Source organism: Rattus norvegicus, chromosome 13, assembly GCF_021556685.1.
Source record: "Rattus norvegicus strain SHRSP/BbbUtx chromosome 13, alternate assembly SHRSP_T2T, whole genome shotgun sequence".
Lineage (NCBI taxonomy): Eukaryota > Metazoa > Chordata > Mammalia > Rodentia > Muridae > Rattus > Rattus norvegicus.
Genome location: NC_141546.1, coordinates 28,798,542 through 28,870,630, shown reverse-complemented (window position 1 = coordinate 28,870,630; position 72,089 = coordinate 28,798,542).

Here is a 72,089-nt window from a genome sequence, read left to right as displayed (position 1 = left end):
CAGAGGACCAGAAATTAAGGCTTTTCTTCAAAGAAAACAAAAACTATAGAAAGCCCACATACTCATGGGAACTGAACAACTCTCCACTCAATGACAACTTAGTCAGGGAAGAAAGCAATAAAAAAATAATTACTTTCAAAAATTTAATAAAAATCAGGCACAGTGTACCCAAACTTAAGGGTGACAATGAAACCAATGGTAAGAGGAAAGTACAGCACTAAGTGCCTTCATAAACAAAATGGACTACACTAGTAAATTAACAGCACACCTGAAAGCCCTAGAACAAAAAGAACAAATCCAAACAAACAAATCCAAGTAGAATAGAAGGCAGGAAATAATCAAACTCAGCAATGAAATCAACCAATTGAAAACAAAGAGAACAATCAACAAAACCAGGAGCAGGTTCTTTTAAAAAACAATATGTAAACCCTTAGCCAAACTAAGTAAAGGGCACAAAGACAGTATCCAATTTACCAAAATGATTTTACATGATAACTCAGACCCCAAAGGATACACATGGTATGTATTCAGTGATAGAAGGATATTATCCAAAAAGTTCACAGACATTTTTAAAAGATAGAACATCTGTAGAATTTCAACTTAAGGTACACTTTCTTTTTAGTTTGATTTATACTGTATTAACTGGCCTGAAAATAAATGCATGGAACAATTGTGGATATTTTGCACATTTGAATAAATTAGAACACTTTGCCTTTACAAGTTTGAAATGGGAGATGTACTGTGTGTTATTTCTTTGTGTTACTAGAGAGCTTAGTTTCCATAGTATTTCACTCTGAAGATGTTTTATGAACAATACGTTTAATGGCTGAGAACACATTGTATGGAAGTTTGAGGATACAAAAATGTATGTACATTAAAACCACTCAAAATATTTTATCTATTGCAGGGATGGACATGGCCAAATTGTGATAAGAAAGTAAGTAAGAGTACCTTATAATTTACTTAAGCACTACTTACTCTAGCTTGTTTTTAATGAGTTTAAAGAAAGTAGAATGAAACAAGTTACCTACATAATCTTGGGTGAGATAGTATTTCATTAAAAAATATTAAGATAGCTATGACATTTTTCAAATTCAACTTTCATATTTATATTTTATATTTTATTTTTTACACTTCATATTTTATTCCCATACCTCCTCCCCAACTCCTGTGTCTCCACAAGGATTTCCCCACCCCATCGGACCTCTTATCTTCCTTGGACATCCAGTTTCTTGAGGGTTGGCTGCATCTTCTCTGACTGAACCCAGACCTAGTAGTCCTCTGCTGTATATGTGTTGGAGGCCTAGTCTTTTTTTTTTAATTTTTTTTATTAACTTGAGTATTTCTTATATACATTTCAAGTGTTATTACCTTTCCCGGTTTCCAGGCAAACATCCCCCTCACCCCTCCCCTTCCTTATGGGTGTACCCCTCCCAACCCTCCCCCCATTGCCGCCCTCCCCCCATAGTCTAGTTCACTGGGGGTTCAGTCTTAGCAGGACCCAGGGCTTCCCCTTCCACTGGTGCTCTTACTAGGATATTCATTGCTACCTATGGGGTCAGAGTCCAGGGTCAGTCCATGTATAGTATTTAGTAGTGGCTTAGTCCCTGGAAGCTCTGGTTGCTTGATATTGTTGTACTTTTGGGGTCTCGAGCCCCTTCAAGCTCTTCCAGTTCTTTCTCTGATTCCTTCAACGGGGGACCTATTCTCAGTTCAGTGGTTTGCTGCTGGCATTCGCCTCTGTATTTGCTGTATTCTGGCTGTGTCTCTCAGGAGCGATCTACATCCGGCTCCTGTTGGTCTGCACTTCTTTGCTTCATCCATCTTGTCCAATTGGGTGGCTGTATATGTATGGGCCACCTGTGGGGCAGGCTCTGAATGGGTGTTCCTTCAGTCTCTGTTTTAATCTTTGCCTCTCCCTTCCCAGCCAAGGGTATTCTTTTTCCTCATTTAAAGAAGGAGTGAAGCATTCACATTTTGATCATCCGTCTTGAGTTTCGTTTGTTCTAGGGATCTAAGGTAATTCAAGCATTTGGGCTAATAGCCACTTATCAATGAGTGCATACCATGTATGTCATTCTGTGATTGGGTTAGCTCACTCAGGATGATATTTTCCAGTTCCAACCATTTGCCTACGAATTTCATAAACTCGTTGTTTTTGATAGCTGAGTAATATTCCATTGTGTAGATGTACCACGTTTTCTGTATCCATTCCTCTGTTGAAGGGCATCTGGGTTCTTTCCATTTTCTGGCTATTATAAATAAGGCTGCGATGAACATAGTGGAGCACGTGTCTCTTTTATATGTTGAGGCATCTTTTGGGTATATGCCCAAGAGAGGTATAGCTGGATCCTCAGGCAGTTCAATGTCCAATTTTCTGAGGAACCTCCAGACTGATTTCCAGAATGGTTTACCAGTCTGCAATCCCACCAACAATGGAGGAGTGTTCCTCTTTCTCCACATCCTCGCTAGTCTTAGTTGGTATATGCTGCCTGGTTGGTAGTGCAGTGTCTGAGATATCTCGGGGATCCAGGTTAATTGAGACTGCTGTTCTTCCTAATGGGCAACTCTCTTCCTCAGCTTCCTCAAGCCTTTCACTAGTTCATCCACAGGGGTCAGCAGCTTCTGTTCATTGGTTGAGTGCACATATATACATCTGACTCCTATTACATAAAAATGAATACAGAAAATGTGATTCATTTATACAATGGAATAATACTCAGCTACTAAGAACTAGGACACCAAGTAAATGACACCAGGCAAGTAAATGGAACTAGAAAATATCATCCTGAGTGAGGTAACTCAGACTCAAAGAGACATGCATGGTGTGTTCTCACTAATAAGTGGATATTAGTAAAAAATTTGTACAGAATACCCGAAATACAGTCCACAGAACTCATAAAGTTTAACAAGCTGATGGGCCCAAGTGAAGACTCCTCACCTCAGTCCCAAATGGGAGGGAGAAGAAAGCAAACACAATGGGGAAAGGAGGGAGGAACAGGGGAGCGAAAGTGTATGGGAGTTGGGGGAGAGGAGAATATGATCTAATATTGGGAGGGGGAGGGGCAACTGAAGCCTTGAGGACCAACAAAGAATGGAAACAGGCAACCTTGGGAGGAAGGAGGTTGGGAAGACACTTTAGAATATACCAGAGACCTGGGAAGTAAAAAACCCTTAGGACTCAAGGGGGATGATCCTAGATGAAATGTCCTCCAGTGGGGAGAGGGATCTTATTGAACTTACCTTCAGCAGAAAGACAGGACAGCAAGTGAGGGAAGGGTGGCTATCTCACAGTCTCTGTCCCATAATTCTTGTCTAAAAGAAATGCAAGAATGGAAATGGAGGAGAGGCTGAGGAAAAGAAGGTAGAGTGTCAGGCTCAAAGTGGGATCCAGCTCAAGGGGAAGCACTGAGATGACACCATTGCTAAGGCTATGGGGCATTCACAAAAAGGGACCTCTCATGATTGCCATCCAAAAGTCTCAACTTTTATTTTTTGACATAAAAAAGTGCTCTACAATTTTAATAAAATAATATGCCTTGAAATTTTGTTTTTCATTTTTATAGATATTTTAATTTACATTACAAATGTTATCTCCTTTCAAGTATTCCCATCCATAAACCCACTATCAAATCCTCCATTCTTTTTAGAGGATGTTACCCCACTCAGCAACCCACCTCTTCTACCTCCAAGCTTTGATAGTCCCTTATGTTGAGGGAGTCCAGCCTTGACAGGAGCACAGGCTTCTTATTCCATTAGTGCCCAACAAATCCATCGTCTTTTACATATGCAGCTGGATCCATAGGTCTTTTCATGTGTCCTCGTTGGATGGTGGTTCAGTACCTGGGAGCTCAGGTTGGTTGATATTGTTGTTCTTATGGGGTTACAAACTCTTCCATCTCCATCAATCCTTTCTCTAACTCCTATAATGGTGACTCCAATCTGAGTTCAATTGTATGCTGCAAACATTGACCTCTGTATTTGTCATGTTCTGTTCAGGAAATTGTTCCTAGTGCTCATGTGTTCAAGGTTCTTCCCTACTTTATCTTCTATTACTTTGGGTGTATCTGGTTTTCTCTGGAGGTGCTTTTTCCACTTAGACTTAAAGTTTTACAAGGCAATGAGAATGGACAGATTTGAATCCTTCCAGATGCTGATGAACAAATGAACCAACACCATTTGATAAAAAATCCTATCTTTTCTCCATTGGATTATTTTAACACTTTTGTCAAAAATCAAGTGACCATATGCCTACAGGTTCATTTCTGAGATTTCAGTTCTATTCCATTGATCTGGCTGTCTGCCTCTGTACTAATATGATACAATATTTATCACTATTGATCTTGTAATACAGCTAGAGGTCAGGGATGGTGGTTCCCCCAGAAGTTCTTTGATTGTTGTGGATAGTTTTTGCTATCCTGGTTCTTGTTATTCCAAATGAATTTGAAATTGCTCTTTCTAATTCTATGAAGAATTGAGTTGGAATTTTGATGGGGTTGCATTTCATCTGTAGATTGCTTTTGGTAAGATGGCCATTTTTACAATATTATTCCGGCCAATCCATGAGCATGGGAGATCTTTCCACTTTCTGAGGTCTTCTCAATTTCTCTCTTCAGAGAATTGAAGTTCTTATCAGACAGATTTTTCACTTGCATAGTTAGAATCACACCAAGGAATTTTAAATTATTTGTGACTATTATGAAAGGTGTCATTTCCCTAATTTCTTTCTCAGTCTATCTATCTTTTGAGTATAGGAAGGCTCCCAATTACTTTGAGCTAATTTTATATGTAGCCACTTTGCTGAAGTTGTTCATCTGGCTTAGGAGTTCACTGACGGAATTCTTGAAGTCTCTTAAGTATACTATCATGTCAACTGAAATTAGTGTTATTTTTACTTCTTCCTTTGAAATTTCAATCCCTTTGATCTCCTTTTGTTGTCTTATTGCTCTGAATAGTACTTTAAGAACTATATTGAATTGGTAGGGAGAGAATGGGCAGCTTTGTCTAGTCACAGATTTTAGTGGTATTGCTTCAAGTTCCTCCCCATTTATTTTGATGATAGCTACTAGCTTGCTGTGTTTCACTTTTACTATGTTTAGGTATGGGCTTTGAATTCCTGATCTTTGCAAGACTTTAATCATGAAGGGGTGCTGAAATTTGTCTAATGCTTTCTCAGCATCTAATGAAATGATCATGTGGATTTTTTCTGTGAATTTGTTTATGTAGTGAATTACATTAATGGATTTCCATATACTGTACCATCCCTGAATCCCTGGGAGGGATTCTACTTGATCATGATATATAATCATTTGATTTTCTTAATTTGGATATTCTGTTTATGTCCTCTAGTTCGATAGGCTAAGGGTTTATTTATCTTCTTGACTTTTTCAAAGAATCAGTTCCTGGTTTTGTTGGTTTTTGTATAGATCTTTTTGTTTCTACTCTGTTGATTTCAGCCCTAAGTTTGATAATTTCCTACAGTCTACTTCTCTTGTTTATATTTACTTCTTTTTATTGTAGAGCTTTTAAGTGTGCTGTCAAGCTGCTAGTGTGTACTCTCTCCAGTTTCATTTTGGAAATTATCAGAGATATGAATTTTCCTCTTAGCACTGATTTCATTGTGTTCCATAAGTTTGGATATGCTGTGACTTAATTTTCCTTAAATTCTCAAAAGGCTTTAATTTCTTTCTCTTTCTTTCTTTCTTTCTTTCTTTCTTTCTTTCTTTCCTCCTTCCTTCCTTCCTTCTTTCCTTCCTTCTTTCCTTCTTTCCTTCCTTCTTTCCTTCCTTACTTCCTTCCCTCCCTCCCTCCCTCCTTTCTTTCTATCTATCTTTCTTTCTTTCTTTCTTTCTTTCTTTCTTTCTTTCTTTCTTTCTTTCTTTCTTTCTTCTTTACCAATTTGTCATTGAGTACAGCACTGTTGATATTCCGTATGTATCTGGTCTTGCTGTCGTTTTTGTTGTTGTTGAAAACCAGCCTTAGTCCCTCATGATCTGATAGGATGCAGGGGATCTTTTCAGTCATCTTGTATCTGTTGAGGCCAATTTTATGACAGTTTATACAGTCAATTTTGGAGAAGGTAACATGAGGTGCTGAGAAGGTATATTCTTTTGTTTTAGGATGAAATGTTCTTGAAATACTTGTTAAATCCATTTTGTTCATAATTTCTCTTTGTTTCTCTGTGTCTCTGTTTATTTTCTGTTTCTGTGATCTGTCCACTATTAGTATGAGGTACAATGTTTGCTTTGTGCTTTTGTAAGGTTACTTTTATGATACAGATGTTCTTGCATTTGAAGCATAAATATTCAGGATATAGAGTTCAACTTGGTGGATTTTTCCTTTGATCAATATGCAGTGTCCTTTCTTAACTTTTTTTGAAATCTTTTGGCCAAAAGTCAATTTTATTGGATGTTAGAGTCCACTCCAGCTTGTTTCTTGGGCCCATTTGTTTGTAAAATTGTTTGCCACCCTTTTACCCTCAGTGTCTCTCTTTTTCACTGTGTGTTTCATGTACGCAGCAAAATGTTGGATCCCTGTTAAGTGTCCAGTCTGTTAGTCTTTTTTATTTTGTTTTGAGAATTGAGTCCATTAATGTTAAGAGGTATAAAGGAGTAGTGATTGTTGTTTCCTGTTATTTTTGTTGATAGAGTTGGAATTATGGTTTTTTGTCACTCTTCTTTTAGGTTTCTTGCAAAAAGAGATTACTTTCTTGTTTTATCTAGCGTGTAGTTTTCCTCCTTCTCTTGTGGTTTTCCATCTATTATCATTTGTAGGGCTGGATTTTTGGAAAAACATTGTGTGAATTTGGTTTTGTCATAGAGCATCTTGGTTTTTCCATCTATGTTCATTGAGAGTTTTTCTGGATATAGTAATCTCTGCAGGCGTTTGTTTTCTCTTAGGGATGGTATGACATCTCCCCAGGATCGTCTGGCTGAGAAGTATAATGTAATTCTGATATGTCTGCCTTTATATGTTACTTTACCCTTTTCCCTTACTGCTTTTAATATTCTTTGTTTGTTTTGTGCTTTTGGTGTCTTGACTAATATGTGATGGGAGAAATTTCTTTTCTGGTCCAATTTGGAGTTCTGTAGGCTTCTTTTATGTTAATGGACATCTCTTTCTTTATTTGGAAATCTTTAGTGTCTTCTATATCTATTATCCTTAGGTTTGAACTTCTCATTGTGTCCTGGATTTCCCTGATATATTGGGTTTGCAGCATTTTGCATTTTGCATTTTCTTGAATGGTTGTTTCAATGTTGTCTATGGTATCTTCTGCCCCTGAGATTCTTCTTTTATGTCTTGCATTCTGTTGGTGGTGCTTGAGTCTATGATTCTTGATCTCTTGCCTAGGTTTTCTATCTCCAGGGTTGTGTCCCTTTTGGATTTCCTTACTATTTCTATTTTTAGATCCTGGATGGTTGGTTTCAATTTCATTACCTGTTTGACTTTGTTCTCTTGTAATTACTTAATGGATTTTTGTGTTTTCTCTTTGAGGGCATGTACTTGTTTACTTCTGTTGTCCTGAGTTTCTTTAAAGAGTTATTTATTTCCTTATTAAAGTTCCCTATCATCATCATGAGATGTGATATTTAAACCCAAAACTTGCTTTGCAGGAGTATTTGGATATCTAGTACTTGCTTTTTTTTGGAGAACTAGACTCTGATGATTCCATGTATTCTTAGTTTCTGTTGCTTAGGTTCCTGCACTTGTGTCTCGCCATCTGATTGTCTTTGGTGTAGCCTGGCCTTGCTTTCTCTGACAGTGACTTGACCCTATTGTAAGCCTTTGTGTCATCTGGAGATTCACTTTCTCCCAGTCTGATCTGGGTAGAGAGAGCTTTGTCACAGGTTCAGATATGGACAAAGGCAGAAATTGGAAGGATCCTGTCCCAGACTGCTCCTCAGTTCCTGAGATCAGAGGACTTCTGTTAGGTTTCTCCCAGACCAGGAATGTGAGCAAAAGTGGTTGTCTCCCCTGTGCTCCATGGATTGCAAACACTTCTGAGAGTCCCAATCTTTTCCCAGGGGACCTGGTTACACTGAACTGTCAGACTGGGTCAGCTGCAGGCACAAGAGGATACTGGAATGATCCTGTCCCACACTGCTCCTAGGTAACGGTGTCCTGAGGGCCTAGGCAAGTCTTTTGAAGCAGATATGGTAGTCTAACATCTACTCTAAGGTGTTTCAGTTTTGCAGACTGGATTTCCACTCCTGGCACAGGCAGGGACCAAAAGAATCCTGTCCTTGACTGTTTCTAGGTTTCTGTGTCCAGAGTCCACCTCTCTCCTGCACAGGATGTGGGTACAGAGAGCTCCAGGTGGAAACCTACAAATATCATTTTCAACAGAAAGAAAATAACTCTGGCTCCCCAAAACTAATATTGAATGATTTTTTACGAATTATTTTCCCTAAGATTCTCACTTTTAATCAATTCTTTGATACTTGCTATCTTTTTTCTGCTTTGTCCTTTTTAGCAAAATTTCAGTATACATTTCAATATGCAAATACACGTTTACTTGTTTCTAAGATGATTCCTATTACTTAATTAAAATTTTACATTACAAGATTGATAGTCTTTGTGGTCTATGAAAATGCTTATAGAACTTGCTTTGTTTTAGAAAACACTATGATCTTTTCATTTTATATTAGTAAATTCAGTTTTTCATGACAGAGTTTCTGTAAATATATTAGCATTTATAGTTATTTATAACTTTTGGGTGAAAATTAAAAAAAAATTCAGGAATAATTATACAATATAGAGGACCAGTATTTTTTTTCTTTATTAACTTGAGTAATTCTTATTTACATTTTGATTGTTATTCCCTTTCCCAGTTTCTGGGCCAACTTCCCCCTAAACCTTCCCCCTCCCCTTCTGTATAGGTGTTCCCCTCCCCATCCTTCCCCCATTACTGCCCTTCCCCCAAAAAACACATACACTGGGGGTTAAATCTTGTCAAGACCAAGGGCTTCTTCTTCCACTGGTGCTCTTACTAGGCTATTCATTGCTACCTATGAGGTTGGAGCTCAGGGTCAGTCCATATAGTCTTTGGGTAGTGGCTTAGTCCCTGGAAGCACTGGTTGGTTGGCATTGTTGTTCATATGGGTTCTCGAGCCCCTTCAAGCTCTTCCAGTCCTTTCTCTGATGAGGACCAGTATTTTTAAACTTTATGTATGTATGCATGTATGTATGTATGTATGTATGTATGTATGTATGTATGTATTTGTTTATTTTGCTTTTCACACTCTAGGGGAAGTTATTTGTACAACCTTGTTTATTTAGTGTGCTTTGAATCAGTCTCAATGCTTTGGTTTTCCTTCTTTTTGAGCTTCATGTGGTTTGTGAATTGTAACTTGGGTTTTCTGACCTTTTGGGCCAATATTCACTTATCAGTGAGTGTATCCCACGTGTGTTCTTTGTTACCTCTTTCAGGATATTTTCTAGTTCCAACCATTTGCCTAAGAACTTCATGAAATAATTGATTTTAATAACTGAGTAATACACCATTGTGGAAATGTACCATATTTTTGTATCCATTCCTCTATTGAAGGAAGTGTTGGTTCATTTTCATTAAAGTTGTAGATTATCTGTGGTAATCAGTTTTATTATGTTAATTCTACTGATTTATGGCCATGGTAAATTGTTCCATCTTCTGATATGTTGTTCAATTTTTTTTATCAGAAATTGAATTTTTTTCATAGCTTTCAATAGCTTGGTTAGAGTTACACCAAGATATTCTGTATTATTTATGGCTATTGTAAAGGGTACTGTTTCCCTAATTTGTTTCTCAGCCCATTTATCTTTGGTATCACAGAGCACTACTCATTATTTTAGTTGATTTTGTGTTTAGCCATTTTATCATATCAGTTGTATATGTTCTCTGGTAGAATTTTGGGGATCACTTATGTAGAAATATTTATCAATAAATCCCAATGGTGGGTTTGCTATTTGCCTCAGTAGTTAACTTTCCCAAGTTACACCCATAGTCTTTACATTTTTTCCTCCATCTTTATTAAATTGGATATTTCTTATTTACATTTCAATTGCTATTCCTTTCCCGGCTTCCAGGTCAACATCCCCCCTAGCCCCTCCCCCTTCCCTTATACATGGGTGTTCCCCTCCCCATCCACCCCCCATTTAGCCTTTACATTTTAATATGCCTTAAGGCATATGTACAATTTCTTGGCTACTGGTGCCTGTCCTCCATGCCATTAACCTCTACTTCCCACCAATAATCCCAAGCTATTACTTATTATTCTATGTTCTATCTTGGCTATCTTAGACACAAATGAGCAGGCTTCTGGTCCATGCTCTTCTGGCTCCTTCACAAGATGGCTCTGCCTCTCTGTCCTACACTATTTTCAGGCACAATGTCTCTCTTCTCCCCTACACTCTCCCAGCATGGCAGAACCTCTCCTTCCTCTTCTTTTCCCTTTTCCAAGACAGGGAATTCTAAAGGCTTGCATCTGAACCCCCCCCCACACAAGGTATTAGCTGTTGTCATCTTTATTTACCAATTAGAACCAACTGGGATCAGGTTCCCATAATCTATGTGCCAGCACTCTTGGGCAAACAGTGTTTTGGAGAACATAATCAGCATTCATAATACAAGCAACAGCACACTTATTTATACTATTATCTGTGAATATTGACACTGTGACGTTGTTTTTCTAATTTGAATGTTTTTTAGCTCTTTAGTTGTGTTATTGTTCTAGCTAAAGTTTAAGTGATATATTGAACAAATATTAAGAAAATGGGCATAATTTTCTTATCACAGATTTTACTGGAGTGAAGTTTCTCTCCACGTAATGTGATGTCTATCAGATTATTATATAGTACTTTTATTGTGTTTAAGTCTGGTACTTGTATCCCAGATCACTCCAAGATTTCTGCCATGAAAAATAAAAGCATTTTCAGCATTAATGGGAAGTCCATGTGGATTTTATTTTTCTTTCTGTTTGTTGTAATATGGTGAATTATATTGATGGATTTCTGTTTGTTGACCTATTCCTCCATTTATGATATGAAACCTACATGATCATGGTGGATAATATCTTTGTTGTGCTCTTGGATTCAGTTTATCAGTATTTAATTAAGTCAATGTTCATAAGGGAAATTAGTCTGAAATTTCCTTTCTTTGTTGAGTCTTTGCATGGTGTAGGTATCAGGGTGACTTTGTAATCATAGAATGAGTTTCCCTGTATTTACTCTGTTTTTCTTTTGTGGAAGAGTTTAAAGACTATTGTTATTCATTCTTTTTTGAAAATCTGTAAGAATTCTGCACTAAAACCATTATCCTTTGAATCCCTCCTGTCCCCGTACTGGAATACTTTTCATGTTTGATTTTATTTACTTATGGGTTATAGAAATATTTTCATTAAACATTGGATCTTGATTTAACTTTTATAAGTGGAATCTATCAAGAAAACCATCTACTTTTTTTCTACTTTTTTCCTTTCTTTCTTCCTTTCTTTCCCCCCTTCCTTCCTTCCTTCCTTCCTTCCTTCCTTCCTTCCTTCCTTCCTTCCTTCCTCCCTTTCTTTCTTTTAAACTTCAGATTTTATTCCCAGCCAGGTCGGTCCTCAAACTGACAACACCCACATTCCATACTGCCTTCCTGTCACTCCACACTCACTACTCTACAAGGATGTCCCCATCCAACCAACCCCACTAGACCTCTAAACTTCCGCGGACCTCCAGTGTCTTGAGGGTTAGGCGCATCTTCTCTGACTTCACCCAGACCCAGGGGTCCTCTGCTGTATATCAGCATCTCAGCTGGTGTATAATGCCTGGTTGTTGATCCATTGTCTGAGAGATGTCATGGTTCCAGGTTAATTGACATTTTTGCTCCTTCTATATGGTGGCCCTCTTTCTCAGCTTCCTCCAGCCTTGCCCTAATTCAACCAGAGGCATGAACAGCTTCATTTCATCAGTTGTATGTGCATTTCTTCATCTGACTCTTCCAACTACTTGTTGGGTCTTTTGAAGGGCAGTCATGTTAGATCCCTTTTTGTGAATGCCCCATTATCTCAGTAATGGTGATAGGTCTTAGAGTCTTCTCTTGAACTGGATCTCACTTTGGGCATGTCACTGGACCTTCTTTTCCTCAGGTTCTTCTCCATTTCCATCCCTGCATTTCATTAAGACAGAAGAATCATGTGTCAGAGCTTTGATTATGTGATAGTAACCTCATATCTCCCTTCATGCCCTGTCTTTCTCCTGGAGGTGGGTTTATTAAGTTCGCGCTCACCACTTTAGGCCATTTCATCAAGGGTTCTGCCCTTTGAGTCTTGAGAGTTCCACACCTCCCAGGTCTATGGTACATTCTCGAGGTCCTCCCAACCTCATTTCTCCTTAGGTTGCCGGTTTACATTCTTTTTGCTGGGCCTCAGGCTTTCAGTCCTTTCCCCCACCTAATACCAGATCATGCTTCCCTATACCCCACCCTATCTCCATCCATTACTTTTAAATTTTCCCGCTTTGTGAAATAGAGCCATTTGAGGTGAGTCCCAGTAATTCCTTTGAATTGCAATAGAATCTGTTTCTGTTTTTGTTTTTTTCCTGTTGCTGTTATTGTTGTTGTTGTTGTTTTCTGGTTTTTATTGGTCCTGTTCTAATTTCTTATTTTGTTAATTTGGGTACTGTCTTTGCCTTTAAGTTTGTTTGCTTAAGGGAATGGAAAACTTATTGGTTTTCTTTAAGAACCAGCTCTTGGTTTCAATGACTCCTTGTATTGTTCTCTTTGTTGCTCATTTACTAATTTAGCCCTGAGTATGAGTATTTCCTGCAATTCTGTTCTCTCGTGTTTGCTTCATTTTTTTTCCAGAAATTTCATGTATGTCTTAAAATTGCTAGTATGAGATCTTTCTTCATAAAGGCGCTTAGTGCTGTGGACATTCCACTTAGCATTATTCCATTGTTTCCCATAAGTTTTGGTATGTTGTAATTTATTTTCATTTCTAGAAAAGCTTAATATCTTGATTTTATCTCTTTTGCAGTAGTCATTTGGTAGTGTTTCCAGGAGTTTGCAGGGTTTGTATAGTTTACATGAGTGTGTATGCTTTCAGTTGTTTCTGTTATTGTTGAAGAATAGCGTTATTCCATGCTAGCATTAAAAAAGACAAGGGGTTATTTATATTTTTTTTCATCTTCTGAAGCTTGCTTTGCGATGGAGTATAAGACAATTTTGCAGAATGTTCTGTGAGATGCTGACAACAAGATATAATCTTTAGTGTTTGGGTATAATGTTCAGTCTATTTGATTCATAACATTTGTTAGCTTCATTATTTATCTGTTTAGTGTCAGTCTGGATAATCTTTCTCTTGGTGAGAGTGTGATATTGATGCCACCCAGTATTAATGTATGTGATTTTATGTGTGATTTAAGCTTTAGTAATACTTCTTTTGTGAATGTGGGAGCCCTTACATTTGAGGACAAAATGTTCAGAACTGAAGTGTCATCATGGTGGATTTATCCTTTGATGGGTATAAAGTGTCCTTCTACATTTCCTGTGGTTAATTTTGTTTAAAAGACTATTTTATTAGATATTAACAACTTTGGTTGTAACATCCATTTGCTTGCTTTGGTGTCGACTGTATGCTCCTGAGTGTGAAAGTACTTCTGTGGGTGGCCAGCAGATCTAAGTGAATAGTATGTTGCTTACCTCTGCTGCCTATGCTCCGGGTGGAACTGAATGCTGCCAGGGTGCCAAGGCCTCCTTGGAACAGAGTCAGAATTAGGAACTCACAATTGGGGAAGGGGACAGAGAGGAGCTAATCTCTGCTACTGTGTTCCAGGTGGACGTGGCAAGTAAAGAAATGGTGGAAAGACATCTAATTTGGATGTTCCTGGGAACTGGCTGTGCTCCTCAGGAGGGAGAATGGAAGGTGATAGAGCTCAAAGAAGTAGATGTACACTACACAGCTCACCCGTGGTTGCTAAGAATTCCTTTGTGCTTTACCAGATATATATGGCATTATTGTTCCTTCCTGTCATTTTCTATTGACCCCTTATCCCCTGTTATTTGAGAAGTGCCTAATCATTTTTCTGTTGCCTTTTTCATATTATTTATGTTTTGCCATTCTTATCCTCTCCCATACAGCCAAAGTCTGTGAATTTTTTCCTGATCTCTGTGTTCCCTACACTTGAAGATTTTGAACCAAGAATCACAGATAAGACAGAATATGTGGCATTTGTGTTTGTAACCCTGGGTTTCATTTCTCAATGATCTCTTTTATTTCCATTTGCCTGCAAATTTCATGACTTCATTTAATTTTTCCTTACATATGAGTGGTATCATATTGTGTATGTGTATTGTGTTTTCATTATTCATCTGTTGAAGGACATTAAGGTTGTTTTTATTTCCTAGCATTTATTTAAAAAGAAAAAAAGGATGGCAATCATCACTGGTGAGCAAATACTGAAAAAATAGTGTGATGGTTTGCATATGCTTGGCCCAGTGAGTGGTATTATTGGAAGGTGTGGCCTTGTTGGGGGAAGTATATCACAATGGGGATGGGCTTGGAGACCCTCCTCCTACCTGCCTGAGGGTGCTCAGTCTGTTCCTGGCTTCCATCATATGAAGATGTAGAACTCTCAGCTCCTCCTGTAACATGCCTGCCTGGATGCTACCATGCTCCTGCATTGATGAAGCTATAAGCTAGCCCCAATTAAATGTTGTCATTTATAAAACTTACATTGGTCATGGTGTCTTCTCACAGCGATAAGACCCTAACTAAGACAGAAGTTGTTACCAGGAGTGGGGTTTCTGTGGGTTTGTCTTTACACATTAAGACTAGCTCCAGGTCCATATTATCTTTAATCAGCAAGCCTTTTGCAACCAAGCCAATCCTCATTATACCACACAATGTTCTACCACCTTGATCCTTGGAATAGTTTCCACAGCTTCATCTTTCTTTACTTTTGTCTTCCCCTCAGGTTTTGTGCCATTGTTTAGTCCATCTAATCTGAGACATTTTTTATAAAATTCATGTACATGAATGTGGCATTATGGAAAAAGCAAGTTTCCTTCTGCTAGTGTATCTTCTCTAATAGTATTGGAAGTCTTTGGCACAAAAGAAATAACTAAACCTCAGGCCAGAACTGCCCTTGTGCCAGATTCCCAAGAGTGGTTTTCATATCGGTTGGCTGCATTGGAATGGATATTAAGATTATCTTGTTCTAGAATATCCCCAGGCACAGAAGAACAGTTCTGAGTGTGTATCTAAAACAGGAAGATACATTCGGCATTGCAGATAAAGCAGGTAGTAACTAAGATAGCTATATACAGCAATTTGAAGTAGCATACATGTAAACTTATTCATAGTCTCATTTTTATTTTAAACTATTTAGATCAAATTATTTGAAACTTCTGTAGTATTTGCCCTCATTCTGCCCCACTGCTGGGGTATGTGATACGTCACTAGGACAGGTGAACACAGAGAAGCTGGACTGTTTCCCTTTGGGCTGCTTTCTGGTGCTTAGGGAACGTTCCAAGACACTGCTCAGGGGGGTAGAAAAAGGCAGTATGAGATGTAGCAGGACAAAGCTTTGTTTCCTTGGCTCCTGGGTCTCCAGTTTCCACTGGAGATCTGCAGAGAGAAGTTGGGAATAAAATGTCAGGGGTCCACGGCCCCATGACAAGGCCACGGTGATTGGAACCCTGCGGGCTGAGGACAATGATGATCCTGGGGCTAGAGAAATGGGGAACAGAAGCTAAGCTCATTGGATAAAATAGCTTCTGTGGCAGGAAGCACAGAGAGGCCTTCTATCTGAAATTTAGGTTGTGGCTTTTAAGCGAAGGCCTTCTCCATGCCTTGGTTCCAGACTATATTGGTTGTTCATCGTGGAAAATAGATGCATATCACCCTTCTCAGGGAAGAACACAGATTAAATACCTGTCGCATGTAGGGATATTCAGGAGGCGAATCTTATTGACTAAACTCTCAGGACCTCTACATATCTTATATAGAATGGAGAACTCTATTTTCGGGGGAGTGTGGATAGATGTTCCAGGCCAGGAATCTGGCAGGGATAAGGGAGAAACCTATCATCTCAGATGGATGTCCAGGTTCTGGAGACTCAGACCCACTGTACCTTATTGTCCCACAGTGTACTTTGATATTTTGCTTCTATAAATTATAGGTTTTGTTAAATTCATTTATTGAACTACCATAGTTTCTCTTACATAGTTCTCCTTCAGGAAAAAAAACTTATTTTGCAAAGTAGCAGAAAGGAGTATATTGAGATTTTCATTTGTAATATACAATACAAGGCAATCGACTATTAGCTAAGTTATTTGAAAGCTACATGATTTAAGGTAGTATTTCCCCTCCTCCACCTCTTTCTCTCTGGTGAGTATGTTAAATAGAACTAGATAAACTCAGGTGATTCAAGTACATGAAAAAAGTTGAAATTTTTTTTTGTACTTAAACTCCAACTTCTGTCGAATAATTCTAGGAAAAAGTAACTTGTGATGTCAGGCATATATGACTTTAAAATGTACATAGGTCAAAACTAAATTAACAAAATGTGTTGTATATGTTAGTATCACATAACTAACTTAAACCCTCATGGATACTGCTTTCTCCTCACAAATTTGAAAACAAATACAACTTAATATCATTGTTGTCTTTTAACTTCTTTGAGTTTCATCCTTAGTAATTAACAAACACTTACATTTTTGAACATAATAGATCACACACAAATTATACTTCACAAATATAATAACTTTTCAGAAGACAGGAGAGCCCACATAAACATTCCTCATAGTTTTAGAGAAATTTTAAATAAAATGCATAGTTAAATATTTTATATTTGCTACAGTGCTCTTCCCCTTGCTATTATATTGAGGTGCTAAATATAGTAAAAAATCAGGGCACCTTTCCTTCTAGAGAAGCTCTCTGATACTGAATCACACACTCTGCACAGTAGCATATCTATATCTATGTCTATATCTATGTATCTATGTATCTATGTATCTATGTATCTATGTATCAATGTATCAATGTATCAATGTATCAATGTATCTATCTATCTATCTATCTATCTATCTATCATCTATCTATCTATCTATCTAAAACTTGTCATTTTGAGTTTAGTTAATGTGAACTGTAGTTATAAACTTCTAAACAAAAATGCATCCTAGAAAAACATGTTGAATAGTCATTATTTTGTAATAGAATACTTCAGGCAAAAACATAATAAAATAAAACAACCTCTCAAAATAATTTGAAGGCAATATCCTAATGATACACAAAATTAATATCAACTGGTTCAAATTTCCTCATAAAGAAACACAATTGTAAAAGAAAATAGAGCACTTAGATCCATAGAGTCCAGAAGTCCTTTTCTATGGTGAATTTCAGGTCATTTTATCATTTAATATACTTTTATTTATGTTCCAAATTTCGCAGGCTACAAGATTGAGACTACTCATTACATGTTTGTCTGTGTCATCAAAATTACAAATGTCAAATTGGCCCCATATTTTCTTTTCTTTTTTTTAGTGGATATTTTATACATTTACATTTCAAATGTTATCCCCTTCTCTAATTTCCCCTCTAGAAAAACCATATCCCATGACCTCTCCCCTTGCCTCTATAAGGGTGCTCCCTCACCTACTCAACCAATAACTGATTCCCTCCCTCATCCCAGCCCTGCCATTACCCTACACTGGGGTATCAAGTCTTAACAAGACCCAGGGCTTCTCCTCCAACTGATGCCTAACAAGGACATCTTCTGCTATGTAAGTGGCTGGAAACATCAGCTGCTCCACATGTTCTTAGTTCCTGGGAGCTGTTGTTGGTCTGGTTGATTGATATTATAGTTCTTCTTATGGGGTTGCAAACACCTTCATCTCCTTGAGTCCTTTATCTTACTCCTGTATTCAGCATCCCATTCTCAGTCCAATGGTTGTCTGTATTTCTCAGGCTCTTGCAGAGCCTCTCAGATGACAGCTATATCAGGCTTCTGTCAACATGCACTTCTTGCCATCAGCAATATTGTTCTGATTTGGTAGCTATATGTATATGGGCTGGATCCTCAGGTGGTACAGTCAGTAGATGGCCTTCCCTTCAGTCTCTCCTCCCAAATTTGTCTCTGTATTTCCTCCTTTGAATATTTTGTCCCCCTTATAAGCAGGGCTGAAGGATCTACATTTTGGTTTTCCTTCTCTTTAGCGTCATATGGTCTGTGAGTTGTAACTTGGATATTCTGAGCTGTTTGGCTAATATCCACTTATCAGTGAGTGCATACCAAGAGTGTTCTTTTGTGGCTGAAATATCTCAGGAAGGATGATATTTCCTACTTACATTTATTTGCCTATGAATTTCATGGAGTCATTCTTTTTAATAGTTGAGTATTAGTCCATTGTGTGAATATAATATATTTTTTGGATTCATTCCTCTGTTGAAGGACATCTGTTTTGTTTCTTTTTGTTGTTGTTGTTTTTGTTGTTGTTGTCGTTGTTGTTTTGTTGGTTTTTTTTTGTTTGTTTTTTACAGCTTCTTCTGGCTATTATGAATAAGGTTGCTATGAGCTTAGTGGACCATGTGTCCTTGTTATATGTTAGAGCATCTTTTGTATGTATGACCAGGAGTGGTATAGCTGGGTCCTCAGGTAGTACAATGTCCAATTTTCTGAGCAACAGCCACATTAATTTCCAGAGGGGTTGTATCAGCTTTGTACTCCCACCAACAATGGAGAAGTGTAACTCTTTCTCTACATCCTTGCCAGCATCTGGTGTCACCTCAGGTTATCTTAGTCATTTTGATTTGTGTGAGGTGGAATCTCAATGTCATTGTGATTTGCATTTCCTAGATGAATTAAGGATGTTGACCTTTTTTTAGGTGCATCATGGCCATTCAATATTTTTCTGCTGACAATTCTTTGTTTATCTCTGCACGCCATTTTTTTCCATCTTTATTAACTTGGGTATTTCTTATTTACATTTCTATTGTTATTCCCTTTCCCGGTTTCCCAGCCAACATCCCCCTAGCCCCTATCCCTCCCCTTCTATAGGGGTGTTCCCTCCCCATCCTCCTCCAATTACTTCCCTCCCCCCCAACAATCACGTTCACTGGGGGTACAGTCTTGGCAGGACCAAGGGCTTCCCCTTCTACAGGTGCTCTTACTAGGCTATTCAGTGCTGCTGAGGTTGGAGCCCAAGGTCAGTCCATGTATAGACTTTGGGTAGTGGCTTAGTCCCTGGAAGCTCTAGTTGCTTGGCATTGTTGTTCATATGGGGTCTCAAGCCCCTTCACGATCTTTTAGTCCTTTCTAAGATTCCTTCAATGGGGATCCTTTTCTCAGTTCAGTGGTTTGCTGCTGGCATTCACCTATGTATTTGCCATATTCTGGGTATGTGTCTCAAGAGAGATCTACATGTGGTTCTGTTCAGCCTGCACTACTTTGCTTCATCCATCTTATCTAGTTTGGTGGCTGTATATGTATGGACCACATGTGGGGCAGGCTCTGGATGGGTGTTCCTTCTGCCTCTGTTCTAAACTTTGCCTCCCAGTTCCCTCCCAAGGGTATTCTTGTTCCCCTTTTAAAGAAGGAGTAAAGCATTCACATTTTGGTCATCCTTCTTGAGTTTCATGTGTTCTGTCTGCACCCCATTTTTAATAGGGTTATTTGACTCTCGGTCGTCTAACTTCTTGAGTTCTTTGTATATATTGGATATAAACCCTCTCTTGGATGGAGAATTCATAAGTACCTTTTCCCAATCTGTTGTTTGCCATTTCTCATTGGATGCTGCAAAAGCATTTAAGAAAATTCAGCACCCCTTCATGGTAAAATTCTTTTAAAAGTCAGCAATTTAAGACCCATACATAAACATAGTAAAACAATATACTGCAAACCAGCCGACATCAAACTAAATGGAGAGAAACTTAAAGCAATCCCACTAAAATGAGGAACTAAACAAGGCTGCCACTCTTTCCCTACCTGTTTAAAATAGTACTGGAAATCCTAACCAGAGCATTCAGACAACAAAAAGAGGTGAAAGGGATGCAAATTGGAAAGGAAGAAGTCAAAATACCACTATTTGCAGATGATATAATAGTATACATAAGTGACCCAAAATTCTATCAGAGAACTCTTGCAGCTGATAAACAACTTTCTCAAAGTGACTGGAGATAAAATTAACTCAAACTAATCAGTAGCCTTCCTCTACTCAAAAGATAAACAGACTGAGAAAGAAATTAGGGTAATGACACACTTCACAATAGTCACAAATGATATAAATCCACATGACTCTAACCAAGCAAGTAAAAGATCTGTATGATGAGAACCTCAAGACTCTGAAGAAAGAAATCAAAGAAGTTCTCAAATGACATAAAGATACCTCATGTTCATGGACTTACAAGATTAATATTGTAAAAATGGCTATCTTGCCAAAAGGAATCATAAGATTCAATGTAATCCCCATCAAACTTCAAATTCAATTCTTCATAGAGTTAGAAAGAGAAATTTGCAAATTCATTTGGTATAACAAGAACACCGTCACCACCACCACCACCACCACCACCACCACGAACAACAACAACAACAACAACAACAAAAAAAAACAACAACAAAAACCAGGATAGAAAAACTTCTTAAAAATATAAGAACTTCTGGGGGAATTGTAATTCCTGATCTCCAGCCGTATTGCAGAGCTATCTTCACAAAACTGTATGGTATTTGTACAGACACTGGCAGGTAGATCAATAGAAAAAACTGAAGACACAAAAACGAACCCACACACCTATGGTCACTTGCTCTTTGACAAAGGTCATAAAAATCATACAGTGGAAAATGGAAAAAATAATTTTTAATTAATGGTATTGGTTCAACATGAAGCCAGCATGGAGAAGAATGCCAATTGATCCATTCTCATCTCCTGTACAAAGCTCAAATCCTACTGGATCAAGGATCTCCACATATAACCTGATACAGTGAAACTAATAGAAGAGAAAGTTGGGAAGATCCTTAATCACATGGGCATAGGGGAAAATTTCCCAAACAGAACACCATTGTTTTATGCTCTAAGATCAACAATTGCAAATTGGACCTCATAAAATTACAAAGTTTGTGTAAGGTAAATTTCATATATTTAAGTTCATTTTTCTTTTTGTATAATTCTGGTACTGGGCTGAAATATACAATGTGTATATTAGACATTTGTTGTTCACTAGATGGCAGTAGAAGTATAATTCTGAGGTTCTTAGAGCAGCAGGAGACACAGGAGATGAACTGTGTTTGACAGCTTCTTTTTAAAGGTTAGCTACTAGGAAAATACTTCCTTTCAAAAGAACTCACTGTAAAGTATAAAGCAAATGAAATGTCCTAGCCCAATAATATAGTAAAGGATATCTTCTAACAGTAACTTAGGTATTTTATCCAAGTACACAGTGAGTACTTTTCGATTTAAAATTACAAAGAAAGAAAAAGTACAGCTACAGCTTGTAAAACCAAGGAAAATAGCAAACATAAATAAAAGCATTTCTCTCTATCTCTGTTTCACAAAAAAATACACAAAGACACTCTTGAACATGTCAAAAAGCACACACACACACACACATACACACACACACACACACTCACACATACACAAACATTCACACAGAAGCGTATAGACTTACAGAAAAACACAATCACTAGGTATAACATGCTGGTTGTCAGTTTCACTGTAGGTTTGTTGGAAGAACTTTGTGTGTATCTCCAATTAATTGATTTCAAGGCAAACTATAGAAGAAAGAAAATATGGTTATTCAATAATTGGTGATTACTATAGTGATTATTATCCAATTAGCTTCTTTGTCATTTTTCATGCTTTGTTGAAAACTGTTTCGGACTTGATATACGTAGACTATAATTTCCCTCTTTCCTCTTTCCACATCCTTTCCACCTCCTCTCTTGTTCCAATCTATACTCTTACTGTTTTTTGCTAGAAACCAATACAAAATTCTAAATGATAATAAAATATTGCATTATAAGGTAGTGCGAACTGAGGTAGAGGTGAATTTAGCCTACCTTCTTCTGTGTCTGGAGTGAATTGGTAGGCCAGTGTTTTACCATCCAGAGAACGATCCTTCGTTGATCCTTGTTCAAACTCAAACAGATTGAGTTTTAGCATTGGCAGTGGTGATGATAACTTGGAAATACTATTTGGCAACTCACTTCATGGACAACATAGAAGCATGATTATTTCCTAAGGCATAAAACGGCATAGCTAAATTAATGATCTTAATTAATTCACTTACTGTGAATGTGTTCTGCTTATGATAGTGATGAATCTCAGGTGCTCAAATTGTTCATTTATTTGTTCACTGTAAAGAAATTTGTGTAATATAGATATGATTTTTCCTCTGTCTCCAAAGTTTCAGCTTAATTAATATTCATAATAAACATATCAGAAAGGTCATTCTTAGAATATCCATTTCTAAGGAAAGAATTCTGAGGTGAAAAACATTCATCTGGAATTTAGACTTTATATTGTTATTTTGGTTTCAGTGTCTTTTTTTTTTACAGTTTTAGAAACTGCAGAATAATACAGGTAGTACAAGAAAAGGAAAGTCTACACATATGCTTGAGATCAGCCATACTTTTCTCCAAGAAAACCAGTAGGAAAATAAAATCTTTCTCAAGCATATGATATGAGGATTAAGAGTTTAAAATTAAGAAAGAATAAGAAAAGTATGAACATAGGAGACTGAATTAAGTTTAAACATATGTCTTGTATGCATATCTAAGTAATTTTACAACAATGTAGAAACAGTAAACAATGTAAGTTGGCCTGAAAATGAGGAAATAGAAAACAACTGATGCGACAAATGAGTACCAAATACCCTGCTACTGAAATGTACTTTAAATGTAGACTTCACAGAAAATTTACCAAAGCTTTTAGTACATGGGCCAACATATATCCATAATAGAGGACTATGATTGAGAGAAATACTGTGTTGAAGAAACAATATCCTTCCCACATGCTTACTCAAAAGTAAGTAAGAAAAGTGAAAAATGACAAACTGGTAAAGGCTAATGAAAAGGAGTTAAGATAATGAAAATTCTGTAAAAGACTTGGAAAAGAATTCGGCAGAATAAATAGTAATGTCAAGCAACATACTGTTGTTTCATTTTAAAGAAAAATAATGGATTATATTTTAAATAATATAAGTTTGAATATGAATATCAATTTTAAAATCCTGATATCTCAAAGAGGAGCCAAAGTGAAATATCACTATTAAGTTCACTTAAGGCCAACAATCCTGAAACAATATATAACGCCTATAAGTTTCTTATATTCACTGAGTAAAGATTACAAAGTATTTAAAGACCATTTATTTTTCATTCTTTTAATTTGTACCAAAGTATTAATAAAAGCAATTAAGTTTCTCATTAGATAAGTGGTATTCTAGAAAGAACTTCAACTTTTAGAACACCTAAAGACAACAAGGAGACAACAAATGTTTACATAGGTTTCAGAAACTATGAGAAACAGTAATATATTATGTGAATACATATAATTAGCTTTTAATGGCTCATTTGGTAAGAAAAATTGCTGACTACAGAAGCAAAGAAATGTGAGTTCAAATGTTTAGAATCCTGTGAAAGTAGGCCACAAAACACATAACAGCCAGATTTGGTTGGAAAGAGAGACAGAGGATTTCTAGAGTTTATTAATTAGTAATCTCTGTCAAGTAGATGAGATATAATTTCAATGAGAGTCTGTCTCAAAAGATACAGTAGGAAATAACTAAGGAATTCACTTGATACAGATTTCTGAACTCTACAAGAACATGGATACACTTGCTTGTGGATATATACACACATGCAAAGAAAGTAACATAAACTTCCATTCCCAGAAATATTTATATTTGTTACCTAGTAGTCTAAAAATGTGATTGCAGAAGTAATAATAATATTCAGAGTTGGTACATGTAATAATTTAATGAAAAGTGTTTAGCTTATTCTTATGTACTTCGACAAGAATTGCAAACTAAATTATCAAACACATAAATACACAAACACACACATAATATATATGTAATATGATATATAATATAATATATACATATATTAGATAATTGTCATATAAGCAATTCTTGAGGAATAAATAAGAAGAGCTTAGCTAGACACTTTATTAAATTGTTACATATACCAATTCAAAATATTACTTCTGCCACCACATTTCAGATTAGCATATAATTTTTCTATCCCACTTCTGCTTGTAATGCCTGTTCAATATGCAGCTACCCTGAGACAGATTTCAAAACAAACTAACAATCAAACAAAAATGAAAACAAAAATAACATACTGATTTTGCTACAGGCAATGTTTCAAGTCACATTTATTTTCCTCCACTTGAAAATCTAATAATATGTTCTCAAGACAAGTTTAATATATTTTTCTTTGAATGTAAGGTACTACAATAGTACCCCTAGATTATAGAGATGACAGAGCCATAGGAATTTTCCTGAGGACAGTTACATGTAAATTACAGACAAATACTACAAGAAGAAAAGCAGACGTCACAGAACCATCTAAGCTCTGTGATATCAGACATGGAGCTATAGGACTTGTTATCTTTGGACTGGTATTTCCTCAATTTTTTTTCATTGAGGTCTTTTGAGCACTCTTATGAATACAGAGGTATCAAAACGACTTTTTAAGTAAGACTGAATGAATTTTGTATCATGAAAAGGTCACAAGCCTATAGGATCGAAGAAGTAGAATGTAGTAGTTTGAATGAGAATATTTTTTTACTGTATGCTGAAATATTTGTGAGATCGGTTCCCAGTTGTTAGCTATACCTGCAAAGGCTTAGATGGTTGGCCTTGCTTGGTGAACTACATAAATGAAAGTAGGCTTTGAGTGTTTATGCACTCACCTCTATTCCATCTATGCTTGAGGTTAAGATTATGAACACTCTGGTTCCTAATCCAGTTGCTATACCTCCTGCTTGTTGCCACCCTTCATTACCCTGAAGGACTCATGCCTCTGGATACTCTAACCTGAAATAGGTACTCTCTTTTGGTCACAGAAACAGAAAAGTAACTATTACATATGTCAGTATGTTTGATGGATATTTTCAGAGAAAACCATCAGTTATATTGTTTATAGTTATACCACATTAATTAATATCATTAATTCCTGGGAATTAGTTACACATAAGTCAATGAATCTAATTGCTAAATATATAAATGCAAGCTTTAACATTTGGTAATTTTTATAATAAAGTGAATTAAATGTTATTATTCTGATTTTAACACACAGAAGTACAAATACTCGTATGTGATTAGTTTTATATATATTAGTTCCTTTGCTAACAACAATAATTTTAGGACAGAAAACTTTATTCTGTGTTAAGTTCTGTTCAGCTGGGAAGGTCTTGCTTTAGTCAAGGAACTGAGAAGTTGAATTATGATGCTCATTTCACTAGCTCTTTTTATTCTGTTATCCAGGTAATTTAACACTTTTTAGAAACTCTAACATATAGATGCTGGCTGCTTGTCTTCACACCATAAAATCTGAATTGATGAAGTTGACAATGAAGATTAATCAATACAAGTCAACCTATTTTCAATGTTATACCCTATACATAAAGAAATCTTGACTAAGATTTCTTGTAAAAGGCATTAGTATTGTGTATTATCTAAGTTGGTACAGCATTACACCAAGACAATAGTCAGATATGGCACTTTTCTTTATCTGCATGTTTACCAGCATACTAATGACATTGATGATATGATATACTATTCAACATCATTTCATTAATGAATATCTATACTATAACTTAGGATCTGAGATCGTAGTACTCATCAATGATTTTATAAATACGGATTTATTTGGCAATCTGAATTGTGTGCTTTAATTTGAATTTCAAGCATTTTACATTTGTTTTTTGTGAAGAATTGCATTGGAAATTTATTAAATCTGAAAATCAATTTAGGTAAGAGGGTCATGGCTCCCTCAAAACCATAATCATTAGAGATTTTTTCTTCTACTGTCTTCGTGAATTTTCATCATCCAATTTCACATCTATATCTATATTTATATATTTATTTAGTTTATAATTATTCCCAGTCCTCCCCAAGGTTATTCTCGACAATAGTTGCTTTTATTTGTTTCATTATGTTTCTCTTTTTGTATAGGAAGGATACTGATTCTTGTGTGTTAATGTTGTATCTTGCTTCATTGTTAAACGTGTCTATAACAAGGGTGTTTACCTTAAGAGTAATCATCCATTTAGGATGGTCAAATGGCTTTTGGAGTTGCATATCAGTCTGCTACAATATATTTACATTTTTGACTCATAATAATATCAAACAAATGTTCAGCACCATTAGTTATCAAGGAAATGTGAATCAAAATTCCTGTGATGTTCCCTGTTATATCTGTAACAGTGACTAAAGAAATAGTGATAAAAACTCTATGGTATTGGTACAAAGACAGACACGTAAATCAGTGGAATAGAATTGAAGACCCAGAAATGAATTCACACACCTATGAGCAAGTGATCTTTTACAAATAAGCTAAAACTGTACAGTGGAAAAAAGATAGCATTTTCAACAAATCGTGCTGGTTCATCTGGTGCAAATTGAACCATTCTTATGGTCCTGTACAAATCTCAAGTCCAAGTGAATCAAGGACCTCCATGTAGAACCAGACACACTCAAAGTAATAGAAAAAAAGTGGGGAAGATCCTCAAACACATGGACAGTGGCAAAAATTTCCTGAACAGAACACCAATGACTTATGCTCTAAGATCAAGAATCAACAAATGGAACCTCATAACATTGCAAAGGTTCTGTAAGGCAAGAGACACTGTCATTATGACAAAACAGCAACCAACAGATTGGGAAAATATCTTTACCAATCCTACCTGATAGTGGGCTCATATCTAATATATACAAAGAACTCAAGACGATAAACACCAGAAAATCAAATAACCCTATTAAAAATGTGTTACAAAACTAAACAAAATATTCTCAACTGAAGAATATCAAGTGACTGAAAAGCACTGAAGAAATGCTCATCATCCATAGTCATCAGGGAAATGCAAATCAAAACAACCTTGAGATTCCACCTCACACCGTTCAGAATGGCTAACATCAAAAACTCAGGGAACAGCATATGCCGGTGAGGATGTGGAGGAAAAGGAACATTCCTCCATTGTTGGTGGATTGCAACCTGGTACAACTAGTCTGGAAATCAGTTTGGTGGTTCCTTAGAAAATTGAACACAGTATTAGCTGAGGACCTAGCTATACCTCTCCTGGGCATATATCCAAATATACTACAACATACAACAAGGACACATGCTCTACTATGTTCATAGTAGCCTTATTTATAATAGCAAGAAGCTGGAAAGAACAGAGATGTCCCTAACAGAGGAATGTATGGAGAACATGTGGTATATTTACATAATAGATGACTACTCAGCTATTTAAAACAATGACTCCATGAAATTCATAGGAAAATAAATGAAACTAGCAAATATCATCCTGAGTGAGGCATCCCAGTCACAAAAGAGCATTCACGTATGCACTCACTGATAAGTGGATATTAGCCCAAAAGCTTGAATTACCCAAGGTAAAATCCACAGACCACATGAAGCTCAAGAAGGAGGACCAAAGTGCAGATGCATCAGTACTTCTTAGAAGGGGGAACAAAAATATTCAGAGGAGGAAATACAGAGACAAACTTTGGGGCAGAGACTGAAGGAACGGCCATTCAGAGCCTGCCCCACCTGGGGATCCAGCCCATATACATAGAGGACCAAACCCAAACAATATTGCTGATGCCAAGAAGTTCATGCTGACATGAGTCTGATATAGCTGTCTCCTGAGAGGCTCTTCTAGAGCATGTTAAACACAGAAGTGAATGCATGCAACCAAGCGTTGAACTAAGAAAGTGGTCCCTAATGGAGGAGTTAGAGAAAGGATTGAAGGAGCTGAAGAGGTTGAAAGCCCATAAGTACATTACCAACCAACCAGAGCTAACTGGGACTAAACTGCCATGCAAGTAGTACACATGGACAGTCCTATGATTCCAGCTGCAAATGTAGTCTCATTGGTTATAAATGGAAGGAGAAACTCTTGGTCCTGCCAACGCTTGATGCCCCAGTGTAGAGAAATGTCAGAGCAGGGAGGAGAGAAGGGGTGGGTGGGTGTGGGAACACCTTCCTTGATGCAGGCTACGATGGGATAGTATAGGGTGTTTATGGATGGGAAAACAGAAAAGAGATATTATTTAAAATATAAATTAAAAATATCCAATAAAAATGAAAAAATCAAGTGAGAGTGCATGCTCTAGAAGATTTGGAGCAAGAGGAAAAATCTTTCATTGAAGTTAGCATTAAAAACCTGTACAACCACTTTGGAAATCAACCTTGCATTTTCTCAGAAAATTGAACAGCTCTATTTCAGTATCCTGCTGTACCACTTCTATACATACCCAAAAGATGTTGCACTATACTACAAGGATTTTTGCTCAGCTGTGTTTCTAGTAGCTTTACTAGTAATACTCAGAAACAGAAACAACTTAGACGTCCCTCAACTTAAAAATGCATAAAGAAAACAAAGATTCCATGAGAGTTGCAGGCAAATATATGGCACTAGACATCATTATCGTTAGTGAGTTAATATATACTCAAAAAGACATGCACCATATATATTCCCTTATAAGTGAATATTATCCATAAAGTATGGAGAACTGTGCTACAACCCACAGACCCAAAAGAAAGTAAATAACAAAGAGGGCCCAAAGAATAATTGTTGAATCTTATTTATAAGGAGACATAAAATAGGCATTGGAAGGGGATAGACAGAGGGAATTGTATAGAAGAGATAGTTGGAATAACCATAGTGTTGGGGATCAGATAAGCGTAGGCATGACAGGGCTTACACATAGTTAAGTATGTGGGGGTCATCTTTGTAACAAGCTGGAGACCTGAGACTCTGGAGGCTTCCGGGAGGATATGTAGTAAATGAGAAATACTTTCAATTGTTTGATATTCTTAACAATTAGTGAGTTTAAAGCATGAACACTAGAAATTATCTCTGAAAGTAAATCAATAAAACAAATAATTTAATTACAAATGAGATACAAATCTAAATAGATTATTCTCAACAGAGAAAGGCTTAAAGAATTTTGACCAATCTTAACCTTCAAAAAATGTAAATCAAAATTACCTTGTGATTCCATCTTAAATCTTTCAGAATTGATAAGAACAGCAACAAAGTCCCTGCTCAAGCTGGTGAGGACACAAAGCAAGGTGAAATTTTCTTTATTGCTGGTGGAAGTCCATCATTGTTGAAAATCATTATTGAAGTTCCTCACAAAACTGGCACATTTGGACATAACATCAAAAGATATTCCATTCTTTAACAAGAATGCAGGCTTAAGAATATTCAAAATAACATTACTCATAATAGGCAGAAAGAGGAAACAATCTAGACATTCCTCAGTTGATGAATGGTGTATTATTCAGCTATTAAAAATCTCATCAGTCACCTCTCTGAACATCTTCATCAGATGTGTAGTTGCTGAAGTATACACGTTAGATTCTTTCTCTAACAATCTTCTCTGGATGCTGAGTCCTCCTGGGCACCTCCAGCTGTATTGAGTAACCTACTATCCCTGCTCAAACTCCATTATCCTACCACTCACTCTAAAGAAGAATTCCAGAACCTGAAAGTTATTCATGGTATGCATTTGCTTATAAGTGGATATCAATCATTATTTATAAATTTTTAAGATTACTGTTGAGAAATATTCATTAGCATGTTATACATGTACATTTTCTGCTTCATACAACTCTGACTTCTCCAAATTAGACTGAAGGCCTGCTCTCAGCAAACAAAAATCAAAACTGTCACTTATTAAGACCAAGATCCGAGAAGTCATGAACCAAATGGACTTAACAGATATTTATAGAACATTCATCCTAAAGCAAAAGAATATACATTCTTCTCAGATCCTCATGGTACTTTCTCCAAAATTGACCATATAATTTGTCAAAAAACGGGCCTCAACAGGTACAGAAAGATAGAAATAATCCCTTGCGTGCTATCGGACCACCACGGCCTAAAGCTGGTCTTCAATAAAAATAAGGGAAGAACGCCCACATATACACAGAAGTTGAACAATGCTCTACTCAACGATAACCTGGTCAAGGAAGAAATAAAGAAAGAAATTAAAGACTTCTTAGAATTTAATGAAAATGAAGGTACAACATACCCAAACTTACAGGACACAATGAAAGCTGTGCTAAGAGGAAAACTCATAACTCTGAGTGCCTGCAGAAAGAAACAGGAGAGAGCATATGTCAGCAGCTTGACAGCACACCTAAAAGCTCTAGAACTAAAAGAAGCAAATACACCCAGGAGGAGTAGAGGGCAGGAAATAATCAAACTCAGAGCTGAAATCAGCCAAGTAGAAACAAAAAGGACCATAGAAAGAATCAACAGAACCAAAAGTTGGTTCTTTGAGAAAATAAAAAAGATAGATAAACCCTTAGCCAGACTAACAAGAGGACACAGAGAGTGAGTCCAAATTAAAAAAATCAGAAATGAAAAGGGAGTCATAACTACAGATTCAGAGGAAATTCAAAAAATCATCAGATCTTACTATAAAAGCCTATATTCAACAAAACTTGAAAATCTCCAGGAAATGGGCAATTTCCTAGACAGATACCAGGAACCGAGGTTAAATCAGGAACAGATAAACCAGTTAAACAACCCCATAACTCCTAAGGAAATAGAAGCAGTCATTAAAGGTCTCCCAACCAAAAAGAGCCCGGGTCCAGACGAGTTTAGTGCAGAATTCTATCAGACCTTCATAGACGACCTCATACCAGTACTATCCAAATTATTCGACAAAATTGAAACAGATGGAGCACTACTGAATTCCTTCTATGAAGCCACAATTACTCTTATACCTAAACCACACAAAGAACCAACAAAGAAAGAGAACTTCGGACCAATTTCCCTTATGAATATGGACGCAAAAATGCTCAATATAATTCTGGCAAACTGAATCCAAGAGCACATCAGAAAAATCATCCACAATGATCAAGTAGGCTTCATCACAGGCATGCAGGGATGGTTTAATATACAGAAAACCATCAACGTGATCCATTATATAAACAAATTGAAGAACAAAACCACATGATCATTTCATTAGATGCTGGGAAAGCATTTGACAAAATTCAACACCCCTTCATGATAAGAGTCCTGGAAAGAATAGGAATTCAAGGCCCATACCTAAAAATAGTAAAAGCCATATACAGCAAACCAGTTGCTAATATTAAACTAAATGGAGAGAAACGAAGCAATCTCACAAAAATCAGGGACTAGAAAAGGCTGCCCACTCTCTCCCTACTTATTCAATATAGTTCTTGACGTTCTGGCCAGAGAAATCAGACAAAAAAAGAAGATCAAAGGGATGCAGAATGTAAAAGAAGAAGTCAAAAATATCACTATTTGCAGATGATATGATAGTATATTTAAGTGATCCCAAAAGTGCCACCAGAGAACTACTAAAGCTGATAAACAACTTCAGCAAAGTGGCTGGGTATAAAATTAAGTAAAAAAAAAATCAGTACCCTTCCTCTACACAAAAGAGAACAAGCCGAGAAAGAAATATGGGAAAGGACACCCTTCATAATAGACCCAAATAATATAAAGTACCTCGGTGTGACTTTAACCAAGCAAGTAAAAGATCTGTACAATAAGAACTTCAAGACTCTGAAGAAAGAAGTTGAAGATGACCGCAGAAGATGGAAAGATCTCCCATGCTCATGGATTGGGAGGATTAATATAGTAAAAATGGCCATTTTACCAAAAGCCATCTACAGATTCAATGCAATCCCCATCAAAATACCAATTCAATTCTTCAAAGAGTTAGACAGAACAATTTGCAAATTCATCTGGAATAACAAAAAACCAGGGTGGCTAATACTGTTCTCCACAATAAAAAGGATTTCAGGGGGAATCACTATCCCTGAACTCAAGCAGTATTAAAGAACAATAGTGATAAAAACTACGTGGTATTGGTACAGAGACAGACAGATAGACCAATGGAACAGAACTGAAGTCCCAGAAATGAACACACACACCTGTGGGCACTTGATTTTTGACAAAGGAGCAAAAATCATTCAATGGAAAAAAGATAGCATTTTCAGCAAATGGTGCTGGTACAACTTGGTCAATATGTAGAAGAATGCAGATCGATCCATGCTTATCACCCTGTACAAAGTTTAAGTCCAAGTGGATCAAGGACCTCCACATCAAACCAGATACACTCAAACTAATAGAAGAAAAATTAGGGCAGCATCTTGAACACATGGGCACTGGAAAAAATTTCCTGAACAAAACACCAATGGCTTATGCTCTAAGATCAAGTATCGACAAATGGGATCTCATAAAACTGCAAAACTTCTGTAAGGCAAAGTACACTGTGGTTAGAACAAAACGGCAACCAACAGATTGGGAAAAGATCTTTACCAATCCTACAACAGATAGAGGCCTTATATTCAAAATATACAAAGAACTCAAGAAGTTAGACTGCAGGGAGACAAATAACCCTATTAAAAAATGGGGTTCAGAACTAAACAAAGAATTCACAGCTGAGGAATGCCGAATGGCTGAGAAACACCTAAAGAAATGTTCAACATCTTTAGTCATAAGGGAAATGCAAATCAAAACAACCCTGAGATTTCACCTCACATCAGTGAGAATGGGTAAGATCAAAAACTCAGGTGACAGCAAATGCTGGTGAGGTTGTGGAGAAAGAGGAACACTCCTCCATTGCTGGTGGGATTGCAGACTGGTAAAACCATTCTGGAAATCAGTCTGGAGGTTCCTCAGAAAATTGGATATTGAACTACCTGAGGATCCAGCTATACCTCTCTTGGGCATATACCCAAAAGATGCCCCAACATATAAAAAAGACACGTGCTCCACTATGTTCATAGCAGCCTTATTTATAATAGCCAGAATGTGGAAAGAACCCAGATGCCCTTCAACAGAGGAAGGGATACAGAAAATGTGGTACTTCTACACAATGGAATATTACTCAGCTATCAAAAACAATGCTTTTATGAAATTCATAGACAAATGGTTGGAACTGGAAAATGTCATCCTGAGGTAACCCAATCACAGAAAAACACACATGGTATGCACTCATTGATAAGTGGCTATTAGCCCAAATGTTTGAATTACCCTAGATGCATAGAACACATGAAACTCAAGACGGATGATCAGAATGTGAATGCTTCACTCCTTCTTTAAAAAGGGGAACAAGAATACCCTTGGAGGGGAATAGAGAGGTAAAGATTAAAACAGAGACAGAAGAAAGACCCATTCAGAGCCTGCCCCACATGTGGCACAGAAATATACAGCCACCCAATTAGACAAGATCGATGAAGCAAATAAGTGTAGGCTGACAGGAGCCAGATGTAGATCTCTACTGAGAGACACAGCCAGAATACAGCAAATACATAGGCGAATGCCAGCAGCAAACCACTGAACTGAGAACAGGATTCCCGTTGAAGGAATCAGAGAAAGAACTGGAAGAGCTTGAAGGGGCTCAAGACCCCTTATGAACAACAATGTCAAGCAACTAGAGCTTCCAGGGACTAAGCCACTACCTAAAGTCTATACATGGACTGAACCTGGACTCTGACCTCATAGGTAGCAGTGAATATCCTAGTAAGAGCACCAGTGGAAGGGAAAGCCCTTGGTCCTGCTAAAACTGAACCCCCAGTGAACGTGATTGTTTGGGGTAGGGCGGCAATGGGGGGAGGGTGGGGAGGGGAACACCCATAGCGAAGGGGAGGGGGAGGGATTAAGGGGATGTTTGCCCGGAAACCGGGAAAGGGAATAACATTCAAAATGTAAATAAGAAATACTCATGTTAATAAAAAAAAAAAAAGACCAAGATCCTCTGCCTAGAAAAGTCCCATTTCAAAACAAACAAACGAACAAACAAATGAGCAAACAACCCCCCCCCAAAAAACAAATAAAAAATACAAAAACCACAAACTATTGCTATTATATTTGGCTAGGTGACCATAGCACTTAATTGACTCTTAATGATATATATTTGTAATATAAATTATGAATCTTAGAATGTTTGCCAATCAAGTGATTTTTTAATATAATATGTGGATATTCACATACAAACCCTTATCTAATTAATGTGCACAGAATAAGATATGGTGGAATCCTTAGTGCCAAATTGCATATCTATATCATATCTCCTCCCTAGTCTTAGAAATCATTGTGAAAGGGGGATGTTAGAGAATTTTAAGAGCATGAGACTGTAGATGAATATCAGAAAACAGTGTGCTGGACACAGTAGAACAATTGCTCATATAAGCTCAGAGTTGTTTGGACAGCATGTGCACTTCATATATAAGATCAAAGTAGAGAACACCCAGCATGAATTAGAAAAGAGATCATAAGTCCCAGACCTAGTTGAGAAGCTGGTGACAATTGATATATGCTGAGAGAGAGAGTCAGTTTTCTATCAGGGTTTGTACAATTTTTGTGTGTTGATCACACATCAATAGATATCCATATATCTAATAGTATACAGGCAGTTCAAATTGGAGTTGATATATTTAACATGGAGAGAGGGAGGATCTCAATGTTCTGCAGGTGTGAAAGTAGCAGGAATTGATTTATGAAAATTTGTTAGTGGACTATAATCAAACCATACTTCATTGAGTTTTCAAAGAATTCTTAAAAAGATAACTTTAATATTAAGCTATGTTGTTTTCACCTTTGGAAATTGTAAAAAAGTTTTAAAACACATACTAATGGGAAAATGACAAAAGCATTTTTATGTTTCCTCTATATGAAAAATCATATTTGTACAGTCATGTAAAATTCTCTTTAAAATAGATACTGCATCCAACTATTACATATTTACAGTAGTCATGTACTGTAGTGTCTTCAATTTGTCAAATATTTTACCCTTGAAAGGCTTTCTGACATCTATGAATGATTGATTTCTTCGGATTTGCTTGACTATTGATAACTATGATAATAGTTGCTTTCTTAATTTATAACAGTCACTATAATTTTGTCATGGAGAAATTCATGGTTTATTCTATGCATAACATAATGTTATATTTATTATCATCAGTAATACTTAACTTGGTGGAACTTACAATATCAAACAAATACCAATTACTCAGAAAATACCATCAGTTGTGTGTTTATTTACTGACAAATATGAATATTTAAGCAGTCTAGTTTTGATTTCTGGATAGTAAGAAACTCATTGCCTGATTGAAGACCACATTTTATTAGGATGTGTGCTTAAAATAGTGTGTTACAGGTATGCATGCATAGAAGTTGCTTTAACACTAAGGAGAAATCCTCATAATGTTAATCTATTCTACAAACATTAGAGGTGTTCTGTTATGGATTTTATTAATTATTAGTGAAGTTATACACTCACCATATTTAGTCTTTATGGTTCACTAGGGGCCATATATATTATGTTCCATTTTCATTTGAAGTTCAAATGAAAGATTTCTTTAGCATTGGTATCAATCATTCTTGATGGCTTTGAGATAATACAATCTGACTAAAACAGGCAGAACAGGAAGATAATTTTTAAAGCTTTAACATATTTTTTGTACCTAGTTTTGTTTCCAAGTTTTGTTAAATAAGTAAAAATTAATTTCTAAAAGTATAATTTTCACAATATGTTTCATATTAATTTAAAGATAATTAACTCAGGAAACTTTAAAATATATACTTTTAAAATATATAATTTTGGTGTGATCAACACACCAAAATTGTACAATATAAAACTTTAAAATGAGAATAATCTTCTATAGTTAAATTCCTTGTTAATATAAGTAATAAAGTTTGTCATTTTTCCCATTAATCTCTAAAACATACAACAAGAAATAAAATTATACTCAAGTCTGAGATTGTTTTCCTTAGCTGGAGGCTAATATTCAGTCATCAATAAAATATTATTTAAACAGATTTAGAATCTGTTTCTCTCCTTGCATTACTTTGGAGTATATATTATAATAAATATTCTTTCTAGTTATATATTCAGAGCAATTGTGATAGCAGTATATCCTATACTTTTATACTTGTTTATTTTATTTATTAATTGAGTGTCTCTCTTTCTTCTCTTGTGTGTGTGTGTGTGTGTGTGTGTTTGTGTGTGTAAGGTGCGACACAGCCATACAGAGGCCAGAATAGAACACTATATACCCTGACCTTGGAGTAACAAGACTGTGACCCACCTGACATAAGGGAACTTTGGTCCTCTGGATAACCATTATGGACTTTGAAATCTGAGTCATTTCTCTAGCCCCTCAAAGAGAAAAATAAATTAAAATGCAAATTAAATATTATGTAATTTGCCACCAAATTCGATCTTACTTTTTAATTAGTGTCAGGAGGAAACATAGTCTACGCTTGAAAATAGGTCAAAAGTTTCTCTCCCTTGTGTGGCAAATAAGAAAACATCCAATTTTTATCTGTGCTGTTTTGAAATTGAAATTGAAATGCAAAATCTGTTCTTTCACTACTGGGTTTTGTAAAAATTATGATCAGTGCCAGGGATATCAAACATATACAAAGCTCATAGAGTTCAGGAAAAATGTTTTAAAGATACCTCACCACTTTCCTGGTAAGCTATGTAAATCAAAAGAATGAACAAGAATTTAAAAAAATGTAATACTGTTTAAATGACCTAGCCATCAGTTTTACCTTTATCAATTCATTGATTTTTTATTCACGTATGTCATGTATGAGGGAGCCATAGGCAACTTGCCTGGTCTTGAAGCATCACTTCTTTTCTTTGTGTTCTAGGAATCACAATCGATTTGTCAAGCCTGACAAAAAACTTCTTTAAATTCTGAGTCATCCTACCAGTCCTAATCTTTACATTTTTAAAAGAAATTGCTGTGATCATTATATAAAATATGAAAAGATCACACTGTTAGGAAATTTACCTGAAGAGGATACATTTTCTAAATTAAATCAGAGATAGTAAATGATGACAGCATTTGAACAACTTTTATAACTAAAGTATAATTTAGTAATAGAAATAATGGGTCTCTATAAAGAATCAATGCAGTGGAAAGAATACATGTGTTGTGTGAGGCTAGCAAAACCATAATCTTTTAAGCAGCCTTCAGGGTCACTGTTTACATATTGAGATTGTTTTATATCTCTGGAGAACCAAAGTTCTCTGCCCCATAACAGTTGCAGATTCTAATAGATATAGAGGAATTCAAGTAGTCCATACTATTTGAAGAATGATTTCCACAAAAACTACTACATATTTAACTTCCCCTTTGATCCTCTTACAGAGTGACCATGACTTGCTTCATTGTATATTTTTGTAAAAATTTGATATTTTGGTCATATGATTTCCATATCAATATCTGTGAACACTATACTCATGAGTTAGACCTGTGAAAGAAAATTAACGCCAAATAAATTAACATATTTTGATTTATATTCCTAGAATTTCAAAGGAGTCTTTAGATATTTTGTGGTGCTACAAGTCTGTAAACAGAGGGCTTAACTGCATTCTGCAGCATTGATGGCCAACCCTGTTTTTAAACCTTAAGTATGTTTTCCTTTACATTATCTTCTGTGTTTAATTTCCTACTTTTTACCTAAGATCTGTTTTGTATTGACAAAGTATAGTATCTTCTAAACTTGGAGTAAAAGTTTCAATGATATTTCAAATAATCTGATGTATTTAGAGAAAATCCTGCTGAAACATTTCCTGGAACCAATATGAAACTGTTCTGTTTTCTCGGAGAATTTTCAGAATGCTTTGTTCAATGAAGATTAAAATGATGAAAGAACCTCAAGATTCATTCACTTTTACAGCTTAAACTAATTTCTGGACAAATGACACTATTTATCATGGTGGGGAATCACAGCTTCCATTGTTAAAACAGAGTGGCAGAAAGTTCTTCTAATCTTTCCAATTTGTAACATCACTGTGGCATGGACAGCATTTGACTCAGAGTACTTGTATCAAAAGGGACATCCTAAAACTCCAGACTTTCTGACTGCTAACTACTCATTTTGTCTGTGGCAGGGACAAGGTGTCATTTTCCATGCTTGTCTGAATGTTTCATCTCAGTATCCATTTGAGTGAGGATTGATGGCTCTGAAAGTGAATAGAAAGATAAAGCTTTGTCAGTCAAATCTCAAACTCCACTAACATGTTAATGTAAAAATTTTGCCCTTGGATAAGTGGCCATTATTAAACACAAGAGATAAAAGAGAGGAAGGGACCTTGGTTAATGTACAAGCCTTACAGTTCTCAGAATGTAAAGGAAAAAAAAAAGAAAGAGCCTTAAAATAATGTGAACATGTGCTGAAAACCACTACAGAGCTGAGACATTTAAGATTGGCCTAACTCTTGAAACATTACATCTGTTGAAAGGATTTGTTCCATCAATTCTTAGACAGTTAACATTTCATACTGAAAAATAGGGATAATTAGTACCAGAATTGTCTTCACTCCCTTGAGAAGTTTTTGGCCTTATTACTGCCAAAAGCTGTGCCACTCAAAGGTTACAATTATTTATTGCCATGGCTCCAAACCTTAATAGAAATCTTCTCAATAAAAATTAAAAAGAAGACATTCATGGTGCCATTTTTCAACATTCTAAAATCAATGACTTCAAATAAGTTCATCTGTTAATGGCTAAAATAATTTGTCACAGATATATTTCACTGAAGATATAAATTGTCTTTTTAAAGGAAAGAATCATAGTAAATAATGATTAATTTAAAGGGGAATTAGTGTTCAAATAGTAAGGAATAAAGAGTTCCATCTCAGGAAGTGAACAGTGTATTACTGAATAATTGAAATAAAATGCATTCTCAATATGCATGGTTTTAAACTAAAATATATATATGGAATTGTGGTATATATGACTAGGCCTCCAGTACTTAAGTTGGGGACCTTTCATGTTACCAGCTTTACTTTTTTAGGTTCAGTGAAAGATCCAAAGAGAACAGAATAGAAAAAACATAAGTCAAACTACCTCCATGGCCTCCTCATTCATGAAGACATTCACATGTGCATATACATAGGTTCACACACACATGGACATGATACACACAAGGACAATCATACACAAAAAGCAAGAAGTATTTTAGTTAATTTAATTTGAGGAGAATGCAGAACAAAAGTAATTAGCATTATATTGCAAACACAAGGTTACCATTTTTTTCCTTTAAGAGCAGTAATTATGTCTGCAGAGGCTAACCTAATATTTGATTTTTCCTTATTTTTTATATATTTCTTTGTTTATTTTTGGATAGCACCAGCAAGATTCATGGGAGCTATGCTACTTAAGATAATTAGCTTTGATCTGACCAGAGGTAAAACTGTCCTATAGGATCTCCAAACCGAATTGCCACCCAGAGAGAACTGGTGTCCCAAGAGTGCAGTCAATGATAACATCAGAAATAAGACCTCCACTATTTCTCCAATTTCTGGTCAATGAGGGACCAGGCAGGACACAGGACACAGGAACCACAGAGCAGCTGGGAACCAGATTATTCCTGTTTCCATCTGTGCATCAGAGCTAAACCGGTGGCATAGCTCTCCATACACAAATCCAGCCCAGAGAGAGTTGATATCCCATGAGTGCTGTCACACCTAAGTTGACAGGCTCACAGGAAGGACAAGCTCCATTCAGAGACAGCAAGAACAGGCAACACAAAAGATAGGAAGATAGAGATAGATAGCACAAGAACCTAAGCAACAGAAACCAAGAATACTTGGCATCATCAGAACCCAGTTCTCTCACCATAACAAGGACTAGATAACCCAACACAAGATTTTCATTTAAAATCACATCTAATTTTACTGATAGAGGATTTTAAGAAGAACATAAATAATTCCATTAAAGAAATACGGGAAGTAGAAACAAACAAAAAGGTCCATAGAAAGAATCAACAGAACCAAAAGTTGGTTCTTTGAGAAAATCAACAAGATAGATAAACCCTTAGCCAGACTAACGAGAGGACACAGAGAGTGTGTCCAAATTAACAAAACCAGAAATAAAAAGGGAGACATAACTACAGATTCAGAGGAAATTCAAAAAATCATCAGATCTTACTATAAAAGCCTATATTCAACAAAACTTGAAAATCGCCAGGAAATGGACAATTTCCTAGACAGATACCAGGTACCAAGGTTAAATCATGAACAGATAAACCAGTTAAACAACCCCATAACTCCTAAGGAAATAGAAACAGTCATTAAAGATCTCCCAACCAAAAAGAGCCCGGGTCCAGACGGGTGTAGTGCAGAATTCTATCAGACCTTCATAGAAGACCTCATACCAATACTATCCAAACTATTCGACAATATTGAAACAGATGGAGCACTACCGAATTCCTTCTATGAAGCCACAATTACTCTTATACCTAAACCACACAAAGACACAACAAAGAGAGAGAACTTCGGACCAATTTCCCTTATGAATATCGACGCAAAAATAAAAATAAAATTCTGGCAAACTGAATCCAAGAGCACATCAAAACAATCATCCACCATGATCAAGTAGGCTTCATCCCAGGCATGCAGGGATGGTTTAATAAACAGAAAACCACCAACGTGATCCATTATATACACAAACTGAAAGAACAAAACCACATGATCATTTCATTAGATGCTGAGAAAGCATTTGACAAAATTCAACACCCCTTCATGATAAAAGTCCTGGAAAGAATTGGAAATCAAGGCCCATACCTAAACATAGTAAAAGCCATATACAGCAAACCAGTTGCTAACATTAAACTAAATGGAGAGAAACTTGAAGAAATCCCACTAAAATTAGGGACTAGACAAGGCTGCCCACTCTCTCCCTACTTATTCAATATAGTTCTTGACGTTCTAGCCAAACAACAAAAGGAGGTCCAGGGGATACAGATCGGAAAAGAAAAAGTCAAAATATCACTATTGGCAGATGATATGATAGCATATTTAAGTGATCCCAAAAGTTCCACCAGAGAACAACTAAAGCTGATAAACAACTTCAGCAAAGTGGCTGGGTATAAAATTAACTCAAATAAATCTGTAGCCTTCCTCTACACAAAAGAGAAACAGACTGAGAAAGAAATTAGGGAAACAACACCATTCATAATAGACCCAAATAATATAAAGTACCTCTGTGTGACTTTAACCAAGCAAGTAAAAGATCTGTATAATAACAACTTCAAGACTCTGAAGAAAGAAGTTGAAGAAGACCTCAGAACATGGAAAGATCTCCCATGCTCATGGATTGGGAGGATTAATATAGTAAAAATGGTCATTTTACCAAAAGCGATCTACAGATTCAATGAATCCCCATCAAAATACCAATCCAATTCTTCAAAGAGTTAGACAGAACAATTTGCAAATTCATCTGGAATAACAAAAAACCCAGGATAGCTAAAACTATCCTCAATAACAAAAGGACTTCAGGGGGAATCACTATCCCTGAACTCAAGCAGTATTACAGAGCAACAGTGGTAAAAACTGCATGGTATTGGTACAGAGACAGACAGATAGACCAATGGAATAGAATTGAAGACCCAGAAATGAACCCACACACCTATGGGCACTTGATTTTTGACAAAGGAGCCAAAACCATCAAATGGAAAAAAGATAGCATTTTTAGCAAATTGTGCTGTTTCAACTTGAGGTCAACATGTAGAAGAATGCAGATCGATCCATGCTTATCACCCTGTACAAAGCTTAAGTCCAAGTGGATCAAGGACCTCCACATCAAAACAGATACACTCAAACTAATAGAAGAAAAACTAGGGAAGCATCTGGAACACATGGGCACTGGAAAAAATTTCCTGAACAAAACACCAATGGCTTATGCTCTAAGATCAAGAATCGACAAATGCGATCTCATAAAACCACAAAGCTTCTGTAAGGCAAAGGACATTGCGGTTAGGACAAAACGGCAACCAACAGGTTGGGAAAAGATCTTTACCAATCCTACAACAGATAGAGGCCTTCTATCCAAAATATACAAAGAACTCAAGAAGTTAGACCGCAGGGAGACAAATAACCCTATTAAAAAATGGAGTTCAGAGCTAAACAACGAATTCACAGCTGAGGAATGCCGAATGGCTGAGAAACACCCTAAAGAAATGTTCAACATCTTTAGTCATAAGGGAAATGCAAATCAGAGATTTCACCTCTCACCAGTGAGAATGGCTAAGTTCAAAAACTCAGGTGACAGCAGATGCTGGTGAGGATGCGGAGAAAGAGGAACACTCCTCCATTGTTGGTGGGATTGCAGACTGGTACAACCATTCTGGAAAGCAGTCTGGAGGTTCCTCAGAAAATTGGACATTGAACTGCCTGATGATCCAGCTATACCTCTCTTGGGCATATACCCAAAAGATGCCCCAACAAATAAAAAAGACACGTGCTCCACTATGTTCATAGCAGCCTTATTTATAATAGCCAGAAGCTGGAAAGAACCCAGATGCCCTTCAACAGAGGAATGGATACAGAAAACGTGGTACATCTACACAATGGAATATTACTCAGCTACCAAAAACAATGCCTTTATGAAATTCGTAGGCAAATGGTTGGTACTGGAAAATATCATCCTGAGTGAGGTAACCCAATCACAGAAAAACACCCATGGTATGCACTCATAAGTGGCTATTAGCCCAAATGCTTGAATTACCCTAGTTGCCTAGAACAAATGAAACTCAAGACGGATGATCAAAATGTGAATGCTTCACTCCGTCTTTAAAAGGGGAACAAGAATACCCTTGGCAGGGAATAGAGAGGCAAAGATTAAAACAGACACAGAAGGAACACCCATTCAGAGCCTTCCCCACATGTGGCACATACATATACAGCCATCCAATTAGTCAAGATCGATGAAGCAAAGAAGTGCAGGCCGACAGGAGCCGGATGTAGATCGCTCCTGAGAGACACAGCCAGAATACAGCAAATACAGAGGCGTATGCCAGCAGCAAACCACTGAACTGAGTATAGGATCCCCGTTGAAGAATCAGAGAAAGAACTGGAAGAGCTTGAAGGTGCTCGAGACCCCATATGTACAACAATGCGGAGCAACCAGAGCTTCCAGGGACTAAGCCACTACCTAAAGACTATACATGGACTGACCCTGGTCTCTTACCTCATAGGTAGCAATGAATATACTAGTAAGAGCACCAGTGGAAGGGGAAGCCCTGGATCCTGCTAAGACTGAATCCCCATTGAACTAGATTGTTGGGGGGAGGGCAGCAATGTGGGGAGGATGGGGAGGGGAACTCTCATAAAGAAGGGGAGGGGGAGGGATTAAGGGGATGTTTGCCCGGAAACCAGGAAAGGAAAAAACACTCGAAATGTATATAAGAAATACTCAAGTTAATAAAAAGAAAATAAATAAGTAAAATAAAAAAAATACAGGAGAATACAGATAAAGTGGTAGAACTCCTTAAAGGGGAAGCACAAAAATCCTTTAAAGATTTACAGGAAAACACAACTAAACAAGTGAAGGAAACAACCATTTTGAAAGCAACCATTCAGGATCTAACAATTTAAATAGTAATAATAAAGATATAACAAAGAATGATAACCCTGGAGATAGAAAAACCTAGGAAAGAGATCAGGAGTCATAGATGTAATCATCACCGACAGTGTACAGGAGACAGAAGAGAGAATCTCAGGTATAGAAGATACTATTGAAAACATCAGCATAGGAGTCAAAGAAAATACAAAATGTAAAATGCTTCTAACCCAAAACATCAGGAAATCAAGGACACAAACCAAATCAAAGGATAATAGGTATAGAAGACAGTGAAGATTTCAATATAAAGAGCCTTTAAATATCATTCACAAAATTATAGAAGAAAGCTTCCCTAACTTAAAGAAAGAAATGCCCATAAACATACAGAAGCTTATAGAATCAAAAATAGGCTGAAAAAGAAGAAAAGAAATTCCTCTCATCACATAAGAATCAAACAACTATTGTACAAAACAAAGAAAAATACTAAGATGAGTAAGGGAAAAAGTCAAGTAACATATAAAGGCACACCTCTCAGAATTACAGCAGAATTCTTACTAGAGACTTAGAAAGCAAGAAGATCCTAGACACATGTCATACAGACCCTAAGGGAATACAAATGCCAGCCCATGAAACTATATCCACTAAAATTCTGAATTACCATAGATGGAGAAACTGAGATATTCTGTGACAAAAATCAAGATTGCACAATCTATTTTCACAAATCCACCTTGCAATGGGTAGTAGATAGAAAACTTCAACAGAAGTAGGGAAACTATACTCTAGAAAAAGCAAGAAAGTAATCTACTTGCAATGACGCCAAAAGAAGAAAGCCACACAAACATAATTCCACCTCCAGCAACAAAAGTAATAGAAAGCAACAATCCTGGTGCTTAATATCTCTTAGCATCAATGGACTCAATTCCCAATAAAAAGACATAGAATAAAGACTGGATATGTAAACAGGACCCAGCATTTTGCTGCATACAGTAAACTAACTTCAGGGACAAAGACATACTCTACCTCAGAGTAAAAGGCTGGGAAAAAATACAAGCAAATGATCCCAAGAAACATACTGGAGTAGCCATTCTAAAATCGAATAAAATTGACTTTCAATCACATGATATCAAAAAAGAAAAGAAAGGAAAGTTAATACTCATGAAAAAAAAATTTACCAAGATAAACTCTCTATTCTGAACATCTATGCTCCAAATGAAAGAGCACCCACATTCATAAAAGAAACTTTACAAGCTTCTACCATAGGGGGTTTCTGTATAGTTTTCTGATCCCGTCCCCCCATACACACATTCTCTCCTTTACTCTTCTCTCCTATCTACCACTCAGCTTAATATTCTTACTCTTGTTTATTTTTTATCTACATAAGTATATATTATTATCATTTCCTGTGAAAATCTTTTACCCCTTAGTCTCTTACTAGTTACTCAAACTCTGTGGTTATTAGAATGGAGCACAGATTCAAAGGCTTAAATGTTAACATCCAAATATAAGAGAAAACATATTGTCTTAGGGTTTTCCTCCTGTGAACAAGCACCATAACCAAGGCAACTCTTATAAGGACAACATTTAATTGGGGCTGGTTACAGGCTCAGAGGTTCAGTCCATTATCATCAAGGCACATGGGAGCATCAAGGTGGGCATGGTTCTAGAGAAGCTGAGAGTTCTACATCTTCAGCTGAAGGCTGCTAGGAGAAGACTAGCTGCCACATAACTAAGGTGAGTGTCTTAAAGCTGCAAAGGCCCTACACCCTAATAGCGCCACTCCCTAGGCAAAGCATATTAAAATCACCACACATATAATACTTATGCTTGGACATATAGATGACATGTCTCCAGGTGATGGTTTTTAACTCCTTCCACATACGTATGATTACCTATGGATTTTGTGTTTCATTTTACTTCACTAATTATAATATTGAATTGTGCAAATGCATAGTATTTTCACTATTGGTTTATCAGTTAATGAACATCTGTGCTCAAATTGGGCTAGAATGGAAGGTTGACAAGTGCCGTTGGAAATAGCTAAAGGGATCTTGAGTCTACGGTTAGATTAAGAGTACACAAAGAATCAAGATAGAATGAGCAGAGGGAATCCTACAGGCATCTGTAGTAGGCTGAAGAGTAAGTCTGAAAAGACATCATATACTATTTATTTTAAACTTTAAGGAACAATATTCTGGTTTTCATTTAACAACATTGTCTTCTCTTTTTTTCTTCAGTGTCAACTACTAGAAAAGTCTTTATAAAAAATAATTTACTGTCTACATTTCTATATTTTTAAATTTGTATTTTTGTGACTATTAGAGAATTTGAATTCCTATTCACATACTCAATGTACTTTTCTTGTCAATATTAATTAACTTGCTTTTTGTGTACATTGCATATGTTCTTTGTCTATATCGGGGATCATCACTGTGTCCTAGTTTGCTTTATGCTACTGTGATAAAATAAAACTCAGGGGATTGAAAGGTTTATTTGACTTACAGGGTACGATCTATCATGGACTGAAACTAAAACAGGAACTTTGAAAAATAAACTAAAGCAGAAACCAGGAAGGAATTTTTTTAACTCCCTTTCTCTCAGAATTATACTCAGCTCTTTAAAATATTGTCCTGGCCCATTTGCCTAAGAGTGTTTCTACTCACAATGGCCTGTGTCTACCTAGATCAATTAGGAAAAAAAAAAGGGAGGCAAAGTTTAGAACAGAGGCTGAAAGAACGCCCATTCACAGTCTGCTCCACATGTGGCCCATACATATACAGCCACCGAACTAGATAAGTTGGATGAAGGAAAGAAGTGCAGGCTGACAGGAACCGGATATAGATCCCTCCTGAGAGACACAGCCAGAATACAGCAAATACATAGGCAAATGCCAGCAGCAAACCACTGACTTGAGAACAGTACCCCCAATGAAGGAATCAGATAAAGGACTTAAAGAGCTTGAAGGGGCCTGAGACCCAATATGAACAATAATGCCAACCAACCAGAGCTTCCAGGGACTAAGCCACTATCCAAAGACTATACATGGAGTGACCCTGGGCTCCAACCTCATAGGTATCAATGAATAGCCTAGTAAGAGCACCAGTGGAAGGGGAAGCCCTTAGTCTTGCCAAGACTGAATCCCCAGTGAACGGGAGGAGGGGGGAGGGTGGTAATGGGGGGAGAATGGGGAGTGGAACCCCCACATAGAAGAGGAGGGGGAGGGGTTAGGGGATGTTGGCATGGAAACTGGGAAAGGGAATAACATTTGAAATGTAAATTAGAAATATCCAATTTAATAAAGATAAAAAATAAATAAAAAGACCCCCCCCAAAAAAAGAAACTTTACTAAGGCGTAAAGCACAAATTATACCTAACACAATAATAGTAGGAAACTTCAACACCCCACTCTATTCAATGGACAGATCATGGAAACAGAATATAAACAGGCAAAGAATAACTTACAGAAGTTATGAATCAAATGGATTTAACAGATATCTATAGAACATTACTTCCTAAAAGAAAGGAATATAACTTCTTCTTAGCACCTTCTTCAAAATTGACCCTATATTCAGCCACAAAATGTGTCAACAGATACAAGAAGATGCAAATAATCCCATGCATCTTATCAGATCAATACGGAATAATATTGATCTTCAATAAGAACCAAAAGAACAAAAATCCTATATACACATGGTAGCTGAACAATTCTCTACTCAATGAAAACTTGGTCAGGGAAGAAATAAAGAAAGAAATTAGACTTTTTAGAATTGAATGAAAATGAGGGCACAACATATCTAAACATATGGGACACAATGAAAGCAATGATAAGAGGAAAATTCATAGCTCTGAGTGCCTCAAAAAAGAAACTGGAGAGATCATAACTAGTGGCTAGACAGAAGATCTGAATGATCTAGAATAAAATGAATTAAATACACCCAGGAGGAATAGAGTAAGCAGGGTTGAAATCAACCAAGTAGAAACAAAATAATTATACAAAGAATCAATAATTCCAGGAGGTGGTTTATTGAGAAAATCAACAAGATAGATAAATTCTTAGCTAGACAGAGTGGAGGGCCCAGAGAGTATATCCAAATTAACAAAATCAGAAATGAAAAGGGAGAGATAACAACAAAATTGGAGAAAATTTAAAAACTCATCATATCTTATTACACAAGTTTATACTCAAAAAAACCGCAAAATTTGTAGGAAATGGACAATATTCCAGACAGCTACTAGGCACCAAATTTAAGTCACTAACAGATAAACCATCTAAAGTGTCCTATAACCACTAAAGAAATAGAAATAGTCATTAAAAGTCTCCCAACTCAAAAAAGCCAAAGGCCAGATCAGTTTAGGACATATTTCTAGCAGACCTTCAAAGAAGGCCTAATATCAATACTCTTCAAACTGTTCCACAAAATGGAAACAGAAGGAACTCCACTTAATTTTTTCTATGAAGCCATAGTTAACTGATACCTAAGCCACACAAAGACCCAACAAAGAAAGTTAACTTTAGACCAATATCCCTTATGAATATCAATGTAAAAATCCTCAATAAAATTCTCACACACCAAACAAAGGTCAAATTCAAGTGGATCAAAGAACTTCACACAAAACAATATACATTGATTCTAATAGAAAATAAAGAAGGGAAGTGCCTTAAACTCATGGTCAAAAGGGACAATTTCCTTGTGAATAGAACACCAACGGCTTATGCTCTAAGATCAAGAATTGTCAAATGGGACCTCATAATATTGAAAATTTTCTGGAAGAGGAAGGGCCCTGTCAGTAGGACAAAATGTCAACCAATGGATTCGGAAAGATCTTTACCAATCCTATATTTGATAGAGGTCTAATTTCCAATATATGAATAAGTTAGACTCCAGAGAACCATATAACCCTTTTTATAAACGGGATACTGAGCGAAATAAAGAATTTTCAACTGAGGAACCTCAATTGCAGTGAAGTATCTTAAGAAAAGTTCAATATACTTATTCAACAGGAAAATGTAAATCAAGACAACCCTGAGATTCTACCTTACACCAATCTGAATGGCTAAGATCAAAAACTCGGGTAACAGCAGACGCTGGCAAGTGTGTGGAGAAAGAGGGACACTCCTCCATTGCTGGTGGGGTTGCAAACTAGCAAAATCACTCTAGAATTAAGTTGGCAGTTCCTCAGAAATTTAGACATAATACTTCCTGAAGATCCAACTATATCACCCCTGGGTATTTACCCAAAAGATACTCGGAAATATAACAGGGATACATGCTCCACTATCTTCATAGCTGCCATATTTATAATAGCCAGAAACTGGAAAGAACCCAGATGTCCCTCAACAGAAGAATGGATACAGAAAATCTGATACATCTACACAATCGAGTACTACTGAGCTATTAAAAACAATGACTTTATGAAATCCTTAGGCAAATGGATGGAACAAGAAAATATAATTCGAAGTGAGGTAACCCAGTCTCAAAAGAACACACATAGAATGTACTCACTGATAATTAGATACTAGTCAAAAACTCTGAATATCCATGATACAACTCACAGACCATATGAAGCTCAACTAGAAGGAAGATCAACGGTTGGAGGCTTCAGTCCTTTTTATTAAGCGGAATAATGTACTCACAGAAGGTAGTGTGTGGGAGAAACTTGAGAGGAAGAGTGGAGGAGGTGGGGAAGGGGAAACAGTGGAGGCAGGATATATATTGTAGGAGATATGGATAATTTGTAGAGGGTCAGGAGATTGAACAGAAATATGTACCAATGGGCAACTAGGAACTGAGGGAGGATACTACAAAGTCCAAGATGGCAAGCTGCCAGGACACAACACTGATGAAATTAACTGAAATATAATAACAAAGAGGAGAGAGAACATGTAGGGACCATATGCAGAAGATAGGCAAGGTCCCCAGTTTTGGGATGGTTCCATCTACTCTTCTCCATCTCTTACATTTTCAATCCAGAATTGCTCCTATCTAAAGGAAATATGGGGACAAAAGGATGAGTAAAGAATGAATGAAAGGCCAGGTATGGAGTGCCACACCTAGGGACACATCCCATATACAGACATCAACCTCAGATGCCTTTGTTGATGCCCAGATGTACTTGCTGATAGGAGTCTGATAGAGCTGTCTGCTGAGAGCTCTGCCAATGCCTGAGAAGTACAGACGCAGTTGCTTACAGCCAACCACTGGGCTAAACACAAGGGACTCTGAATAAGTAATTAGGTAAAGGCCTGAAGAAGCTTCAGAGGTTTGCAACCCCATTGGAAATATCTACCAACCACACCCCGCAGAGGTCCCAGGCACTAAACCCCAAGGTAAATGGAGCCAAAGCCCCATTTGCATATGTTGTATAGGATGGCCTTATCTGACATCAATCAGAGTAGAGGCCCTTGATTCTGTGAAGAATCCGTGTCCTGGTAGAGGGGAATGCTTGGAAGGTGAAGTTAGAGTGGGTGGGTGATAGGAAAGCACTTAATAGAAGAAGGGGGAGGGGTTTGGGATAGGGGTTTTCTGGAGGGGGAACTGGGAAAGGAGAAAACACATGAAATGTAGATAAACAAAATATTCAATAAAAATAAAATAATAACTGTTATAGTTAAATTTGCAAAACAATTAGTTGTCAACATATGCCTGTTGTAAAGACAATTAATTTTGCCTTCATAAAGTACAGATTGGATCACATGTATTGTAAATTTAAAGAATTCCATTCACATGTTAATGGGTAAAATGCATTCTAGATAATGTTCAAAATTGTTTCACTTAATAGTGATAGAAAAGAGGCTTCAGACTTAGTAAATTTGACGTAAGAATTTAATCTGGAAGTCTATTCCAATGCTATTTTTCTTCTGCAGAGGTGAGGATGAATGCAAACACTTGCATAAGCAAAGTGAGTATTCTACTACTAAATTCATCCCTATTTATACTAATTTAAATCAACAAAACTGCCTACATTTATAAGAAAATTACAATGAGCAATGCCAAAACAAATTATATGTTCTCATGTCTTTAAATAAATGTTTTGAAACATAAGCAAGCATATCTTCAAAGTATGTCTTATTCAATTAAATAATATTATAAAATCCATTAACAATTAGTTTTAGTCCCCAGCTCTGAAGAAAAGAACCAAAAAAAAAAAAAAAACTAGGTTTAATTTTGCAGAATGATAGCCATATGACACAATTTATGATAATGTTTGTAGACATTCATTACAGATTGTTTTCCTCCTTTTTATTTGGTGTATTTTAAAAATTGAGTTGGTATAAAGCACTGGAGAATTCTAGAATATTTCCATCTACCTGTGTCTTTCAAAGAGTGCTACAGTTATCTCTAGTGTTAACATTTCCAGAATCTCCTCCTTCCCTGTTTATACTGCTAGACTCCTTTTTCTGGTAGATTACACAATAGTAATGATCTCTTGGTCTCTCCTATTCACAGTCAGCACCTTTAAATCTCTATTCATTTTTATTGCTTCAGAATAAATTTTGATCGTAGAAATGCCACACTATTTTCTGGTCACCTTTTAATAAAAGCCACAGCGATCTTACCATAAGCACAGCCCTTTTGTAGGCTCTGCTATCCCTTTTACATATAATGTTCCTTATATTGCAAGGAATATTATGCAGGCATTTGACTTGTAGCCAACTAGGGCATGCCACAGATTTTATTCAAGATCAAAATCCTGAAATCTGTGAGGAACATCTATAGGTAATATGAAAGTCTTTTGTTTTCCTGCTTATTGAGAGAAAATTTTGGCCACCGTAGTAGCCAGTAAACATTGGCATGAAGAGCAAAGTGTAGAGATTTTACACGCATGATAATTGGTGTATTTTTTAAACTGAAGTGAGAAGTCCTAGACCAGAAAGTCTAGTGTTCTAAACTGCCATGAAACAATATTAATATCAATATGTCTAGGATATATGAATTTGTCTCCTGATTTTCTACACTGTTACAAAAATGTCCACTCTAAATTTTATTTTTATCTCTCTGTGTGTATTTGAATATGTCCGTGGATGTCCATGTGTGGGTATTGGCAAATATGTGAAGGTGTCTGAGGAAGACAAAGAGAAAGTCAGGTCCCTTTGAGCTGAAGTTATAGGGGAGCCCTGGGCGGTCTAATGTGAGTGCTACCAACTAAACTTCCCTCCTCTGGAAGAAGAGTGAACTTCCTTAATCAAAAAGCCATCTCTCCAGCTCTAAGAACATGAATTCTCAAGTAAAACACAATAGCAACATAATAAAAAGATAATTAGCTTTCATGTTCGTATTCATCTTTAATAAAAGTGAACTTGAAGCTATTAATAATTCAACTATTTGAGTTTCCACAGTTCACTTTCCAACTATTTTAAATAAAATATAAGATAGTGAATATATATATATATATATATATATATATATATATATATATAACTTTTCCTGGTTTTTAGCTTTAAATCAATGTTTATACTACATAATTTTTAGTGTAACATCTCCTCTACATATATAACAGACAGATTTCATAAGTCATAAGTTCTGGATTTTCAATATTTTTGCCAGCTACAATTTCAAAAATTACATGGTAAGTCTTAGAATTCATTGGCTTGTCAAAGTTCCTAAAACAATGTTTATTTCAAATTTCTGTAAGAAAACAATGTTTGTTCTTGAATTACTTGCTAGCACATTATTATTTCTGCTACCGTAAACCAGGCCAGCTGTTGTACTCCTCCTTCTTTACTAAGTCCTTTCCCCCAGAATAAACTTTTACAAGCAGCATATAGATTCCTCCAGACAGATTGCAACTTCTCACCAATTCTCAATAGCAGGGAAACGGCCACATCTGCATGTAAATTACTTGTTTATTCAACTCATTTATATAAAAGTGCACTAAACCTAAATTTAGTTCTGGAAGACTTCTTTAGACCTAGAGGACATTCTGTTTCATAGAATTTCTCCAGTAACTTGCTGTAGCAGCTGTCAAACAAATCACCTATACAGTGCTGGATTGCAGCATCACTCAAATACAACATCTTGGAAAGCATAGTAAGAAAATAGACTGTAAAGTAACTTTCTCTAAAATGGGAAGAGAATAACATTGCTATTTGAGACTATCTGGCATCCTCTCAGACTATATTAACTAAACTGGTTTCCTCTGGCTACAATAACTATATCACCATCTGTTCATTAAAAACTGCTGTTCATTAACACTTTGAAAGAAGTTCATTAGCTTCTTGAAATAATTTCCAAATACATGTTCCATATTTTGAAACATATTTAATCATTGCCATTAATTCAGTTGAGCACCCATTGTAATAAATGCATTATTCATTTGTTAAAATACTTTGCTAAGTATCAGTTTCACTACTTGAAGCATAGGCCTGCTACTTTGGAGCAGTGGCACAAAATAAGATTATGGTCTTTGTTTAAAAAATAAAAAAATAAAAGTTCAATCAACACATTTATACACCTATTAGGCTCAATACGTTATAAAAATGAAGTAGGAATAAGTCATGGTTTTGGGGATCTGAGACAAATGTAATAATGAATAGGGTGTGGTTATGATAAAAATACATTGTATAAATGTATAAAATTCTAAGAGAATATGTAAAACATATAGAAAATTAAAACCCAACAAAGAGTAGATTGTGGAAAAACAGTTTTATGGGCAAAAGTGAAAGATCATGTCTTAATTTGTGAGTGAAAGATGAATTATTAATATATCATAGAAAATGTGATTATTCTATCCTCAAAGACAACAGACAATACAATAGAGAAATTCTAGATTTTTTTTTTTTTTGTTTATGACTGGGAACCTTAACTCCTAACCATTCTTTGTTCTTCCTGTCTCAAGGTATTGCAAAAACCTGGTCAGCTTTTCCTTCCTGTTGTTATACCTTTGGTTTTTAGATACTAAAGATGTATATTTTCCATAACTATAAATTATTAGTGATGAGAATTAACTCCGATTTTTAAATTTCAAGTCAACTGGAAGTTATTTGCTTTTGGGTTTGTTTGTTTTCTGAACAAATTTGTAGTCCAAATTTGGTTTAAGTGCCATATAAAACAAAGGTTGTTTTCTCCTGATCATTCTATCTGGATACATTATATTCTAGAATTACCAAACAACGATGTACCTTCTTTTGGTCAGGAAAAAGATTTTTATCTTACAGTGTACAGTAATACACATTAATCTTATTGCTGTTTTTCTATTTTCTTTTCTAACTTACTTTATTTTAATTAAAAGCCAAAGCATGCAATACGGTATAAAAATTATATGTGTGAACCTGTGCCTTTGTGTGTCTATGTATGTGTCTATGTGCATTTAGAGTTCCAAGGTTGATGCTTTCTGTTTTAATTAGTATCAACCTTGTTCATCAAAAACAAGTCTTTCAATTAAACTGGAACTCTGAAGCTTGGCCAAATTTTAGCTGATAGTTAAGCTCCTAAATCCAATTGATGAGAATACAAAATTATAGGACTGTACCAAATTTTTATAAACATATGATATATCTAAATTTGATCATTATTCTGGTAAAACAAACACTTTACTGGCTGAGCCATCTCTTTGGTTATTTGGTGTTAAGTCTTATACTCCCATTGATACATTATTGACAATGTATCTTAAGAACCTGCTATTGTTTCTTAGCAGGAACTTTATCTCACTTTCATGAAAAAATAGTTGATTCATAACCCATGACAACCCACTTCCATGCCCCAGGGAAATACCATACTATTGTAAAGCCAATGTTTATAATAGGATAGATAACAAAATAAGGATAGCAATGTGAACTCTGTCATTTGGTGATTGGATTATTTCTGTTGGTAAACTACTTATTGTTTCAATATTAAGTATTCAGTGTAAACATTTATTGTATTTTCACAATCTACATAAATAGGAGTTAACTTCATGATATTCCATAACATTCCATCGTTATTGATGCATGAATATGTGAGCATATTTTTTATATATCTTAATTTTAATTCATTTAGATAATTTTTAAAGCAAATCTCTATTACAAATGATGTGCCTCTTTTGTTCTAAGGTATCCCTATGAACTTTTATGCAGACTCTCCTCATTCATTAATGCTATCAAACTGGTGCATTTTGTTTGCTTCTATGTGTTGAATAGCAGTTTTATTAAGTATCATGTAGAACTCTAGTTTTAATTCACATGGATATTATATTATGTTGATGATATTTACCTTAAGTGTTTTCAGTAGAACATCTGAAACTGCATTTGTATTCATTTGTAATAGATTAGAAATAATTCGGGGATGGGGATTTGGCTCTGTGGTAGAGCGCTTGCCTAGCAACCGCAAGGCCCTGGGTTCGGTCCCCAGCTCCGAAAAAAAGAAAAAAAAAGAAAGAATTCTAAGCTCTACAATCAAAGAAGTTATGTGTCCCACAATTTTGTAATCCCGAAGGAACAGATTACAGTTAAGCAAATTGATGTAAGCAGATTAAACAAAGTGATAGTGTTGTTCAGTTCCCCCTGAATTAAAATCAAATTATCATTAGGTTGTGTTTCTCTACTGATAAATGTACTCTGGTCACTGTGTGTGCATGCAGATGTGTTTTGTTTATATATGCCAGTATATACAGGTGCATTTACTCTACATCCTGTATGGAGGTTAGAGGTTATACTATGTGTGTCTCCCTCAATTGTTTCTTTTTTTATTACTTTTGTTGTTGTTGTTGTTGTTGTAGTTTTGTTTGTTGTTGTTTTATTTTGAGACAATTTCGGTACTGAAATTGAAGGTCAATTGTTTGAGTGTACTTGCTGATCAGGATGTTCTCTGTATACTACAGATCCTCTTGTCCCCTTAGATCCATTGCTGAGGTAAGAGACAGGTACCATCCTGATCTACACTACGTTTATGTTTATGTTCACACAAGTTTGACTACTGCTAGTCTTACCATAATGAATAAAAAGGCAAAATGATATTCTTCCCATTACAGTTCAAAAAACCCCTGCTAAATGAAGGATGTTCTGGAGGGTGCTGCTCTCTCTTTATATATGTATATGGAGGTGGGAAAGAAATAGTAGACATGGTAAGAGAGTAAGAAAAGGGAGAGATATGGTAATAAATGGAAAGGAAGGGGCAGTCATAGGGAAGTGGTAGGAGGATTGAAAGGGCAAGTAGGAGAAAGCAAAAATTGGAAGAGATATTAAGTAATTAAAGAGGAAAAAGAAAATTGTAGAACAAGAAAAGGAAGGAGAGGAAGTAAATTTGGGATATGTTGATAATATAAGAAAGACCTAATGATATAAATGAGGCCAGAGAGTCTAGAATGAGAATTATCTTTAAACAGAGTGCAGAACTATGTTTGTCCATATGTCAAGAAACTATGAACTAGCACAACTGAAAGTTAAAAACCCTTGGGTTATACTTACTTTTTAATTATACTTGTATTAGAGATCAGAGCTGTAAGAAATACCTTATTTATAATATGTACACTGAATTTATTCTAATATTAGTCCATTTAAACCAGATTAATATTACAACTTGAGTCACTGACATAGTATCAGGATATAGAATGTATTCATCAGCATTATTCATTTCGTAATTTTTATTATAAATTTGACTGTCTCATATATGTTGATTTTACATTAATGCATATATACTTATAATTACATTGATTTTCCCGTTATTCTGTCTGTTTCCAGTCCCTTAAGTTGGGGTGAAATGTTTTGGTCCTTTTATGAGATATAGAGGATGATTACGACACTTGGATAAGAAAGAAATTAAGTAGGAAGCTTAGACTCAGTGATTTCTATTTTTCCTTTTTGTTCTTAGATAAAATAAAGGGAACGAAGAAGAAAAAGGCATAGAATTATATAGAAATAATACAATTAAAACATAGATTTTTGAATCTACTGTTCAACTTAGAGCTATATCTATTTTCAAATAGTGTTACTTTTGCTTACATTGCTATGGATTATAGTGTATTAGCATAAGCTTATGGCCTGTATTCAGATATATCTTTGTATATTGATCTAATATTTGAGGTTAATTTTATTAAAATGTGCTATATATTATGTCTCTACTGTTAAATAGGGATTATGACTATGATCCCCTTTAAATATACAAGGTTTAATCCCAGCTTTTTAATAAATGCTATTACAAACTGCTTATGACAATTGAACAATACAAGTAATAATCAATCAAACTCATCATTTATGGTAATAATTTAGATCATCACAAAAATATGGTCTTAATTTTAACAGATAATAGGTTTTTGAAGACAATGTTTGCTTGTTCAGATGTGTTATGAATAGATATTCTTCAAAACCCTCAGAAACTCACAAAATGCCATGTAAACATATTTTTATTAATTTTAGAAATTTTATATATGCATTTATTTATCTAAGACATGTTATTTATATTATATTATATTATGTTATGTTATATTATATTATATTATTTATTTTATGACACATTAACACCAAGTAGTACTTCCTTCAACTTGGGGAAAATGATAAGCATCACAGACCACTATTTAAAGATGACTATTTCTGACAAACTAGCAACCTGGCAAAGAAAATGGTCTAACTTCATATGTAGGCAGAAAGGTGTACAAATGGGATAAACATATGTAATCAATTCTGCTGCTAAGTTTTGTCAAGACATGATAAAAATTTCTTTCATAATTCTGCTTCACATAATGTCTGTAGATATTTTGGGCCTGAAGGCTGAAGATTACACTTCAGTATTTTTTTTTCTTTTTTTTTTTTTTTTTTTTTTTATTAACTTGAGTATTTCTTATATACATTTCAAGTGTTATTCCCTTTCCCGGTTTCCGGGCAAACATCCCCCTCCCCCCTCCCCTTCCTTATGGGTGTTCCCCTCCCAACCCTCCCCCCATTGCCGCCCTCCCCCCATAGTCTAGTTCACTGGGGGTTCAGTCTTAGCAGGACCCAGGGCTTCCCCTTCCACTGGTGCTCTTACTAGGATATTCATTGCTACCTAGGGGGTCAGAGTCCAGGGTCAGTCCATATATAGTCTTTAGGTAGTGGCTTAGTCCCTGGAAGCTCTGGTTGCTTGACATTGTTGTACTTTTGGGGTCTCGAGCCCCTTCAAGCTCTTCCAGTTCTTTCTCTGATTCCTTCAACGGGGGACCTATTCTCAGCTCAGTGGTTTGCTGCTGGCATTCGCCTCTGTATTTGCTGTATTCTGGCTGTGTCTCTCAGGAGCGATCTACATCCGGCTCCTGTCGCTTCAGTATTTTAGAGAATGCTGGGGACTGTGCAGGTGGTCAGCTTTCCATGTTGCTTCTTAGTCTTGAAAACAGCTGCCTGCACTTGCTACATGCTCAGCTAATATTTATTTCTATTCTAGTCTCTGATGGTGTTGAAGAGTAGATAGTTACAGTCTTACAATCAAGCCTAATTTGTTTAGTATTTAGGAAGATGTTTTATATCTAAGATGTTTTTAAGTTAATAGTGTAAATTGGATAGAAATTGATTTAGAAGTAGAACTCTGAAGTAACCAAGATAGGATAAATATAAAATACTTTTTCCTTGGTTTCTAAGTATAATCAGACTGGACTATTTGAATCCAACTAAAAAAATAGTTTTCACAATTTTTCATAATTATTGTTAATTTATGTTGTTATTATAAGAGAAAAGATCCTTCTTATTTATACAAAAAGTGGAAGTGTTGATGTTTGGTCTGTTGTTATGTATTCTTATGCTAATTACTGGCCTCAAGCTCTAGTTCTCACCCCCCAGCATGAGATCCTGAGGGATGAGGAAATTCTTACATACAGCAAATGATATAATCATATTTTTTAATTTAATACAGTTGGATGAATAAAGGTTTCTACAGAGTATACCTGGGCAGATGAGAGATAAGTAGAGTTTCTCTTCCTAGACTTGGGGTATAAAAGAGAGTAAAACCATGAGAAGAAGAAAAGAGGAGAGGAGATGAAAAGAAGCCATACCATAAGAGATTATAAAAACTGGTCATGAGGACTGTCCAGTCAGAGTAGGAGCAGTCCACATGGATCATGGAAAGTTATAACTCAGTCTTATTGACAAGAAAGTACACAAAATAACTTTTGATATTTTTAGTTTTAGTGCTCTATAGGCTTATAAAGATAAAAGTTTCATGGCTTTTATTGGGGAACTAAATGATCCAAGTTAGGGTAGAAACACTTTCTTAATTTTTTTCTTTTTATTTATTTCTTTTTTTTTTATTAACTTGAGTATTTCTTATATACATTTCGAGTGTTATTCCCTTTCCCGGTTTCCGGGCAAACATCCCCCTCCCCCCTCCCCTTCCTTATGGGTGTTCCCCTCCCAACCCTCCCCCCATTGCCGCCCTCCCCCCATAGACTAGTTCACTGGGGGTTCAGTCTTAGCAGGACCCAGGGCTTCCCCTTCCACTGGTGCTCTTACTAGGATATTCATTGCTACCTATGGGGTCAGAGTCCAGGGTCGGTCCATGAATAGTCTTTAGGTAGTGGCTTAGTCCCTGGAAGCTCTGGTTGCTTGGCATTGTTGTACTTTTGGGGTCTCGAGCCCCTTCAAGCTCTTCCAGTTCTTTCTCTGATTCCTTCAATAGGGGACCTATTCTCAGTTCAGTGGTTTGCTGCTGGCATTCGCCTCTGTATTTGCTGTATTCTGGCTGTGTCTCTCAGGAGCGATCTACATCCGGCTCCTGTTGGTCTGCACTTCTTTGCTTCATCCATCTTATCTAATTGGGTGGCTGTATATGTATGGGCCACATGTGGGGCAGGCTCTGAATGGGTGTTCCTTAAGTCTCTGTTTTAATCTTTGCCTCTCCCTTCCCTGCCCAGGGTATTCTTTTTCCTCATTTAAAGAAGGAGTGAAGCATTCACATTTTGATCATCCGTCTTGAGTTTCGTTTGTTCTAGGGATCTAGGGTAATTCAAGCCTTTGGGCTAATAGCCACTTATCAATGAGTGCATACCATGTATGTCTTTCTGTGATTGGGTTAGCTCACTCAGGATGATATTTTCCAGTTCCAACCATTTGCCTACAAATTTCATAAACTCGTTGTTTTTGATAGCTGAGTAATATTCCATTGTGTAGATGTACCACATTTTCTGTATCCATTCCTCTGTTGAAGGGCATCTGGGTTCTTTCCATTTTCTGGCTATTATAAATAAGGCTGCGATGAACATAGTGGACCACGTGTCTCTTTTATATGTTGAGGCATATTTTGGGTATATGCCCAAGAGAGGTATAGCTGGATCCTCAGGCAGTTCAATGTCCAATTTTCTGAGGAACCTCCAGACTGATTTCCAGAATGGTTTTACCAGTCTGCAATTCCACCAACAATGGAGGAGTGTTCCTCTTTCTCCACATCCTCGCCAGCATCTGCTGTCACCTGAGTTTTTGATCTTACCCAATCGCACTGGTGTGAGGTGAAATCTCAGGGTTGTTTTGATTTGCATTTCCCTTATGACTAAAGATGTTGAACATTTCTTTAGGTGTTTCTCAGCCATTCGGCATTCCTCAGCTGTGAATTCTTTGTTTAGCTCTGAACCCCATTTTTAATAGGGTTATTTGTTTCCCTGCGGTCTAACTTCTTGAGTTCTTTGTATATTTCGGATATAAGGCCTCTATCTGTTGTAGGATTGGTAAAGATCTTTTCCCAATCTGTTGGTTGCCGTTTTGTCCTAACCACAGTGTCCTTTGCCTTACAGAAGCTTTGCAGTTTTATGAGATCCCATTTGTCGATTCTTGATCTTAGAGCATAAGCCATTGGTGTTTTGTTCAGGAAATTTTTTCCAGTGCCCATGTGTTCCAGATGTTTCCCTAGTTTTTCTTCTATTAGTTTGAGTGTGTCTGGTTTGATGTGGAGGTCCTTGATCCACTTGGACTTAAGCTTTGTACAGGGTGATAAGCATGGATCGATCTGCATTCTTCTACATGTTGCCCTCCAGTTGAACCAGCACCATTTGCTGAAAATGCTATCTTTTTTCCATTGGATGGTTTTGGCTCCTTTGTCAAAAATCAAGTGACCATAGGTGTGTGGGTTCATTTCTGGGTCTTTAATTCTATTCCATTGGTCTATCTGTCTGTCTCTGTACCAATACCATGCAGTTTTTATCACTATTGCTCTGTAATACTGCTTGAGTTCAGGGATAGTGATTCCCCCTGAAGTCCTTTTATTGTTGAGGATAGCTTTAGCTATCCTGGGTTTTTTGTTATTCCAGATGAATTTGCAAATTGTTCTGTCTAACTCTTTGAAGAATTGGATTGGTATTTTGATGGGGATTGCATTGAATCTGTAGATTGCTTTTGGTAAAATGGCCATTTTTACTATATTAATCCTGCCAATCCATGAGCATGGGAGATCTTTCCATCTTCTGAGGTCTTCTTCAATTTCTTTCCTCAGTGTCTTGAAGTTCTTATTGTACAGATCTTTTACTTGCTTGGTTAAAGTCACACCGAGGTACTTTATATTATTTGGGTCTATTATGAAGGGTGTCGTTTCCCTAATTTCTTTCTCGGCTTCTTTCTCTTTTGTATAGAGGAAGGCAACTGATTTATTTGAGTTAATGTTATACCCAGCCACTTTGCTGAAGTTGTTTATCAGCTTTAGTAGTTCTCTGGTGGAACTTTTGGGATAACTTAAATATACTATCATGTCATCTGCAAATAGTGATATTTTGACCTCTTCTTTTCCGATCTGTATCCCCTTGATCTCCTTTTGTTGTCTGATTGCTCTGGCAAGAACTTCTAGAACTATATTGAATAAGTAGGGAGAGAGTGGGCACCCTTGTCTAGTCCCTGATTTTAGTGGGATTGCTTCAAGTTTCTCTCCATTTAGTTTAATGTTAGCAACTGGTTTGCTGTATATGGGTTTTACTATGTTTAGGTATGGGCCTTGAATTCCTATTCTTTCCAGGACTTTTATCATGAAGGGGTGTTGAATTTTGTCAAATGCTTTCTCAGCATCTAATGAAATGATCATGTGGTTCTGTTCTTTCAGTTTGTTTATATAATGGATCACGTTGATGGTTTTCCGTATATTAAACCATCCCTGCATGCCTGGGATGAAGCCTACTTGATCATGGTGGATGATTGTTTTGATGTGCTCTTGAATTCGGTTTGCCAGAATTTTATTGAGTATTTTTGCGTCGATATTCATAAGGGAAATTGGTCTGAAGTTCTCTTTCTTTGTTGGATCTTTGTGTGGTTTAGGTATAAGAGTAATTGTGGCTTCGTAGAAGGAATTCGGTAGGGCTCCATCTGTTTCAATTTTGTGGAATAGTTTGGATAATATTGGTATGAGGTCTTCTATGAAGGTTTGATAGAATTCTGCACTAAACCCGTCTGGACCTGGGCCCTTTTTGGTTGGGAGACCTTTAATGATTGCTTCTATTTCCTTAGGAGTTATGGGGTTGTTTAACTGGTTTATCTGTTCCTGATTTAACTTCGATACCTGGTATCTGTCTAGGAAATTGTCCATTTCCTGAAGATTTTCAAGTTTTGTTGAATATAGGTTTTTATAGTAAGATCTGATGATTTTTTGAATTTCCTCCGAATCTGTAGTTATGTCTCCCTTTTCATTTCTGATTTTGTTAATTTGGATGCACTCTCTGTGTCCTCTCGTTAGTCTGGCTAAGGATTTATCTATCTTGTTGATTTTCTCAAAGAACCAACTTTTGGTTCTGTTGATTCTTTCTATGCTCCTTTTTGTTTCTACTTGGTTGATTTCAGCTCTGAGTTTGATTATTTCCTGCCTTCTACTCCTCCTGGGTGTATTTGCTTCTTTTTGTTCTAGAGCTTTTAGATGTGCTGTCAAGCTGCTGACATATGCTCTTTCCTGTTTCTTTCTGCAGGCACTCAGCGCTATGAGTTTTCCTCTTTGCACAGCTTTCATTGTGTCCCACAAGTTTGAGTATGTTGTATCTTCATTTTCATTAAATTCTAAATAGTTTTTAATTTTTTTCTTTATTTCTTCCTTGACCAGGGTATCATTGAGTAGAGCATTGTTCAATTTCCACGTATATGTGGGCATTCTTCCCTTATTGTTTTTGAAGACCACTTTTAGGCCGTGGTGGTCCAATAGCACGCATGGGATTATTTCTATCTTTCTGTACCTGTTGAGGCCCGTTTTTTGACCAATTATATGGTCAATTTTGGAGAAAGTACCATGAGGAGCTGAGAAGAAGGTATATCCTTTTGCTTTAGGATAGAATGTTCTATAAATATCCGTTAAGTCCATTTGGCTCATGACTTCTCTTAGTCTGTCGACATCACTGTTTAATTTCTGTTTCCATGATCTGTCCATTGATGAGAGTGGGGTGTTGAAATCTCCCACTATTATTGTGTGAGGTGCAATGTGTGTTTTGAGCTTTAGTAAGGTTTCTTTTATGTATGTAGGTACCCTTGTATTTGGGGCATAGATATTTAGGATTGAGAGTTCATCTTGGTGGATTTTTCCTTTGATGAATATGAAGTGTCCTTCCTTATCTTTTTTGATGACTTTTAGTTGGAAATTGATTTTATTTGATATTAGAATGGCTACTCCAGCTTGCTTCTTCTGACAATTTGCTTGGAAAGTTGTTTTCCAGCCTTTCACTCTGATGTAGTGTCTGTTTTTGTCTCTGAGGTGTGTTTCCTGTAGGCAGCAGAATGCAGGGTCCTCGTTGCGTATCCAGTTTGTTAATCTATGTCTTTTTATTGGGGAGTTGAGGCCATTGATATTGAGAGATATTAAGGAATAGTGATTATTGCTTCCCGTTATATTCATATTTGGATGTGAGGTTATGTTTGTGTGCTTTCATTCTCTTTGTTTTGTTGCCAAGACGATTAGTTTCTTGCTTCTTCTAGGGTATAGCTTGCCTCCTTATGTTGGGCTTTACCATTTATTATCCTTTGTAGTGCTGGATTTGTAGAAAGATATTGTGTAAATTTGGTTTTGTCATGGAATATCTTGGTTTCTCCATCAATGTTAATTGAGAGTTTTGCTGGATACAGTAACCTGGGCTGGCATTTGTGTCCTCTTAGGGTCTGTATGACATCAGTCCAGGATGCTCTGGCCTTCATAGTTTCTGGCGAGAAGTCTGGTGTGATTCTGATAGGTCTCCCTTTATATGTTACTTGACCTTTTTCCCTTACTGCTTTTAATATTCTTTCTTTATTTTGTGCGTTTGGTGTTTTGACAGTTATGTGACGGGAGGTGTTTCTTTTCTGGTCCAATCTATTTGGAGTTCTGTAGGCTTCTTGTATGTCTATGGGTATCTCTTTTTTTAGGTTAGGGAAGTTTTCTTCTATGATTTTGTTGAAGATATTTACTGGTCCTTTGAGCTGGGAGTCTTCACTCTCTTCTATACCTATTATCCTTAGGTTTGATCTTCTCATTGAGTCCTGGATTTCCTGTATGTTTTGGACCAGTAGCTTTTTCCGCTTTACATTATCTTTGACAGTTGAGTCAATGATTTCTATGGAATCTTCTGCTCCTGAGATTCTCTCTTCCATCTCTTGTATTCTGTTGGTGAAGCTTGTATCTACAGCTACTCGTCTCTTCTTTTGGTTTTCTATATCCAGGGTTGTTTCCATGTGTTCTTTCTTGATTTCTTCTATTTCCATTTTTAATTCCTTCAACTGTTTGATTGTGTTTTCCTGGAATTCTTTCAGGGTTTTTTGCGATTCCTCTCTGAAGGCTTCTACTTGTTTATTAATGTTTTCCTGTGTTTCCCTAAGTGTGTTCATGTCTTTCTTGAAGTCCTCCAGCATCATGATCAAATATGATTTTGAAAGTAGATCTTGCTTTTCTGTTGTGTTTGGATATTCCATGTTTGTTTTGGTGGGAGAATTGGACTCCGATGATGGCATGTAGTCTTGGTTTCTGTTGCTTGGGTTCCTGCGCTTGCCTCTCGCCATCAGATTATCTCTAGTGTTACTTTGTTCTGCTTTTTCTGACAGTGGCTAGACTGTCCTATAAGCCTGTGTGTCAGGAGTGCTGTAAACCTGTTTTCCTCTCTTTCAGTCAGTTATGGGGACAGAGTGTTCTGCTTTCGGGCGTGTAGTTTTTCCTCTCTACAGGTCTTCAGCTGTTCCTGTGGGCCTGTGTCTTGAGTTCACCAGGCAGCTTTTTTGCAGCAGAAAATTTGGTCTTACCTGTGGTCCCGAGGCTCAAGTTCGCTCGTGGGGTGCTGCCCAGGGGCTCTCTTCAGCGGCAGCAACCAGGAAGACCTGTGCTGCCCCTTCCGGGAGCTTCAGTGCACCAGGGTTCCAGATGGTCTTTGGCTTTTTCCTCTGGCGTCCGAGATGTGTGTGCAGGGAGCAGTCTCTTCTGGTTTCCCAGGCTTGTCTGCCTCTCTGAAGGTTTAGCTCTCCCTCCCACGGGATTTGGGTGCAGAGAACTGTTTATCCAGTCTGTTTCTTTCAGGTTCCGGCGGTGTCTCAGGCAGGTGTCCTGCCGCTCCTGGGCCCTCCCCCACGGGAGCCCAGAGGCCTTATACAGTTTCCTCTTGGGCCAGGGATGTGGGCAGGGGTGAGCAGTGTTGGTGGTCTCTTCCGCTCTGCAGCCTCAGGAGTGCCCACCTGACCAGGCGGTTGAGTCTCTCTGTCACCGGGTCTGGGAGCAGAGAGCTGCTGAGGGCCGGGATCCACGGGCGTGGGACTTCCCGTAAACACAGAACGTGTCCGGTCCTAGAGAAATTCTGCTTCTGTGTGTCCCAAGCTCACCAGGCAGCTTTCTTGCAGCAGAAAATTTGGTCTTACCTGTGGTCCCGAGGCTCAGGTTTGCTCGTGGGGTGCTGCCCAGGGGCTCTCTGCAGCAGCAGCAACCAGGAAGACCTGTCACTTTCTTAATTTTTAACTACAACAAAAATTGTTGTTATATTAATTTTGTGGTCTTTGTGATCTCTCTGACTATTAAGAAGGTAGCTCATGCCAAATACTGGGTTTTAAAAATATTATTCAACAATGTTGGATATTATTCATAAACTAATCTTTAGAAATATTTATATATATATGTCTTATATGTTTGTATATATATATGTGTGTATACATCTATATCTATCTATATCTATATCTATCTATATCTATATCTATTGAAGCCATTGTCACTTTATAAGTCTTGTAAAATGGTATGGCAAAGTAGTATACAGCTTGCTTATTAAGAACTGGAAGCCTTAGAACTGGAAGAAAAGAAGAAAATATTTAAAGTTCACTGTCACCCACTAGGTTATGCTTTTTAGTAATTTATCATTATTACTTCAGAAAAGATTTTACTTTATCTTCCTGATGTTTTGTTATAGAAGACAATTTTTCTCAAATGAGTTTGGTACGTTTATACACGTAATCAATATCAGACATGTTTATAAATATAATTTTTTAATATTTGACATAAAATTGATGTAATATTATGAAATGATCATAAATGTGGATTACTATAACCCCTTTTTCTTCATGTATGTTTAACTTTCAGAAACTTTTTATCATAAATATTTTCCTTTTTTCATGTATTTCATGCATGTTGAAAATTTTGTCTTTAATTTTATTTACTGGGAACTTGATTAATACTTAGAAACAAAGACATTTGTTGATATATTATGGGTATATTTACTGATGTTGCAAAGGCACACACACGATGTTATAGGCAAATCTCTAATTATCTGGGTCTTATGTATCTCTCCCTCACTCCTATAATGTTTCCTGATGCTTAAGTGTAAAAGTATTTTGTACTTGAACCCATTGGAAATTATTTCCAAACGCTCTGTATTTTGTTTGTTTGTTGTTTTCTGTAGATGTCTCCATGAGTTCCAAAGAGAAATTTTCTTCATGGTGGGTGAATACTACATTTATCTCTGGATATATAGACAGATGTTTGCAAATTGTTGTTAGGAATTTGCTTAAGGGATTAGTAATTATAGATTCTCCTCTAATAATCACTATTTCATGAGCACTGAGTAGTTATATAGGTCTCCAGTGTTGTGAATGGTATTTTTATTGAGTGGGATTAAGTCCAATAAGAGAGAAACGGGTTACCATAAAGAATGTCAGCACTACACCCATATATTTATTGTTTCATGCTGGTCATGACGATACCAATGAACTCTCCTACCTGGATGGTGAAAAGCACAAAGGACTCAACCTTAAGCAACTGAAAAGAGGTGACCCTCCCCAAGGAAAGATATAAACATTGGTTGCTATGTGTCTAATAGTTAGTCTTGAAACACGTATAAAAGTAGCAATGTATAAACTCAAGAGGTTACATTTAGTAATTTATGTACATGTACAAATACTTACATGAACTCATTAATAATCAATGAAGTGTTAAATTTAGGCTCTCAGTTTGTACAAAAGCTTTCTCTAAACTCTTTTACATTCCAAAAACTCATTTTTTAAAAATACAGTCCAAAGATAAAAGACAAGGAGCTGTAAAAGATCACATTCTGTTATTTAAAGTAATGACAGGAGTAAAAATAGTCCATGAAATTAATAAGAGGTAGGGGGACTTTGAAGGGAAAAAAACTAAATTACAATATCAAAAATAACTTTAAAAAGAAAGGCATTATTTGATTATTTTTTCTATTATACACTTGCATTTTAATTATCTGGGTCATTTTATTAAGATTTGGTTAATAGCCTCATTTTAAAACACATTTGTTTAATTATTTGTTTTTTAGTATTTATTCTTTCCTTTCACTTATTGCCTTCACTTGATTTTTAATAATGCTGTATTTGTGTTCACTGAATACTATGAACTTGGTTTCTCCACCTGTTTTCTGAAGGATATATTTATCTGCTATTCCTTCTTAGAACACCACTAACTAAATCTATCTCTCATTTATAAGTGTATGCTCTCCTACATATTTATTAGTGAGTATGAACTCACTGATCCATACAATGAACTCAAAGTTAAAAAAAATGGTAGAGACATATTGTCAAAAGTTGGCTTATATTTATCGGTTCCAAACATGGCAGATTACAATTTTGTGTGGAGATAGGACAAATGCAAGGTGACATTCTATCATATTTTGTTGCTTGTATGTATTGTCTTGGTGTTGCTGATTTCCTTCACCTATTTGAGGTAAACATTCTATCACCAAACTATAATTCATGATTATGAGTTGAAATGACAACCTTGGAAGGATTCAAAGGTTGTGAACTTTAGAATCAAGTGTACTTGTTTTAGTATCCAAACATACACCTATATCAATTTACCTTCTAACCAATTGCTTTAAGCAGCAATAGTAATTTCAGAGTATTTTACACAGGTTGAAGGGTATGTATCTGAATTACACTGAATTATTGTTGAGGCAGTACCACTTTTCACAGTACTTGACATATTATTGGTTTTCAGTAACGTTTAATGTTATTCTCCTTTCAAGTATACTTAAAATATCCATGTTTTATGCTCATCATTGTACTCTTCATTACAAGTGTTAAATTTAGGCTCTCACTTTGTATAACAGCTTTCTAAAAACTATTTTACATCTCAAGAACTCATTTTTTAACTATACAGTCCAAAGAAAAAAGACAAAGAGTTGTAAACTATGACATTCTGTTATTTAAAGTAATTACAGTGTGAGGAGTAAATGAATCCCTGATCCCTACATAAATTCTGATCCCTATATAAATTAAAAATAAACCTATATGTGTTCATATAATTTAATGCTTTAAAATGATATTATTTACTGGGGAAACCAATTAATTTTTAGGATATGGAAACTATAATTCATCATCATTGATGATTATATATTCTATTTTAAAACAGAAATATAAAATCTTGATTTTATAATATATTTCTTATCAGTTTACTATGTGATTGGCATAACAGGAATTGTGATAAAAATAAAATTGATTTGATAAAAATATTGAAAAATTCATAAAAATCTGTCCATCTGAAATTGATATCAAACTCTCTTGTCAGATAAAGTTATTTAATTTTTGTATTACTAATTTTGATTTGTCAGTTACCAATTAAGTTTCATACAAATATCAATTTTAAAATCTTATACTTATTTTATAAAAACATACAAACAGAAAAAAATTGGGGGGATGGATATTATGGTGATAAAATTAAGCAGTAGGTTACCAAATAACACATGCATTATTATAAATCCCTACCATTCTGGGACACCTGATCCCTCCCGTCCCCAACCTAATGCACTCACAGTCCATTCACAAAATCTATTCTAGTACTTCTCCCCAGGAGATACTTCCAATCCCAATTAAGCACTCTTGTAATTTAGTTTCTCTGGGTTTGTGGACTGTAGCATACTTGCCTTTTACTGTACAACTAAAATATCACTTATAAGTGTGGGCAACTCATGCTTGTCTGTCTGGGTCTAGGCTACTTCACTCAGAAAGATTTTTTTTTCCTAGTTCCATGCACTTGCCTACAAATTCCATGATTTCAGCTGAGTAACACTCTATTGGGTAAATATATCACACTTTATCTATTTTTTTTTTTGGTTATTTTATTTGTTTGCATTTCACGTGCTGCCTGCTTTCCCAGTTTCCCTCCTGTAATTCCCCTACCCCCTATTCCCTCCCTGCTGCTTCTGTAAGGGTGCTCCTATACTCACCCACTCACCCCCACTTCACCACTCTAGCATCCACCTATGCTGGGGTATTTAGCCTCCACAGAATCAAGGGCATTCCCTCTCACTTATGCCAGTTAAGGTAATCCTCTGCTATATTTGCAGCTGTACCTACTCAGTTCCTCTTTGGTTGGTGGCTTAGTCCCTGGGAGCTCTGGCAAGTCCAGTTAATTGATACAGTTGTTCTTCCTATGGGGTTACAACCCCTTTTAGCTTCTTCAGTCCTTCCTGTAACTCTTCCACTGGGGTCCTTGTGCTCAGTCTGATGGTTGACTGTGAACATCAGCACCTGTATTTGTCAGGCTCTAGCAGGGCATCTCGGGGATCCGCTATGACAGGCTTCAGACAGGAAACAACACTATCAGCAATAGTGTCTGGGTATGGTGTCTGCAGATGGGATGGATTCCTAGGTGGGGGACCCAGTTGAGGGATAGAGCCACCTACCCATCTCAAAACATTTAGTTCAGAATTGTTCCTATCTAAAGAAAATATAGGAACTAAGAGTGGAGCAGTGACTGTCCCATGTTATTCATTCTTAAGTTTAAGGACATCCAGGTTGTTTGTTTCTCTCTTTCCATTTAATGGCTAATAAAAGAAAATAGTTACCAGCATAGTTGAGCAAGTGTATTCATGATAGGATGGAAAATTCTTTTGGTATATATCCAGAAACACTATAGTTCTGTCTTGAGGTAAATCAATTCCCAGTTTTCTGAGAAACCACCAAGTTTATCTCTTTTTTTATTTTTTTCATTTAGTGCTTTAATTTCTAATCTGCTTAGACATGATATTCTTACCAATGTTCCACACATTAAAATGTATTCATTAACATGAAATAACAATAAGAATTTGGGGTTCAAACAAACAATCTGGGGAATTGTAGTGACCAAGTCCTGAGAGGAGGCAGTATTCTTTAACACTACTGAGGTATCTTCAAAGGTTCCAAGTCAAGGAGTGTCCTTTGATATGGATCATCCTAGTAGATATATTAATTGAAATTTAAATAGCTTTGCAAGTAGAATTCCATACTAGATAGGCCTACAGGCTCTAAGAAAGCCTTGCAAACAACTTGTGAAGGCTCTGAAAATTTGTTGGACTATAGGTCCACAATAATGAGGCAGAAGCTAAGGTTGTAGGTACAGCAACTTTTTACTGAGAATTAAACTATAAATTATATATGAGTGACCATGAGACATGGCAAACCCAGCTGTTTCCCTGTCTCATTAATCATCACTTTGCAGTACAGTCTCAAGTTAGATCTTTTGAGGTCTTCACCCAGTTGTCATAGAAATGACTCTAAGTGATACTAAGTGAACTCCAGAGAGTACCTGGAATAGAATGGCAGTTCAATTTTGAAAGCTTTCTGTGGTTATCAACTACGATGGAACATAGTGGAAGGGAATGATTTTGTGGATGTAGTTCAAAGGCATGTAGTCCATCATGGTAGGGGCAGTGTGGTGACAGCAGGAGACAGCTGGTCATATCCACAATCAGAAGAACAGACAGAAAGTAAGGTTAAACTAGAAAACCTCAGGTGATATCACACACACACACACACACACACACACACACACACACACACGCACACACACACACAAACAAATACACACAAACACACACATGAACGCATGCACGCATGCATGCACATATACACACCAAGTTGATTTCTAAGTGGTTTTACAAGTTAGTATTTCTAGCAGTAGTCGAGGAGTATTCCCCATATTCCACATCCATGCTACAATGAACTGTACATTGAGGTTTTTTATTTTAGCCATTCTGACAGGTTACAATGGAATCAACAATCAAAGTTGTTTTAGTTTACATTGACCTGTTGATGAAAGACATTGAACATTTTCTTTAAATGATTCTCAGACATTTGAAAGTCCTCTGCTGAGAATTCACTGTCTGTATTTTTTAAATTGGATACTTTGTTAGTTGATGTCTAGTTATTTGACTTCTTTATATATTTTTATCTTATCCCTTTGTCAGATGTGAAGTTGGAGAAAAGATTTTCCCACTCTGTGGGCTGCAATTTTGTCCTATTGATTCTCTCTTCATGTTACAGAAGGTTTTCACTTTCATGATGTCTCGTTTATTAATTGATCTTAGTGCCTACACTATGGTGCTCTTTCAAGAAGTTCTCTCCTGTGCCAATATGTTCAATATATCCAAAGTTATTCTCCACTTCCATCTTTATCCTGTTTAGTGTAACTAGTTTTATGATCAGGTCTTTAATCCACTTGGACTTGAACTTTGCTTAGAGTAATAGACATAAATCTATTTGCTTACTTCTAGATAGCAACACCCAGGTAGACCAGCACTGTTTGTTAAAGTGGTTTTCTTTTATCCATTGTATAATTCTGGGGATGTTGGTTTAAATCTCAGTCTATTGTTCGATTCCATTGAAAAACATGTCTGTCTTTATTCCAATGCTACTATATTTTTATATCTATAGTTCTCTTGTACAGCTGGAAATCAGGGATGGTAATACCTCTGGAAGTTCTTTTATTGTATAGGACTTATTTTTCTTTTTTAGCTTTTACATAATTTTCTTTTTTATCTATTGAGTGTTATTCTTTTAATATGCCTAGAGGAAGTATGTTAGAATTTTGATGGGAATTGTATTTAATCTGTAGATTGCTTTGGTAGGATGGCCATTTTTAGTTTCCATTCCATGAGTACAGGACCCTCTTCTATTTCCTTATTCAAAGACTTGATCTTTTTATACTATGGGTTTTTCACTTGCTTTGTTAGAGTTATAGGAAGTCATTTTATATCATTTGTGCTTATTATGGAGGGCATAGTTGACTGATAATCATTCTCAGTATAACTGCCATGTTTCTGAAAGAGTGCTACTGAACTTTTTCAGTTAGTCTTATATCCAGCAAATTCATGTATCATTTTTATGCTGTGTCTGGTAGAATATCATCTCTGACTAGCAGTTCTTTGACATTTTCTTTTCCAAATTTATTCACTTAATTTCTTTTCATTAACTTATTGCACTAGCTAGAACTTCTTTTACTTTTGAATAC